Here is a 72,089-nt window from a genome sequence, read left to right as displayed (position 1 = left end):
CAGTTATGCCAATTTGTTGGTTCTTAGAAAAAATAAAAATGCGATATGAATTGGTAAAGATTATTTATTCATGACAAGAAATTGCCACAACTGCTTTTCATTATAACCCCAAGGCTAGTCGCATTATAATGTTGTTGGCCACACACCAATAAACCCACAGACCTTATACTTGACCCCAAGGTGCAGTCGGGTCAACAAAATTGGCATGTGCAAAATGTCAATAAGCATAAATAAGTTATGAATTGAGCTATCAGAAACGTGCAGCGCGCGTGCAATGGGCGCATGAAAGTGAATGGCACCTGATCAATTTAATACGATTTTGCTGTAGAGCAACTGTCGGACAGGAAATTGATTGAAAGTAAAAAAAACGTAATACAACTGAAAACGTACACGCATGTGAATGAGTGAATGATTGAGTGGGTATTCTCTACCCATTTGAGCAAGCCAAAAATTACATTACGAGTACAGCACCAAATGAGAATTTTTATTATCAACATTAGTTGAAGGTGGAAAATTTCAATTTACTGTAGTCATTTTGAAGTTTTCGTATGGGATATTAATTATTTATTTATACTAATATTATAAAGAGGAAAACTTTGTTTGTTTGTTTGTTTGTTTGTTTGTAACGAATAGGCTCAAAAACTACTGGACCGATTTTAAAAATTCTTTCACCATTCGAAAACTACATTATCCAAGAGTAACATGGATTACATTGTATTTTGGAAAAAAATAGGGTTACGTAAGATATTTGGATTTTTCGGACACAAACTGAAAAAAATCTTATATATAAAATAAAGTCAACTTTTTGTGTGTGTTCGCTAACCGGCCGTGTCTGCACCGAATTAAACCAAACTTACACACAATGTTAAGAAGGTATTGAAGATGGTTTCCGTATAGTTTGGATACCTACTGGTGGATAGATCTCGAGATATAGGTCAAAACGTGGAACCGGGTAACCTTCGGATGTGTATGTACAATATGGGTATCAAATGGAAGCTGTTGGTGAATGCTTTAGTTCAGACTATTTTTCATGCCGCTCCGTGACTAGGGTCTCGAGATAGAGACCAAAACGTGGACCCTAGAATGTGTTTGTACAATATGGATATCAAATTGAAGCTGTTGGTGAATGCTTTAGTACAGAGTATTTTTCATGCCGCTCCGGGACTGGGGTCTCGAGATATAGGTCAAAACGTGGACCCGGGTAACCTTCGGATGTGTATGTACAATATATGTATCAAATGGAAGCTGTTGGTGAATGCTTTAGTTCAGAGTATTTCCATCCGCTCCGTGACTAGGGTCTCGAGGTAGAGACCAAAACGTGGACCCTAGAATGTGTTTGTACAATATGGATATCAAATGAAAGCTGTTGATAAGTGCTTTAATGCGGGGTAATTTTCATACCTATTGATGACTAGGGTCTCGAAATATATGCCAAAACGTGGACCCGCCGTGTCTTTGCACCGAATTAAACCAAACTTACGCACATTGTTAAGTAAGTATTGAAAATGGGTTTCGTAAAGTTTGGTTGTAATTCGGAGCAGTGGCAACGGGTATAGCGTTCTTTTGAGCCAGCCATAATGTCGCTTACTTTTTTAACGCTTGGGGCGGAACTGAACTGTCAAATTGACAGTGTGAGTTACAATGTGTCAATATTTCTTTCTGATTTGGATGCCATAAGGAAAAAACGTAAGTGCAACATGTAAACATTGTTTGTGAATTTTTTTGGAGTGGATTTTGGAACAGTGAATAATTTCTTACGAAATTTGAGAATTTAATGTGAAATCCGAATGAAATTATGTGTTCGTGGAAAAAAATTCTTTTTTCGTTTTTTTTTTTTGAAAAATATAAATGGATAATGGTTAAAAAAGCTCCAATGCTTAATAAAACATATAAAATAATAACGAAAAATTCATGGATGATCAGGAAAAAGACGATTGTTTATTCATATGCGTTGATTTGAAATTTAAAAACAATCTTCTTTTTTCCTGATTTTCAATTTATATTTTATATTTACTCAAAAACAAATAGAAAAACAAAAAATATTGTTTATGCCAAAGCGCTTGAATTAAGAATAAAGAAATAAATAATATGAAAACCATATCTTTTCTGTTCTAAACCATATCTATTCTATTTTAGTGTGCCCAGCGAAGGGGGTCGGGTTTGCTAGTAATAGCATATAAAAGTTTGAAAAAAATTATACATCAAATTATACACACAAATTATTTATCATATATCAATAGCTGTACCCGGCGCCCGTTGCTCTGTCAACAACTAAAATAAATTTAAGGAGAATAACTTTAAAGAAAAATGAGACGAATAAATCAGAAGGAAAACGTGAGCACGCCACATAGAGCTGTCCATGTGAAATGCAGGGATTCTCCAAATTTAGTCCCAAATTTAATCCACCTACTTGTAACGATTGTCCTTGTGCTTTGTCTAATAGTCATTGCGAAAGCGAGTCGCACCGGGAACTGTAAACGTTTGAGTTCGAATGGCATATATGTCGCGATCATTAGGATACGTGGCAACAGCACGACTTCACCTTTGAATTTTCCAGTCAAAATTGTTGCCCCTAACATTGTTCATCATTTTCTTGACTGAGAGTCTGGTTCCATTGCAAAGTCGTGGTGGATTTATGTTTCGAAGAAGAACGATGGGTACGCCAATTTTCAATGTAAGAACGTGCGGCGGCATGCCTGGCAAATCAAGCGAATTCAAGAATTTAGTTGGATAGTTGACAACATCGTCCTGATTCTCCACAGTATCGATGGACTTATATGTTGTCGTTTCACTGGGTATGCTGAATGGTGAAGTTGATGGTATTGACCTCGATGTTTTTGGCTGCTAATATAGCACGCGTACTGAGCCACTGATGGTTTTTATAGTTTTGTGCAATGTTCGGGAAAACTTTTTACACCAATTCGTTGATGCTTTCGGTGATCTTACAGAAGTTTGCTGGCAGGGTGCTACATTGTGTAGATTCATCAATTTCCATTCGCCCATTTCCAATATCCAATAATTGTTTTGCAAAATTTCCAGCCGATGCATCCCGTTGTAGTTGTACACGCATGTTAGTTTTCAAAGTCAATTTCTGTAAATGACGCCACAGAACTGATGATTTAAGACATGCATTATGTTCATCAGCGGGTGTTGAACGTGGTATAATGGGCAGTGTTTGTCGAAAACCACCAAACAATAAAATGAGTACGTCTATTTCCTCTCAAATCTCGATCAACCGCTTCCAATGTTTTCTTGTGAGACATTGTACATTCACATATCTACAAAATTTCGGCTTCAGACGCCTTAAAAATGTTGCAGACAACCTATGGGGACTCTGCTCTATCGCGTGCACGTGTTTTCCAGTGGTACAAATCGTTCAAAGAGGACCGTACATCGGTTGAAAACTTGCCTTATGAACGTCGTCCAGCAACATCAGTAAACGACGAAAACATCGGAAAAGTAAAGGAAATTGTGCTTGAAAACAGCCGTGTGACCGAAAGAGAGATAGCTAGCTAGTGAGCTGAGCATATCAAATGGATCCGTTCATACTATTATTCATGATGTCTTGGGCATGAGACGAGTGTCCGCGCGTCTTGTTCCAAAATTGTTGAATTTTCTTCAAAAAGAACAACGCAAAACTGTCGCTAAGAAAATGCTCGCCATGACTGATACGGACTTCCGGCACATCATAACTGGTGATATGGCTCCATGTGACTTTTTCCTGTTTCCCAAGCTCAAGTTGCCGCTCCGTGGAAAACATTTTGAGAAAAGAGAATTCGAAGAAGGAACTGAAATCCATACCGAAATCGGCCTTCCAGAAACGCTATGATGATTGCAAAAAACGTTGGCATATGTGTATCGCATCCAATGGTGATTACTTTGAAGGAGATAAAATAAAAATTGACATGTCATTTTCGCTTCCTCTGTGTAAAAATACGTGGTCATACTAATTTTTATGATAATCGGTTGAACGGGGCAGAAGTTGCTACTCTGCAGCGCCACCTGGTGGCGAGTGGCAGCAATGAGCATATTCTTCAAACCTTCTCCTTGGAAAAATACATATACATACCAATTTTATAATAATCGGTCCAGTAGTTTTTGAGTTCATCGATGACAAATCGACAAACATTAATCTTTATATACTATATAAAGATAACCCAAACCAAACGTTAGCACAGCATTTGTTTGACCATTTTTTTCTTTTTATGTACCTTATTTTTTTTATAACAAAAACCACATAAACGCAAGTTTCAAACTGTATTTAAAAATCAGAAAAATTGATAAACTTCCCATGGTTTTCATTTAGAATTTTTAGAAAGATTTTTGATACGCAGTTTTATAGTTTATTAAATTTTAGTACAAGGAAATGCCAGTTTGAAGTTGCTGACAAATCTGGTTAAATTTCTATAAATTTTTTCCTAGCTGGTGTTGCGCATTTTCTCCATATAACAAAAGCACGACATTTTTTATGCAGGCGTTAATATTAAATAATAAAAAAATAAATAAGAAAAATAAATAAAGAAAAACGCTGTCTCATGTTTTTGGTCATAGTCTCTAGCATCAAGAAAAAAATTAAGAAAAATATATATATTTTTGGCCATTCCAATGACCACTGACTGGCTGGTACGAGAGATGATGACGGTGAAAAGACAGAGTATCACAAATTCAACTTTATTCCCAAAAAAAAAATGTCTCATAAAAGTGTGATAAAGCTTTAGATGTAAAGACTTTAGAAAAAAATGGACAATATTTTTCTTTCTTCAAAGGAACCTGTTTTGTCCGAGCAAAGAAGAGCTAAAAGCAAATATTTTGAATAGCTCCCATAAAAAAATATTGATAAAAGATTCCTGTTTCTTAAGTTCAATGAATGGCAACAAAATTCCGTGTACTTTCTTTAGATATATGCGAATTTGTATAAGTATTTGAATAGTAGTAGTAGTAGAATTTATTGCAAATAACAGTAAAATTTGCAAACTTTCGATAATTACTTGTTCTAGTATGAAGCAAAAAAATTTATTATATATAAAACAAATTTAAAAAAGAATTATAATAATTTAGCGACAATGGCGTGAACCGTATGTCAATTTATTTTAAGTTAAGTACTTGGCTATAAATAATAAATAGACTTGCAAAAATACATTTTCCCCATAAAAAATTAACATAAACAAAAATACATACGTTGAAAATTGAAGAAAAACAATCGGTGTCAATTGAAAATCGTTTTTATTCATTAGATCAATACTTTATTTACACAAAAAACAAACGAAATACGTATAGCGTAGTACACATAACAGAAGTGAAACTTTCAAGGGAGACAAAGAAAGAGGGAGAGACCCGAGAGAGAATAAGAGAGAGAGAAGGAGAGAATATATATCTACATAAATTCATAACATTTGCAGAGAATACAAATAGACAAAATTTACACAAATCGTGGCAACAACGCGCACTACTCCGAGTGTTTATCAGCCGCACAACGATTCCAGGACCGCAGCAACGGCACAAATTACCGCAAGGAAATACGAATAAATCCGACGCCGGAATGGATAACACTTTACAGTACGCACAAGCACTAGCCAGTAGTAAGTGGCACCAAAAAAAAACGCTAAAAAAATTGGGACCAAAAAACGCCCCAAACAATTGGCACCAAGGAAATATAACGCCAAAAAGTAGGCACCAAAAATATATTTCCTACAAATTTGCTCCAACAAACAAGTGGCAAAATGTACGCAGTGTTATTTCTCACTAGAAATTATCAACCACAAGGAAAAACTCAGGAAAAATAGCCTAAAGGGTATCTAAGATATATATAAGGTATATCTCTCTCTCTCCTTTTCCTCTACGTTATATCTTTTTTCTCTCTCGCGGAACGAGGTAGAGAGCGGTCCGCGCGCTCCTGTACCTAAAACTTTAAACTCATTTATCTCGAAACTACTTTTTCCGGCACGGTTTGCATGATAACTCATATAGTTTTTAATAATTTTTGATGCGGTTTTATTTAATATTCGAAAGTGTTTTCTCTATAGACTTGATTTTTGATATTTTTATTAAAAAAAAGTTATAAACATAATTAAATAGTGATATTTATGACGTAAAACGCATACTTTTTGTAAATGCTGTACATTGCAAAATTTTTCGAAATTCAAATATCCGGCACGACAGACTATAACTACAACTTTATTTTACAAGATCTTTTTTTTAATTTTTACAGATCCTTCTTTTTTTCAAAGAGAAATGATGCAGATCGTGGAGCAACTTTTTTTTTCATTGTACTTTGGGTCACGAGATTTTTTTATACAAATTTTTGTAAAGAAAAATGAAAAGAAATTTTATAAAGTATTTTTGTTTTTTCCTTGTTCACTCCTCTCGGGAGCATAGGGCCTCGACAAGACTCAGTCTTGTGCTAATCTATTTTGCTTTCTGGCAGGGTAGGTGATAACCCTGCCGCTACCAGTCCTAAGTAGTGGCAGTGCCCACCTGTCGTTGCTTGGGGACAGCGCCTTCTTACTGCTTGAAGCGCCATCTGTGTCTCACATTTTTCTGCCAGAAGGATCGCACAGATGGTTGAGAACTTCGCTAAATTTCGTGTGTCTTGCTGGCGCCACTGATGCAATGTGTTTGCTTGTTTTAGCAGCCACAATGCAAATAATGCGCTGAATTTTGTGCGAGAGTAAGGATGAAGAAGATATGGTTTTGGGGTTGAGGAATGAGATTTTTTTTCGAAACAGGGAAAGTAGGTAAATTTGGAAAAGTGCGAGGACTGTGCTTTACATGGGACACGAATCCATGACCTCTGGGATGGCAAGCTTGTGCACTTACGCTAGGCTATCGAGGCCGCATAAAGTATACAATGTATATAATTTTTTTATATTTATTTCTATTGTTATCCCTTCTAAAAGCAGTTTTTCTTTTAGCGCATTTTTGGCGCTGCTGGACGTATGTAACCCCTTAAACTTCTCTGCACCGCAACCAGTATCAGTCAGTGATATAGATTAATGCGCTGGTTTGAAATCACTCAACGAAGAGTTTCTTTCCCTGAAATCGATATTTTTCACTTTACAAATAAAATATAACTCAACTCATAAATAAAAGAAAAAAACTTAAAAACTTAATTAAAAACTGCGTGCAACTTATAACCTTGAGTACTTTCAACTCGAGGGACACATATCGCAGTGGAAATTGTCGTTCAAAGAAGAATAAGAAGAAGATCAACAACGCAAAGAAACCATATGAACAAGCAACGGAAAAGTCATATCACAGCAAAGTCAAGATGCTACCACTTCTGATGCGCTTCCATGTCTTATTTGCCACAATCAAAAGAGCAACAACAATAGCAAAAGCAGACAAAAGCAATAAAAACGACCCTTCAACGCGATTATAAAATAGCAACAATAATAAGCAAAAAAAAAAAAACATAACAAACGGCGTGAGATATTAAATAACAATGAACTGTGTGCAAAGGAGTACAAGGAGCAAAAAGTTGAAACGCAACCAAGCATGGAATGATGACAAAACACATTTGAAAAGTGCAAGTACGAATAGAATGAAGACAAACAGAAGGCGAAGCGGCAACGCCATTAATGCAACGTCATAAATCAGAAGAAGCAGCAACAGCAACAGCAGCAGCAGCAGCAGCAGTAAGCAGTGGCTCCAGCTGCGGCAGCAGTGGATGGCGACAAAGAAGATTATTTTTGTGTAAGATTTTTAATAGCAAAGCAAAAGCAAACGCGAACATATTGTAAAATCCACTTCAAGTGGGGCGACGAAGCAAGAGCTGTGCGTGCGTTGGCTTAAAATGTGTGCGTGTGTGTGTGTATGCATGTTTGTAAGGATGTGGAAGGAAATGTTTATGTAAGTCTGCGCAAGGCAAAGTGTAAACAATAATTTCCTGAATTTTTCGCTTTCAAGGATTTGCTTGCTTGGCGGCCACGAGTGCAGCAAAGAGCTGAAAAATGAATTTCAAGACAAACTCACTTACTTACCGACAAACATACGCAAGTGGATTTATGGATGGATGGATATGCATATTTTTTATTGGTAAATAAAGAGTCATAACTAAAGTGTGTGTGTGTGCTTGAGAAGGGTTGAAATGCCACTGCTGGTCGTTTCCCTTTTGTTTCTTCATGTTCAGCCTTCTGCCCTATTCGCCTTGTGTCTTTGCGTATTGACTCACTCTGCTCTATTGACTGAATGCGCATATTGTGGCAATCTCTTGATGATGACAAATATACTGGAAAATGATGCTGCATGTCGCAGATTAAATATTTAGTATAAAGTATGTTTGTATGTGTGCGTGCATGTAAGTGTTTTGGTGATTGTGAAAAATGCTTCTGCAATTGTGTGGTTAACGCTTATAAACCGCTGTATGAAAAATTGCAGATAATTAATTATGACCACCGGAAGTGTATGGAGATAGGAAAATAATTTGATGAGTTAAAAAAATAGAAAACTTGAATTGGAATTTAAAAATTTCAAATAAAAAGAGAGACTGCAGAGAATCAAGGCTGTGAAGGACAGCTGTTTTATTTTGTTTTTGTTGTTGTTGGGTGAAAATCTGCACCGAAGCTTGCCCTTCTTCACTAACGGTTCCTAGATGAAATCGGGAGTCGGAGCGGTGATTTTCTCCAAATCAGCCATTTTATTTATCTCCTTTAAACTGCCGAACACTGCTAGTGTTTTTAGCCAGAAGTCTTTGCTATCCTGCAGGCATGCAAAATGCTTAGGGAACGCGGGAGCGAGGGAGATATTAACATTTTCTCCGATAGTCAAGCCGCGGCCAAGGCTCTGACGACGCCTTGGCGCAGAACGTAATTAGTAAACTCCTGTAAGGAGGCGATCAAATCTCTTGGGTGTGCAGGTAACATTTCACTGATCTGGGTTCCAGGACATAAGGACACAGAGCTAAATGAAATTGTTGATGAGCTTGCCAGGGAGGGTACTGAATCGGCCTCAGAGACCTCCTGCCCGGGCATCGGCACCCCCCTGACAGTAGTTGAAGAGGAACTACACAAATTAATTTCTCAGGGTAGCGCAGAAAACATGCAGCTCCACTTCTTCATGTGCTATTTCGAAAACCCTTTGGCCCCAATACGATATACGAAGAACACAGAAAATTCTTTGGACGCTTCGCCATTAAATTTCCAAACTAGTAGTTGTGTTTACCGGTCACCGAACGATCGGATAAGCTAGGGTTACCATTTTATCCCCTTTGCAGATGCTCTGGGAACCTTTTAGCTAGGGAAGGAGACTGCAGAGCACTTTCTCTGTAAATATTCAGGCTTGGCAGCTAGACGATTAAGGTCACTAGGCGCTACTTTCTTCGACAGTCTAGGGCAGTGCGCCAACCTAAATTTCACAAATCTCCTCCATTATATCAACAGCTCTGGCTGGCTGTAGATATACCTATGCCTGCTGGAGCTCTCATTATGCTACCAAAACGGCGCTTTAGTGCTACTTGAGGAGTGCCAGAATGGCACTTCAACCATTTCACCTACCTACCTACCTGCCTTTTGTTGTTGTTGTTGTTGGTTTTTTTTAAATTCTTTTTTCGTTTTTTTTTTATGAGAAGGAAGCAAGGCGATCACAGCTCCGTCTGTGTGGAACTTTAATCCGCCCTTCACCTCCTACCGTAAAAGATCGATCTGTTGCCTTACCGTCAAGTGTATTTGACGGTTTGGCCACTGGGCTCCCTGTTGGTTAGTTGGTCAGTAGGTGGGTTAGAGTGGTGATTCAGAATCCAACTAGCGTTTCCGCACCATTTTGTTGCCACATCTTCGTTGCCAACTTGTTAACCAGTTATTGACGGCATGAGTATATCCAGTCTGTGCGGTTTAAGAACCTTATTAGGTTGTTGACATCTAAGCCAGACAGTTGTTCGAGACTCTCGAACAGCGGTTTGCCCTGTCCATTCCATAGAAAAGTTAGTTTCCAAGTGCGATATCGTCAGTTTATCTGCATTTTCACCTCTGCGTAGGTTTCCTAGTTTTCCTTGGCGTTCGCGTTTTTTTTTTTTTTTTTTTTTTTTTTTTATGGAGGTGGCACAAAGCATTGAAAGCCGAAAAGTGTGAGACTTGCCTTTCGGCTCACCCACTAAAAACCCATCCCAGCTCCGTTTCCCTCCCGCGGGACAACCGTTAAGTAGTACTTCACGGAAGGGGGAGCGGCCTATTGCCTCTTCATGAAGATCTGCGCTGTTGTTCAGCGCTACGCAATTTGGAGATTACTATTTTTGCCATATTACATACAGCGAACCAATATTCTTCGGACTCTATCATAATATCGACTAGGTTATCAGCCGTAATTGGCTTCCCCACCCTAGTGCTTAGTTCCCCCCTTTCTAACGCAAATCGCGGACAGACAAACAAAACATGTTCTGCGTCTTCTGCAGTTGGTGCACAATGAGAACAGTACGGGTCGTCTTCGTGCTTAAACCTGTATAAGTAGGATTTGAAGCACCCATGTCCTGTCAGTATTTGGGTCAGGTAGTAATCTAACTGTCCATGTTCACGGTTAATCCATTTGGAAATAATGGGAATCAAACGGTACGTCCAGCGTCCGTTGGGAGACGAGCTCCATTTTTCCTGCCATAAACGCTGGCTGCGCTCCCTTGATATCCTGCGTATTGTCTGTCGTTCTGAAGTAGCTTTGTTTTGGTAAACTTCAGCGTACTCTTTTGCCATTAAATTTATTGGGAGTAGACCTGCTATGACCATAATGGCGTCTTCCGATACCATGCGAAACGCGCAGCACACTCTGAGGGCCCTCAATCGGTACACCGATTTCATACACTTTACATATGAGCTATAATTTGTGGCTTCCGCCCATGCTGGAGCTGCATACAGCAAAATCGATGAGACCACAGTATTAAGTAGTCTCCTGCTGTTTTGCCTAGGGCCTCTAATATTCATCATAGGTCGCGTTAGCGCAGTTACTGCTTCTGCTGCCCTGCTGCTCGCGTACACCAAGTGCTCTTTGAAATTAAGCCTACGGTCGATTATTACTCCCAGGTACTTAATGAATGGTTCTGATCTATACCATGGTCGCCCACCAATATATTGGCTGACTCCACAATCTTCCTGCTGCTAATTAATACTACTTCAGTTTTATGCTCCGCAAGAGTTAGACCACTGTTACGCAACCATTGCTTTATTATGCCGACAACTTGGTTGCATATTTCTTAGGCTTGGCGTTCCAAAGTAAGAGTCCCAGAACTGAGCCTTGTGGAACTCCGACAGTTATTTTGTGCTCTTTTACATCAGCATCGGTTTTATAGCGCAGGGTTCTGTCGGAAAGGTAACTGACGACAATCCTATGAATGTACCTTATATGTACCTACTATATAATTGGCGCGTACACCCTTTTGGGTGTTTGGCCGAGCTCCTCTTCCTATTTGTGGTGTGCGTCTTGATGTTGTTCCACAAATGGAGGGACCTACAGTTTTAAGCCGACTCCAAACGGCAGATATTTTTATGAGGAGCGTTTTCATGGCAGAAATACACTCGGAGGTTTGCCATTGTCTGCCGAGGGGCGGCCGCTATTAGAAAAAAATTTTTTTTTCTTAATTTTGGTGTTTCAACGAGATTCGAACCGACGTTCTCTATGTGAATTGCGAATGGTAGTCACACACCAACCCATTCGGCTACGGCGGCGGAATGTACCTCGGAATGTGGAAATTATGAAGTGCGATCAGAATTTTTCTCCAATTCGCCGTATTGAAGGCGTTCTTAACGTCCAGTGTCGCAATTAGGCAATACTCCTTGCTACCGTTTAGCCATCGAGTACCTTCAATTGCCTTCTGCGCAATGGTCTTGACTGCAGACACAGCATCTGTTGTTGAACGGGCTTTCCAGAATCCGAATTGTCGGGGTGATAGACCGCCTACATCCTCTATAGCAGCCTCCAGACGGACTGCAATCAGTCGTTCCAGGATTTTTCCTGCAGTGTCGAGCATGCACAGGGGGCGGTAGCCTGTAGGGTCTTCCGCAGGCTTGGATCCTTTTGGTATTAAAACCAGTTTCTGCAACTTCCACTGGGTTGGAAATGTACCTTCCTTTAGGCATGTATTGTAGAGATCTACAAAAATGTCGGTACGACTTTGAATAGCAACTTTTAAGGCCTCGTTGGGGATTCCATCCGGTCCGGGAGCTTTGTTATTTTTAATCCGTTTTATGACCATAAGGAGTTCTTCTTTGTTGGTTAGCTGCAAATTTTGGTCGCCTTCACAGGATCCTACCAATTCGTGGTCTCTTGTAGTGTCTTGGACGGGGAACAGAGTTTCTACTACATTACGCAGTGTAGTTGGGCATGTTGTTGGGAGTGGCTTAAAGACTTTGAGCTTTTTCATAACAAGCCTGTAACCGAGGCCCCAAGGGTCGTTATCGGCATCGTCGCATAGCTGCAGGAAACACCGGCGTTTACTGTTTTTGATTGCCTTTTTTAGGGCCTTCCTTCTTTGCTTATATTGGAGCTGGTTTTCTTGAAAACTGTCCGTACCCCTAGATCGTTGGTAGATTCGCCTTGCTCTTAAACATTCGCTGCGCAGTTCTGCAATGTCTGCTGTCCACCAGTAGACAGGTTCGCTGTTGCGCTTATTGAGCCTCGTTTTGGACATGGCTGCGTCGCATGCCTCTGTTAGGTGTCTCATGGTTTGTTTTGTTTTCTCAGATGCATCCCCTCCGAGAGTTACATCTGCCAGCATGATTTCGATAATCTCAGCCTCCATTGTTTTAATTTTGTACCGCGTGTCGTAGTTATTTGAGAACCTTTCTTCGCCGTGCTTCATTATTTCACAGATTATTGCGAGGTGATCACTCCGAGTGTAATGCTGGCTGACGAACCATTTCGTGTCGCGAACAAGACTAGAACTCACGAAGGTAAGGTCGATTATAGACCCCATTCCCGCCTTTTGATACGTCTGTTGACTTCCTGTGTTCATCAAGGCTATATCTAGCATAGCGAACGCTTCCAGCAGGGCTTGCCCTCTAGGGCTTGTCCGTGGGCATCCCCAGTTAACAGCCCAAGCGTTGAAATCACCGGCTACGATGACAGGTCTATGCTCCTTTACATCTTGGGCGAGGTTCTCCAGGATGCCTGTTGCTTCCAGCAGAGTTAAGCTGGGTGGTAGATAACAGCTGTAAATGTATGTGCCTTCAACGCGTGCACGTACGAATCCGCGGGCTGCATTCACGCTCATCAGTTGGGATCTATTTGCTCCACAGTTCCAAATCGTTGACTTGCCTGTTGTGTCAGAGGCCCAGCCGTTACCTTTTTTGTGTTTATAGGGCTCACTAAGTATAGCAACATCTATTTTGTGTTCCCGTATAGTCTGCTCGAGTAGGTCCTGGGCGCTTTCACAGTGGTTGAGATTTAGTTGCAAGATCTTCATTTCTGCCGAATATCTTTAAGAGCTCTCAGATATTGAGGGCACTTACTGCTAGTCATCGCATGCGCCGTATCACTTGCCTTTTCCTTCTTGCACATTATACAGCTTGCTGTTTGTGTGCAGTTTTTGGCTTGGTGGTCCTTATTGCCACATTTGAAGCAGGTGTTTGTAAGGTCAGCTGTGCTTTTACAGCTTACTGCCACATGCCCATATTCCATGCATTTAAAGCATCTTTTTGGCTCGATCTTCTCCCGTATGCGACAAATTACGAGGCCTATACGGATTTTATTAGCTTCCACCAGTTTGGTAGCGATTTCCGGTGTTACCTTTAACGTCGCCGTTTGTGTTCCTCCATAAGCTTTTCGCAGACCCAGGATGGCTGAGATAGGTACCTCTAGCTGTTGAAATTGTTTTGCTACCGCTTCGTGGACTTCTTCCTTTGTCGTGATTTCATCAAGGTCACGAATTTCGACCTGCCTCAGCTCCGTAAGCGCCCTGACATCTACAGTTTCCCCTAAGGCCGCCTTAACAGCTTCATGAACCTTCGAGGTATTTGGGTCTGATGATTTTTCTAGCAGCAGCAGTAACTCTCCTTTGGCTGTTTTCTTTACTCCTTGTATATTATTGCTAAGCTCCTTAAGACTTGGCTCTGTCTTAACGCGCTTCAGGATTTCGGCATATGAGATGCTACCAGCGCTTTTGACTACAATAGCGTCCTTACGTGGTGGTCTTCTCCGTCTGCGATTGTTTTTGGCGTCGCTATTTTCCGTCTTCTTATCGTCTCGCTTTAGAGTATTCTGCGTAGACCCCTTTTGGTTCTTCTTCGATTTAACCAATTGCCATTTTTCCGTGCTTGTTTGCTCATTCGTTGTAACCGGCGTATTCTTTAGGACTTCAACCCGGCTAGTTTTGCTTCTTTTGGCTGAGCTTACGGCGGCGTTAACAATTGCCCTCTTTGGCGTGCAATCCGTTGTGCGCTTGATCAGAGGTGATGTTTGCGTCCCTTTGTCTTGAATGACAGGTTTCGCCTCATTCGTCCCTCTTGGTGCCTAGTTCACCGGGGTACAGACAGATCTTCCTAGTTTCTTATGGAGATCCGCTATATTCGCTATCAGATCCCTCATTGGCTGGTTGATGTTTCGCTTTGGAAGCTCCATCATTTCCGCTAACTCCTTGACTTTATCGCCAATTGCTTGGTGAATTTCTTCAGCCGTCATCGCCTTCACGAAACCGAAGTGCTGCATACACGGTGACGCCGATCTAGTCCTTCCTGTATCTGGTGGCGAGTGCGTCAGCCTTGAACTCCTTTGGAAAGGGTTCTTAAGGAAGTCCCCACAGCCATTATTGCCATCTGCAATAGCTGTTGTAATTTTTGCTGATACTTCAGCCTCTTCTGTCGTTTGTAGTTTTATATTGTTTGTATTCATTTTGTGTGGGCCCCAACTTCTAAGTCGTTATCCATATTCCGATGCGTAGTCACCATTGACGATTCCATGGTTGTCTTTGCATGCAGGGAGGCCATGCTAGGGTTGACAAAGGCTCCTTATGTGAGCTTAAGTTCAGAGCCGAATCAGTGTTAACTAGGAATATTACATCTAGACCTACGCCGACACTTAATGGCGACGGAATATGGAGCGTTCCTAGAGATTTGCCATCATTTTAACGGGGCGGGGGCAACTGCACCATTAGCCTGAATGCCGTTTCTGCTAGATACCACTCAGCATACTAAGGAAACAGAATAGTGCAGTCGTCAGCTCAAGATTTTACCTATATCCAATCATTTTCCAGTACGCCATAATTAAGACCTTACTGGGCTCAGTCTTAATGTCATTGTTGATGGTTTGACAGCCGCACCTAACATGGTGAACAGACGCTGACCAGGAAGCCGTCCATTATGGAGCCGTCGCGCCTGGTTTTTTGTATTACTCATCATGCCTACACATGATGAGGTGGACACCTATATCTAAGAGGCGGTGTCTTCTCGCCACTGTCACAAGAACTTCATCAGATTTATGCTGGCTTTTATACCGCATCCTCCGCTCCTGATCGCTCAATTGTCGGGGGTTGCTTATTCGTTTAGACTTATTTCGCAACTGGCCTGCTACTACAGGCTTTCCGGCTATCCGCAACCTGCCGACCCCCACGGTAGCTTAGAGCCCAGCTTAGCAGTCCGATCCCTAGGGAGCGTGGACCTCCGTGTCTGGCACCGGGCCACTGGGTGCAAACTGGTCACTTTGGGCTTGGTTCAGCTTCATCGTTCTCGCGCTCACACATCTCATGCATTATCAGATCGAATGGCCAGTTAGGCCAGCTATAAGGAGCGCCGGTTCTTCCGAGACTATTCTGAAGGCAGAACAGGCTTTATGGGTACACAACTGGTACGTGGAGTTAATGTTTCGTGCATATGTACCGTGCGTGAATACGTCCCACGGATAGATCTCTCCCTCACTCTAGCCAAAACCTGCCTTCTTTGCAGCCTGGGTTCTACTATGCTCGTCATTATTCTTACCCTGGCTACCGTCGCAATCGCAGCTTTGTTGCTAGCATACTCCGTGTCTCTATGATCTTGGAAGCTAATTTGATGAACCACCAAGACGCCTAAGAAATTCATGATAGGCTTCAACTCGATTATGCTGTCACCATCTCTGAGCTTGATCCTTTCCGCCATCTCACGGCTACTGTTAAGTACGGCTTATGTCTTATGAGTAGCCAGCCTTGAATCATTCTGGCCTAATCATCTCTGAGCTGCTTCCATAGTATAGCTTCTTGTGTGATATTTTACAGTCCTCATCAGCGTTTTCGCGGTCACAGCGATTGATGCATTGTTCACAAAACCGGTGCTCTCTGGTGTACCTTTAGCCGCAAAATACCATCGTGCATGATGTTCCACCAAAGAGACCCTAGCATGGATCCTTCTGACACACCAGCCGTGACTTTGTAGTCAACGACTTCAATGTCATTATCATAATGCAGCAAGTTTTCGGGCAAGTAACTGGAGACGAAGACTCCCAACAGCTGACTGTAGACAGCATCTGTACATTCATACATATTTTCTAATATTTTTAATTCCCTTAAAGTAAATGGCTATGCTTCTTCAAATGTGGTCTATGCCTTTTAGGCTTGTGTACTTAGAACTTTGACAGAACCTAACCAAATTTTTTACCCTTTAACGTTTTTTCTTATCTAAGCGATATTTAGAAGATCCCTAAAACTGGGTGTGCTAAGAATATTCTGAAGTCAAATTTGGATCACGCATCACTTAACCTTGTTCTTGGTTCTGAAAGTCAATCAAATGTAGTAAGCTTGTATTATTATATAATTTAAACTAGCAAGTTGCAATATTCGAAAGACTAAATCTTAGGTACACTGACTGGCTCAAGTATGGGCAGGAGCAATTGTAGAAAGCAAGCATTGCAAGTGCATGTAAGGCCTGCTGAAAAGCCTTCAACTGTGGTATATCACAGCCTCAAGTAACGGAGGGCCATAGTTAACTTATAAGCAAACCCCATGCAAGTCCTTAGGATATCAAAGCGAACAGCTTATCCAAATCTATTGAGAGGTATGCACTCAGCCTCCGTAGGGCCTATATGGCCTCTTACATTTATTCTTAGGCGCATAATCGAGCAACTTCCTACAATCGACAATCTTCGTAGTTCCTTAAACGATACAAATTAGAACTACAGTTTAATGCCACCTCCTAACAACAGTCGGCCTTTTCTATTATTTTTTCATGGTGGTTGTCAAACGTACTCGGAGGCTTACGATTGTTTCCTAGGGGTTGACTTTTAATAGAAAAATATATGTTGATGTTACTAGGGTTATCCATAGTGCAGTTGAAGTACTAAATATTTATTATGACATTCCCAGAACTGCTCCATATTGATAAAGCGAAAGAGCCTTTTTTTTAATTTTACACAAATCTCTGTAAAAATTATCAAGCAGTACAATCTTAATCTTAATCTGAATGCTACTAATTCAAATAGAAAGTAAAACTTAACACATAACGCCATTAAGGGTCTCCTTTGCGGGAAGTGTAAAGCTATGGTTTCAATTATTTAGTTCCCATAATATGAAAGATAGAAAGACTTATTTATTTACATATTTATTTATTTATTTATATCAATAGTACAGAGTAAGACTAATGACTTTTAATATTACTTCAGCAGTAGATTCTAGTACAACTAGGATGATTTTAACATTAACAAATCAATCAAATATATTTAACTTAACTATAATAATAAGAATATAAGGCTTTGGTAGCAGGAAAAGAAAATAAGGATTTAGAAAAGAAAAAACATAAGTAATAATTAGAGAATATAGAGAGAAATTTAATTTTATTCATTGCAATCAAACACTTTTACAGTAATTATAGACTTGTGCCCTGAAGTTAAATCTGTTAAGTCCAGCCTTCACAGTGTCGGGTAATGAGTTCCACACTTTAATAGCGTTAATGAAAAATAATCTAGATGATGGTACGTAATTAAATTTTGGATCGATGAATTTGTTGTGTCTGCGAGACCTTACTGGTATCAACTTCTCTGTCAGATAGGGCGGAGACTTAAATAATGTAAGTTTGCATAAAAATATGCAATTTCTAGCAGACAAATAACTATTAAGGCAACATCCCAGTAACCTTGATCGCGATGCAGAGATATGGTCATATCTGCCAATCCCATATACGTACCGCGTGGCGTTATTAAATGCCACATTAAGTTTCTGGCAAGATGTGAAGTCGAGTTTGCTGTATACCACCTCAGAGTACGTAATGAGAGGCATAATTAGCTGGAGAACTAATTTGCGCCTCGTTTTCTCTGGCGTGTATGTTGCAGAGACTCTCAGCTTACGCAATGTAGCATAAATACTCCCCACAACCCTATTTATATGGTCAGCACAGGTAAGTTTTGTGTTGAGAATGAACCCCAAAATTGTTTACCTTATCCATAAAGGTAAGGGAACTTGTACCTATCCACAATTTAGGGATATTGTCAACATGCACGACACTATTAAATATAGGTAAGACATATGACTTTGACGCGTTCAGACATAAAGAGTTTTCATTAGCCCATACAGAAATAGCAGACAAATCACTGTTTATTTTGAAACATAAATCTTCAACGAGACTAATACGAATGGACAAGTGCAATTGTATATCCTTAGCATACGCATGGATATTCACATACTGACAAACGGTAAAAACATCATTGACAAAAAGACTAAATAGAAGTGGACCAAGGATAGACCCTTGCGGAACACCAATGTGTACGTATCTAGACTGAGATGTTGATTTACTGGTCTTGACCTTCTGCGTTCTGTATCCAAGGTAGCTGGCCATGAGCTTCACCGCACTGTATTTGAAGCCGAAGTAGTGTTTAAGCTTCAAACATAACAATTTGTGATTCACTGAGTCAAATGCTTTAGAAAATTCAAGTAAACAAAGTAGAGTCAAGTCTCCGTTGTCAAAACTAATTCTAATGTCGTCCAGTATTTTAACCATTGCAGTCGAGCAACTGTGACTTTGTAGTGGAGAGAGTAGACGATTGTTCTGTGCAAATGATGAAATTTGCATGGCCAAACTTTGGAAAATGTGGGCAGTATGCTGATTGGTCTTTAGTCAGCAGCATAAATAGCATTTGTCTTTTTTTGCGATTGGGAAAACTATGGCCTCTTTCCATACTGCTGGGAAACATGAACTAGATGCCATCATCGCCTACAGCATTAGATTTTATTTTCGATCTCAATCTCACATTTGGGGCTTTCCTTACCATGGATTTTACATTTTTTTAGGTTGCTCCACAGTTCTTTTGTTGGAAGTGACGGATCAAATTTTGAGTAACTGTATCAACGTTTTGCTTCTCGTATTATTGCAGTGGTTTCAGTTAGGATTTCCTTGTACCGACGCCAAGAAATATCCGTCAAGTTTTTTCTCCATTTAGTATAAAACGTGTTGTGTTTTCTGGCAGCTCGAACTTTCAAGTTGTACCAAGGACATAAACTATTTAAAACATTTACAGCACGTAGCGGAGAATGCATGTTAAATAATGAGGATAGGTTACGGTTGAGGAAGTCAAGTATGTATAAGTATACTTCAAATCCAAAAATCCTACAAAATTATGGAAATCAGCGAGTGGAACTAGCAATCGGACATTATTTTCATTGTCTAGGAACTACAAATTATTTATTTATTAAAAATAGCCAGAAAAAATTAATTGCAGTCAAATAATTCTCGAAAACTTTACTATGCTACCTGTGTACTCTCTGTTATGAAAGACCACAATGTATCCCTAAACTGGAGCTTGAGCGACTCCTAAAATTCACGAATACTATATGCAGCTAGAGCGATGCATATTCTCGCTAAAAATCGCAAAATAGTGGTAATATGAATTTTTTATTTAATGAAGAATTATGATTAACAGTTGATTTGGTTTATACATTAATTCATTTAACATATTAAAGTAAATAAAGAAATAAATAAAAATGTTTGTGGCAATAACGGCCAACCAGTATAACCTAACCTAATTTAAATAACTCTAACTACTGCACTAAAGTTTTGCTCAGCAGTTTTTACTTCACCTAACTTCGACCAGCATTTAGACAAAATTCAGAAATATATTGCATAGAGTTTTTCGCGTAAAAATGTATAATATTGTATTCGGTAGCTTCTAAAATATTAAGAGCGAGCATTATTTCTAATATAAACACTTTATTGAATATTTCTCTCGCCTTGGAAGCACGCTTTCATAACATATTTTTCATTCATTTCGCGAATAAAGTAAAAGCACATACGCTTACTTCCGCTCGCTACTCATCTGCCGCAATTCTGACTCTATGCGCAGCACACACACACACATATATACACAATTCGCATCTGCACTATCTTAATGCCTTTGTTTTGTGTGGTCACAATTTATTTATTTTTTCCCCATATTGTTAATCGCTCACCAACCATCACCCACTCACAGCAGTTTGTAGCGAAGTGCCGCAGGCCAAAGCAAATATTACTTAGTTGCATGTGAGTACAAGGCAATATATGCATATATAACTACAAAAAATGTAGCATTTCACGCACACACTTACATATACTCACACATACATACACTAACACGTGCGGTCATTGATAATTTTTCATTTTTAATCCTTCCTTGTTTTTTTATTGCTTTGTGTCATGGCGCATATTTTTTACTAGCGCTATCTACTTGCACCGTCATATTTTCACTTAAATTTATTTCGACGCCGCTTTGTTTTATGCGTTTTAGCGGTCAATAGGTGCATAAAAGCATTTTGTCCACTCCAGCATTTCAGCACTTTACGTAACAAGCACTGTTCCGAACGTTGTGTTTTGCCCCTTTTGCATGAAAATTTCATTTTTTATGACTTTGTGATGCGCTAGTTTATTTAACTAACTAATTTGTTCATAGACACGCTAGAAAAATTCAATATTTTCATGGCAATATCGAATTTAGTGAAATTCCTTTGTAGACGCCATGGCGTATGTGTAACATTGATTGCTTTTGCGTTGGTGTTTTGTATTTGTTTTTGTTTTTTTGTCTCTCGTTTTATTACTATTACGTGTTTATGTGGCAAGAAGTTGGTTGCTAAATTGTTAGCAGTCAGCTAGCTGCCAAGCTGCCCATCTCACTACATATTTCCTTTGGTTAGCCATGGCGTATGAGTAAAATTTGTTATTGAATTTATTTGGCGTGCGCGCTGCACTATGAAATTTTTTTGCGCCCAAAATGCGTATATATAACGGTTATTGCGTTTTTTTATGGCCTTATCGCACTTTAGAAGTACAGTACATTCAATTTGTATCCGTATTTATTGCATTTTCCTTATTTACTTGGTTGTGTTTAGGCCACCGGTTATTTGCAGTAATCGTTAGGATTTTTATTGCTTGTGTAGTATGGATTATTGCATGGAGGACTCAAATGATGCTGTCGCAGGGACTGAGTTATGTTCGAATAAAACTATTATATGCTATTTATCCTTATTTTATGATTTGTCGGATTATTTTGAGCATAAGTGAGATAACAATTACTTCATTTCGAGGTATATAAATATGAAATGGTATTTTATTATCGGATGACGGTAGAAAATTCTTGAGCGAATGAAAATAGTTTTACTAGATGGGTTTTTCTCATCGCTTAGGCTATTTACGATTAATGTAATATGATAATAATAATATATTGTATGACAGTCTAATATGAATCTCCGACTGGGTTCGGTTCCAAGACTGCCACGCTGCAAAGGTGGGGAGAGCAGTTAGCCAATTGATTGCCACACCAATAGAAACAATTAAAGATACGAAAAGAAGAAGTATATGGATAAAATACCAATAGTGACAATTGAAGAAAACAAAACGCCAACGAAGTTCCGTATGCGCTTGATATACATTTCTAAGGGCTTCTCAAGTCAATTAAAACAATCAGATCTAAAATATCCGAGCCTGAGTCTTGTGGAATCAGAACATTTCAGTAGCTTAAAATGAGCCTTCACCAGACCAACAGCTCTCGGAATGGCTTCCACTTTGAAAACTCCTACCACATAAAAACGCCTCAGTTTCAAAGTGTCTTCGAAGGCAGATAATTTTTTTAAGAATCTTTTTTATCACATAGATATCTATATTCGAAGGTGTTTTCTCTCGTCTACCGAACAGCTACTGCCTTTTAATATTTAATGCACGAGAAAAATCTATTGCATGCAAGACACGCACAAATGCACCGAGCCAAACCATTTTTTTTTTCTTTTTTGCAATTAAATCAGTAATCGAGTAATATTTTTTACTTTCTTAAGGAATCAATGGTTCTAAGCTGAGAGACACTGACTATAGGTTTAATTTATGCTTTGGGCATTCTAAGATTATCAGAAACTTAAGAGTTCATTCTCGCTATAAGCCCGCGTACTCTTGCGCTCCACTCTTCACTTAAATGCCTTCTTATAAGGAATGGGCTTTATGCAGCATATGGAGACCGAGTCCAGTAAACGTGTTCCTGTGTTCAGTTTTCTACGAGTATCATGCTGAAGCCTCCGTTGGACATTCGGGTCGGGCCAGACTGGCTTTTTCGACTTTGACCGTGAATTTCATATATTTCTATTATAGCTAACGACTTGAACTTCCAGGTAGCTTCCTAAAATTTAATTTACTATCGATTTCTGGATATAACCTTTTAAAAAGGATCCTCGAACAGGACGAAAAAAGGCAGGCCCGGGTGCCCAACCAAATGTTTTAAAAAAGGTGTCCAACTGAGAATTGAATTTAGGCTTTTGGGTCTCTGTAATGCACACCGAGTTAAAGATGGTGGTAGCCGTCATTGGCTTTTCGCTACTGCAACTTTTAATGAAATAAACATTTATTTGCACATTCAAGCTTTATCAGACGCCTAGACTCGCTACTCTAAGGTTATAAACTAGTCGAAGGTTCTTAACTTTAATTTCGGTTGCGTCAGAATACCTCGATATCAAGCTTACCCAGAGAAGAGTGCGCAGCGACCACGCTTACAGGACAATATCCTTTCGTGAGATTTTCCATAACCGAATTGCAAAGTGGCTGCCCTATGTCCTCGTCCAAGATAGACTCATGAATTCCATATTTGAGGTCTTGAAGCGACCCTGGGCTGTTGGCGTAGACCTTCTCTTTCATGTGGCCCCAAACAAAAAAGTCACAAGGTGTTAAATCCCAAGATCTCGGTGGCCAATTGTGATCACCTCTTCGAGAGATAACACGATCCGGAAACTTTTCCCGTAAAAGATCAATGGTTTCGTTGCTGGTGTAGCACGTAGCGCCGTCTGGTTGAAAATAAACGTTGTCCAGATCAATACCATCCAATTCCGGTCATAAAAAATCGTGAATCATCTCTCGATAGCGCATTCCATCCACCTGTAAAACCTGTTATAGGAAAACTCTTTATAATTCAGAAGGTCAATGATTCGATTGATGGTGCAGGTGAAAGTACAGTTTTTTGCTTTGGCATTGTCACATTCGGGCATGTATAATGCGACTTGAAGCAAAAATAGTGGAGGGGTTCGGAATTTACGAAGCTGTAACACTATTGAACTCAAAATTTTGTTCGCCAGCTTCGTCACTGCTGCTCGTGAGTTGTTACCGATTCTGGCAATCAAATTTTTTTAGCACACCTTCATCAGTTTCGACATTTTTTTCTCAATAATGGCGATTTCGATTTCTTGTTTCAACTCTTGAATCTATTCCGGATGGTTGACGTAACATGTAACCTTAACAGAGCCGCACAAAAGACATTCGTCTAGAGTCAAGTCACCTTCTGGACACAACCATTTCGACTGATTATCCAATTTTCGAAAACTGTGTGCAAAGAATGGAGTATCAGGTTGGCTCTGTGGAACCCACAAAAACAATTTGTCTTCTCTTGTCATTCTCTTTAGTGTGGTAAAATTTTATTAGCCCTTTGACTATAACGGCAGCTTCCTGCTAAGTTTCGAAAAAAACTATAGGCAAAGTCCGCACCAAACAGTCACTTATTGTGAATGCATTTTCAGAATGACGAGGAGGTTTTCCGACATCCATATACTCTTATGACCATTATATTTGTTACGAAGATAAAAATAAGCTTATTCTGAAATTAAGATTTTGCAATTTTTGAACTTCAAGCAAGAGTACGTTTATGATACAACTTTTCCCAACTTTCTTCAAGTAAGGAAAAAAAGGACCCATTTTGTGAATTTCTAACCATAAACTAAAAATTGTATACTTCGTGGACGTTATTTGAACTTTCAAAAAAGTAAGAAAAAAAGAGGAGTAGTAAAAAAATAAGAAAATTCAATAGTTCAAAATTCTAAACGTTTCAATTAGACTATTTTGTATAGCTTCATTTCTATTATTCAGACCTTAATTGCGTAAGTAGGTATACATCGGCCACCGTAGCCGAATGGGTTGGTGCGTGATTACCATTTGGAAAGAACGTGAGTTCGAATCTCGGTGAAACCAAAATTAATAAAAACATTTTTCCAATAGCGGTCGCCCCTCGGCAGGCAATGGCAAACCTCCGAGTGTATTTCTGTCATGAAAAAGCTCCTCATAAAAATATCTGTCGTTCGGAGTCGGCTTGAAGCTGTAGGTCCCTCCATTTGTGGAATAACATCAAGACGCACACCACAAATAGGAGGAGGAGCTCGGCCAAACACCCAAAAAGAGTGTACGCGCCAATTTTATATATATATATATTTCGTTGCCTGATACTTGATTTTTTCCCTTTTAGAAAATACTGTGACACGTCGGCATTTTTAAAACAAAAAAGTTACCAAATAAGTAGCATCTTGAAAGCAGTAGACAGAATGAGTAGACTACTTTTGTAGAACAAAGTTATAGTTTAGTACCTCTCAATATTCTTTTTTACAGTAGGTCAAAATTTCCAAATTTTGGGCATAGAATCCCTGATATTACAGGTAAAAGCTGTTATAAGCCGATTTTTGTTTGAAATATTATAGTTTACCTATTAGAATATAGTAGACTTTCATGAGCCGCTTTTTGCCCGGTAAATTTGACTCCTTTTATGAAAAGTCCAAATAGTTATTTTCAACAGAAATTTTGCGGACTAAAATGCTCTTCAGAAAATTGCAGTTGGGTTACCTACGGCACAAAAGACGTCAATACAAAGTGCCGTGAATACTCAAAATGTCCCTGAAAATGTTTGTCCTGCAATATACTTAAAAAATTGACTTAAAAAACTTAAGAAATATACAATCAAAGTTAAGTGCGAAGGCACTAAAAATCGTTTGGACCTTTGAACAATATTTTTGAAGTGAAACTTTCGTAGGCGTCGATGGACGAGCGAGAATGGAGGGTAAAATTTCAAGGCCAAGCAACGTTTTGGGCATTTTCGTTCCACGAGAGAGAAAAAGATATAACGTAGAGGAAAAGGAGAGAGAGAGAGAGATATACCTTATATATATCTTAGATACACTTTAGGCTAATTTTCCTGAGTTTTTCCTTGTTGTTGCTAATTTCTAGTGAGAAATAACACTGCCTAATTTTTGGCGCCTGTTTGTTGGTGGAAACTTGTAGGAAATATATTTTTGGTGCCTACTTTTTGGCGTTATATTTCCTTGGTGCCTACTGTTTTGGGCGCTTTTTGTCCCGCATTTTTTGGCGTTTTTGTTTGGGGCCTACTGTTTGGGGCGTTTTTTGGTCCCAATTTTTTTGGCGTTTCTTTTTGGTGCCTACTTTTCGGCACTTATTTCCTGGCTAGTGCTTGTGCGTACTAAAGGGTGGTTAAGTTTCAAGGGCCGGAACAATTCAATTGTGCATGGAACAAAATGTCGGCCATATGATCGCCGCGGCCTCGGCGGCACACCTCCAAAGACCACCCAATGCAATAGTTCCTTACCTAAATATAAAGTACTATCCATTCCGGTGTCGGATTTATTGGTATTGCCTTGCGGTAATTTGTGCCGTTGCTGCGGTCTTGGAATCGCTGCGTTTGTGCGGGTGATAAACGCTCGGAGTAGTGCGCGTTGTTGCCACGGTTTGTGTCCGGCGTTTACCTACACCGGTCGACCCTTCTCCGTTCTCTGTAAATTTTGTCTATTTGTATTCTCTGCAAATGTTGTGAATTTATTTAGATATATATTCTTTCTCTCTCTCTCTCTCTCTCTCTCATATTCTCTATCGGGTCTCTCTCTCTCTCTCTCATATTCTCTATCGGGTCTCTCCCTCTTTCTTTGTCTGCCTTCAAAGTTTAATTTCTGCTTGCGTACTACGCTACACGCACTTTTTTTTTGTTTTTTTTGCTTACAATTGTAAGAATTTTCTTTCAATGTTCAAAATATTTTTAATTTTAATGAGCAAAAAACGTTTTAAACAAAAAATATTACGTTTATGATTAAGAAAAAGATGAATTGGCTTCATAATATGAGCGCAAGCGTATACATCCTTCTAGACTTGGCGCAAATTACCAAGCAAAAATAACCATAAACCAACAGATAAAGCGAGGTCATAGCTGATAAATAAATTAATTAAACAGACCCCAAATAATTGAAATATCGATCTATTCCAACTGAAACAAACCCTCGTAAAACCAGCAGCGTCAGCACAAAGCTAATTAATTACCTGAAACATTTCTTTGTCTCTTCTATTTCTTTGATTTCCTTTGATTGTTAGGGAAACACGAAGCGCAATTATTTTTACTCCTTAAATCTCCACGAATCCTGTAATTTGTTAAATTATGTTGCCTTGTACGCTCATAAATATCACTTACCTGCTTAATGCCAAATATGAAAAAGGAAAATCCTTAAGGCAAATAAGCTCGTGCTGATGGAATATTTGCGCTCTCCTTGGAATGGCTTTTTTACAAGCGCTGCTGCCACTGCAATTGTTGGCCGAATTAATGCTCTAAGCCTGTTTGGAAGCAATGGAAAGACTGAATCTTTTATTTATTATTTTTTATTTTTCTTTTTTATTGCAGTACTTTCTTATTTCGCACTGTTGCTTGCAGTTTTATAGGGATTGTTAGATTGCGATTATTGCTAGTGCTTACATGTTTTGTCTGGCAAATTGGTATAAGCAGTGGAGCTTACGTGGATTTGTCTGCTTGCAAATCGATTTGTCTGCTCACAGGTTTTTTTGGTTTTGCATGTAAACCGATTTTTTCGCGTCGATATGCTAAATCGCGTGGAGATATTTTGCCGAAATTTTTAAGGTTGGTTGCTTAAATTCGTATACACTTTAATGTAATTGTAAATGCACACACTTTTATTGCTAATTGTAAGTTTTTAACTCTTTTCTCAAACCTGTAAATGTGCAAAATTTTTTTTTTTTTTTTTTTCTAATTCTAATTTCAAATTTTCCACATCAACGCAACCACCTCGCAAGCATTCGCTCCTAAGCGGCTTTTTACTTTTCACTTTGCCCGTCTTAATAGTTGCTTTATTTCTTCAATTCCATTAGTTCAAGCGCGCACTTACCCAAGTTTGTATGTCCACAACTCAAAGTTGAGCTCTGTCAAATGCTTTAATGCCTCGCAAACTTTAACCTTTGCTAAAATTTTGCACTTCCGCCTCTTGCACTTATTGGAAGTGACGGTGTTTTTTTTCTTATGTTACAGTTTTCATAACCAACAACTTTAGCCAAGCGTTATAAGTGTTATTCAAAAGGTACGAAAGCTATTAAGCCGTTATTATAATGTGCCCCTAAAAGCAGGCTATGTTAAAGTTTTGAAAGCATTTTAAAAGTCAAGGAGGTTGTTTATTTTATTTCAATTTTCTTTTTAGTTGAGCAACAACTTAATAATAGCCTCTGTTGTTGTTGTTTTTTTCTTATTTTTTTTTTCTTTTTCCAGTACATTTACACTTTTGACTCGTTGTACGTGCTGTCTTATTCACTGCTCAGCATAATTTTAAGTGCTTAAATCCGCATTGGTATTTGCTGTCGTGCAACATTCGAGTCTATTTTTTTTTTTTCGTTTGCCCCTTTTAAGAAAATGAAATTAAGTAACATTTATGGAGATGTTTTGCTGCATGCAAATTACTTGTAATGACTTTGCTAATAATTTTTTTAGCCTGAAATGGTTAAGCCACGCACGTAAGAAACTTTTTAAATGCAAATTCGTGCTAATTTTGTAATACTAAATGGCTTGTTAAGAGGTACTTATAAAATTATGTATGTGTATATAAATTGAGCAGGCAAACCTTCGAGTGTATTTCTGTCATAGGAAAAGCTTCTCATAAAAAATATGTGGCTTTCGTAGGCGGGTTAAAGCCGTAGGTCCCTTCCATTTGTGGAATAGCAGCAAGGCGCACGCCGCAAATAGGAGGAGGTGCTCAGACAAACACCCTAAGAGGGTGTAAGCGGCAACTATATACTTATATATACATACATATATATATAAAATAAATATACATAAAATAATAAATATATTGTATATAAAATAATAAAATTTACATAAAAAATATTTCGAATTTTATTTTTCAAATTAATGTACTTTTTAATTAAAATTTTAATTCAACTCTTCTTGGTTACCAAAAACAAAATACAGGCCTATTACGCTTTATTAATTTGTACTTCTTCAACTGTGTTTGTATTAGGTTATACATTGCGTATACGCAACATCTGGTTTTTATGCATTGTTGATGCTTTTATTATTAACACGTTCGCGGACGTGAATGCTATAGCATTCATTTTTATAGTGATGCAAAATGACGTGGATGCTACAGCATTCAAATTTTAAAGCCAAGTTTTGTTTGTTTAATTTCATGTAACTTTAAGTTTTTGTAATTCATATACATTTCAAAGTAATGACCACTTGATTCATTAATTACTTTCAGATAACAGTTAAAATACCATCTTCTGACTATTCTTATAATATATGTATAATCAGAATTTGGGTATTACTACTAGTTTCAAAAATAATTGCCTGTCTATTTTTGCAGCTCCCTAAAAGTTTTAGTGTCCGCGAACGTGTTAATATTTTCTGACTACTGCATAATATCAAAAAAGGTTTATTTCTCTGATATCTCTCTGAGTCCGTAATATTTTGCTCAGTATTCGACTTAAAAAAAAGTAGTACACTGCGTATACGTAACATCTACACCGATTCAGCTGTGTTGGCGTGCATTTATTATTACACCTAATTCTCTTTTTACACGAATTTGATTAAACACGGGTTAAACAGAAAAAGGAACTCTTTTTTTACGCGAATTATTTTGTTTTAACACGATTTTCAATATTTTAATATATGAATTTTTCTTTAATCTCATAGAGCAAAAAGAATGAGATTTTTTGACGATTTTCAATATTTCATGAATTTTTCTTGATTCTCATAGAGCAAATAGAGTGAAATGTTTCGACGCATGTACGAAGCGTTCAAATTAATCTCAGAAAATGTATCTAAGACTCGGTAGATTTTGCTCTCGCCATTTAATAATTTATTTCTTATAATATATTTAATGAATTAAAATGTGTAAGCACGAAATAAATTCTTAAATGAACTCTTAAAAAAATATTTTTTTAATATTGTTTTCACCTAATTCTCACACGAATTTTTTTTACACCATTTTTTTGGGAACGTATCGATCACAATAAAATGCAAATCAGTGGATTTGATTACTTTTTTTTAATTTCATTTATTATGTTCTTTGAACTTATTTTGTTAGTTATTATTCTTTATTTAATACCGTGCTTAATTTTATTTTATATACCTTCATATATGTAGCAGCCTCACTTTAATACTTCTGCATGTTATTCTTAAATGTTATGATCTCTTAAATCTTACTTTTATTTTTATTTTTTTTTAAGCAAGCGTGTCTAATGTAAAAACCATTAAAAGTCCACGCGTTAAATTTTAGTACATTTACTTATAAATTCACTAAGTATTTCAAGAAGGTATAATTTTTTTTATATTACAGCAGCTTATAATTTAGTAAGTATTTTATGAAGATATGCACATTTCCATTTCGCAATTTTATTTCTTCTCCACTATTATTTATTTTATAGATTTACATACATATATTTTTTTAACTATTTTCAATACTCATATTTTCTTTCTGATCTCGCCCACTACCGGCAAGATCAGTCGAAAATCTTTACATAATCCCAAAATTATTCACACGAAAATTTTCCAAAATTATTTACATAAATCAGCTCAGTTTATTTATTTTGCGCGCACTGATGTTTATTCACGCGAATGTATTTTAAAAATAAATAATATTTAATTATTTCAATGTTTATTTTATTTTCCACAGCGGACACGTCCCGGTAGTAACTATCGGCAAGTAACGCGCGCACACATTGCATGCAAAACAACATATACACGCACACACTAACACTTGCTCACTAGTGTACGGTGAATGCGCGCACGATTTAATCGGCAATGCGTCGAATACGTCCATTCACTTTGCAATGATGAAACCTTCTGTTATAACCAATGGCGAACAAATGCAAAGCAAGCGAAGCTATGGCGTTGAAAACAACGTACAGCTGCTATTATGGTGTTATAAGCAGACGAAAGCAATGCACTGTCGTGCCATCATAACATACTTTGACCTGTTAAGTACCCAGTGTTATGAGCACTGTTACTGTCACTGTTAACGCAAAAAGCCATAGCACCTGTGTAACATTACTCGTCATTATTAATTTGCTCATTATAACTGATAATAATTTTCAGCTCTGTCCGTATATATTCATTTTGAACGCCGCGCGTCGCCAGCCGCTCTGACATACAAATATATCGACCCATACACGCAGAATGTTGAGGCAGGTTTTAGCTCCGCTCCTATCACGTGTTCTGCTTTTTCTCACCACGTTTTTGTTACTTTTTTAGATTTTGTTGCTGATGTTAGTCTTTGTTATTGCTTTACCACTGAACTTGAACTACAAAATGTTATATTGCTTACACTCCGCAGTGTTGTTGCTTTCACTCACACCATTCGGTTTTGGTTTATTTTGCAATTCTTATTTTACTGTATATTTGTTGTCGACGCTCTGAGTTGCCGGCTAGGCGCTCTCATTGTCTTGGTAGTGGCATATGGCTTATGCGCTCTCACAAAATTTAACTCTTCCCTTTGTATGTGGGCTTGTTTGCATTGTTGTTTACACCGCTAACCGTGATGCCATGTTGGTGAAAGTTTCTAATTAGGTTACTAATTGTACAAAATTTGAAATATCCAATAGAATAAAATTATATAATAATAGAATAAAATAGGGTTATGTTGTATACCTACTTATCTCCCCTACAAATAATAATAATAATTATTATTATTCACATTTTTCAGTTTAATTTCGTATTTATGAAAACATACAATAATATAATAATTATTATTATTTTATTCAAAAATTGAAGAACTATATAAATCTGGAAATTTGGAATATTAGGAAATAGATCTATTATATTTCCCCATTCGGGAGTGCGCAGGTTCGAATATCCGTGCATGAACATCAAATCGTGGAAAAAGGTTTTTCTAATAGCGGTCGCCCATCAGCAGGTAATAGCAAAACTCCGCGATGAGTAATAACAAACCTCTGCCTTGAAAAAGCCCCTCATAAAAACCGCTTGCCGTTCGGAGGCAGCTTAAAACTGTAGGCCGCACACCACAAATAAGAGGAGGAGCTCGCTCAAACACCTACCAGCGATAATTATTTATTTTATTTTATTTCCCTATCGTGCGATGAGACGACGGAAATCTGTCTTCGGGCCGGGGCGAACGAAATTGCATTTGTTTGAAATGGAAGGTGTACTTTCTTTATGCGAAATTGAGCTGGCAAGTGTATGAAAGCCAAGTGACCCAAATATCTTCTGGTATGATTGCCTTAACTTCAACATACATACATAACTTATTGTCATGGGCCTACTAGAAAATATTTCCACTTTAAAATAAATACCAATTCTCATCGAATAAAACTTAACGTCTGGCCACTATACCTTTTGTTTTTGTGTAAGTATATTTTCGCTCTCCCTACGCAAGCGCTTTGCTCATTGTAGGCGGTAAATTGATAGCAAAAGAAAGGTGACCAGATATTTTTTACAAATAGAAAAATTTAAAATTCCTTGAGTTCAAGAATTATTGTGAGATATCATAGCAAATGAAGGCGAAACACTCTAATACAAGGATAGCTGATACATAAAGTGTGAGCAGTTCATAAGGCTGTGTAGACATTTTTATGTACAAGACGACTCTGAAAACAGCTTGAGTCGGTGCAGTCATTTCTGTTTTGCACGTTAAATCGGACTATTGTTAAAACAAAAATTTTGAGTAACTTTTATCAATTAAGTTTCTGCAAAATGTTCTGGTTTCTAGCGACGCCTAGAGCTCTGATTAAATGAAAACTACATCAAAGGATAGGAATTCTTGCAAACGTAGTATAATGAGATAGAAATGGGACTGCCGAAAAGACAAATAAAGTAAGTTAGCTGGATGATTCGTCGATCATAAGTTAGCATAATTTCAACTCGGTTAGGTCAGGTAGAAAATTGCGACTGCCTTTCATGGCACATATCGAGCTTAAGCTAAGCTTACCCTTAGAAAAAAAATTTGCTTGACCACAAAATGAGTGGTAATGAAAGGAAAGCCTTTTTCCCTCTTCAGAATAGGGTGGCCGCCGTAGCCGAATGAGCGACCTTATATCCACAGTTTCATTTGGAAGGATGTCCAATTTGATTTGATGTCCAATTGCGTGAGCAATGGAGAAATTTTCTTTTCTGGTGGGCCCAAGATTTACAAATAGATTCTGGAGCCGATTGATACTTAAACGATAGCCAAAAAAGTATAATTACGCTGTGGAAGGAATAGCAACAGCTTTTCGAATGGAAATTTTTGCCATCCTAAAAGTAACAGAATGGATAATTAAGAGCAGATGGAACGTAAAACAGATTGGAGTCTTTTGTGATAGTCGGGCTGTCTTTGGTGAGAGTCGGGCTTCACTAAACGCTCTGGAGAAGGCTAAGCTCAAAGTTTGTTCAAGAATGTAAGAAGAAGCTTAATTCTGTTGCAGTTCTTGTTGGGTCCCAGCACACTGCGCTGTTCAAGGGCATCAAATTGTCGGTGAATTGGAAAACGGTGGATCAGCGATTACCCCAACAATGACCGGAGCCAATAATTGGAATCAGTTCTGCAGGAATCATGAATTGGTTTAGCGATTATGTATGCAATCTACATAAAGAGCGATGGTCCGGTCTAGAGCGCTGCAGAGCTGCTAAGTGTTTTGTGATAAGCCCCTGCAGGAAATTGTCGAACTTTCTTCTAAAATACCTGTCGACCTTTTTTCTAGAGGAAGAGACGTTCGGTTGATGGTCGGTATAACTACAGGATATAATCCAATCATGGTGGACCCGACTTGCCTGTCTTGCTTAAAGAAAGCGGAAAGCACTAAGCATTTTCTCTGTGAATGTCTGCATTTGCTAAAGCAAAGCTGCGAATTTTGAGTTCCAATGTCATAAGAATGTGTAATACTCGTCTTCTCAGATTTACCATAAAGTGTGGAAGAATCTCACAGGTCTAGCTACCTGTTACTTAACTCCTTTCCTCCTTGACTATCTGTGCTTTCATTACTCTCTGCAAACTTCCAACACTTTTTTAGGAATCTTAGTAGTTTGTAGAGGAAAAAAGAATATAGCTCGTTTATTTTCAGTACATCTAAACAAAAATTGTCGAGGTTTAAGTCATCTAAGGCTGGGTAGGACTCCACTTCATCTTGTATGCATGCTGTGAGACTTGGAATTACCTCGAGTCTTTTTTGCATCTCAGGACCTTCTCCTTAGCCAGCCTGCTCGGACGGGATTAAGATCTAAGCATCTTGTCTCTTACTTCTTTACTACGCCTGCTGATATAGCTGGCATTGGCATTAAAAATCTGATGAATCAGCAGCACAAAGCGGTTGATGCAAACGTCATCGTTCATAATCCACGCACTCTAAACCTATCCTCCTGACCATCCCACCACCACCTCTCCCCGCCCTCTCCTTTCATCCCATCGGTTTTCTCTTTCACCTTACCTCCTTCACAATCGTATCACAAAGGACGAATCCGTTTATCTTCGTCCAAGTGTGCCCATTCCTTGGTCAACCATTCCAAAATTGATCTAACCCAACCTAACCATCTTCACCTTCCAAACAATGCCTACGCAGGGACTTATCGGATGGGCACAGGGCCGTGGAGAGCATATCCGGGCCCGGGGAAAAATTCCGGGTCCCGGGGGAAAATTGCAAATGCGGACCCTTTCCAATAATGTCATATAAATACGTATAATCTCGAGTCCGGGCCCCTCTGAGGACTCCGGGCCCGGGGGAAAAAGTACCCGATCCCCCCCTCTCGTCGGGCCTGGATGGGCATATACCCATGGATTATATCATACCATGATTTGTAGCTGACATCTTCTCTGTCAATTTTGGAATTTCACTATCACACTATCAGATCTTTCTTGGTTTCTAGTACATTGTGGAGCTACCATTGATTGAGCTTGGCTATCGGAGTGAATCATCGTTGAGTAACTTTCGAGTGTAAAAAGCAAATAAAGTCATCTGTTATTGCTGGCAATTATGCATAAAAATACGCTTAAGTCCAACAAAAAATCGTTAGTCTATTAACATGGACCTTTTCAGGCCAATCGTTACTCCCTAGCATTCAAGAGGTCAAATTTGTATCACAACTGAATATAGGAGTTGTATACGTGGTGAAGAGAATTCAGAAAGTGTGACCAACAACAGGTCATTAACCGGATTTCAGCGATCAGCAGATATGCTGACGCAACAAGGGATGTTACGGTAATTTAATTACGACAAAACTGAGATTGTATTGGTGTAAGAGATATTAGAAAGTATCAACGTTACCACTGCTTATGTTACTACGTTGCTGTCTGAACAACGCCATATTGGAATAGTGTAAGAATACATGTCAAATAAGCGGGGTCAATTCTACTACCGAACCTCAGATGATATAGCAACCGAACTTACTCTCACAATTTCGCTTCAGATGATCAAACTTTGTAATCTATCGTCCTTGATTAGTATAGCTTACTACTAAGTTTATCGGAATGAATGCTAGTTTTAGTAGGTAGAATCAGATTCGTTACGCGGCGGCATTAATGGAAAATATCCACTCACAAAGCTTTAAACTCAATTATCTCAAAACAACTTTTTTCGGCCTGGTGTTGTCAAAAAAAAAAAAATATTCAACCGAATCGTCTGAAATTTCAATATGTTGTTCACAACATCTATGGCTTTCGTCCGTACTAGAACCATATTATTATTTCAATTATTTCGTATTTTTTTTATTAAAAAGTGAAAAAACCCGATTGTAAAATTAAATTGTTTCTTTTTTTATTCTACAAGGTCCGGCATTCGAAGCCATAGTCGAGGTAAAAGGTGGTCATATCGAGCAGAAATAGATTGATTCTTAATTTTTTATTATTTTCACACATTTTGAAGTGAAACTTCTTAGGCGTCGACGGATGAGCGAGAATGGAGAGTAAAATTTCAAGCCCATGCCACGTTTTGGGCATTTTCGTGCCGCGAGAGAGAAAAAAGATATAACGTGGAGAAAAAGGAGAGAGAGAGAGCTATACCTTATATGTATTGTATCTTAGATACACTTTGGGCTATTTTTTCTGAGTTTGTCCTTGTGGTTGCTAATTTCTAGTGAGAAATAAGACTGCCTATTTTTTGGCGCTTGTTTGTTGGCGCAAACTTGTAGAAAATATATTTTTGGTGGCTACTTTTTGGCGTCATATTTCCTAGGTGCCTACTGTTTGTGGCGTTTTTGGTCCCCTTTTTTTGGCGTTTTTTTTGGTGCCTACTTTTTGGCGCTTATTTCTGTTTCCTGTCTAGTGCTTGTGCGTACTATAAAGTGCTATCCATTCCGGCGTCGGATTTATTGGTATTGCCCTGCAGTAATTTGTGCCGTTGCTGCGGTCCTGGAATCGCTGCATTTGTGAGGATGATAAACGCTCGGAGTAGTGCACGTTGTTGCCACGATTTGTTTTCGTCGTTTACTTACACCGGTTGACCCTTCTCCGTTTTTTGTAAATTTTGTATATTTGTATTCTCTGCAAATGTTGTGAATTTATTTAGATATATATTCTTTCTCTGTCTCTCTCTCTCTTTCTCTCTCATTCTCTTTCGGGTCTCTACCTGTTTCTTTGTCTGCCTTGAAAGTTTCACTTCTGTTATGTGTACAACGCTACACGCACTTAATGCATAGTATCTTGAAAATATTGTGTGAAAATTTGAAGTGAATCTGATAAATACTTTTCGAGTTATTTAACAATTAACAAAGAGCGTTCGGGCAAAAACCAACAAAAACTTGAAATGCCATTTCTCAAACCATGTTTTTTTGAACTGGTGGTCACTGTAACTTACCAACCGCTTGGTAAATTTTAATAAAATTGATACTGCTTTTGAAAAACATAAAAACTCGTGCCTGATCGAAGATTTTTTTTTTCAAAAATTTCGATTTTTTTTAAGAATTAATTGTCGATTTTTTCCTCGAAAATCCGAGAAATATTTCCTGATTTTATTGTTAATTTTGAAAAAAAAAGCTTCTATCAGGCACAAGATTATCTATTAATAAAACAAATTTCTCTTGTCCGATTGATTTTAGATGAATCTCCAAGGACTTCTGATGATCACCGCAAGGGACTTCTGGAGAAACGGGCTCCTCACAAACAGCGACCACTTTTACAATTATTAATTTTTTTGTTTTTGAAATTTTGCTAAAGTCAAGTCGATATATGATGTATTAATGCTATGTTTTTATTTTTGCAAAAAAAATTTTTTAAAATCATCATGTTTCCGGCCTCTGACAACCCCTAATCCTATAATTACATACTCTTGAGGATTCACCTGGCTTGGATATTTGCTAGCTGCGGAACTTTATTTACTAATATTTACTAACAGCACGCAGAGATATGTAATGTAATTTCAGTTTGTCAATGTTCGCGCATGCGCTATGCCACCTATCTTGTTTTCCCATAACCTTTTCCTACCCATCCTCTCTCGCTAAGGGACAGTTCCTTTGTACAAAGTAAATAGTTTATCCGTTTCTTGCTATATATGACCGCGTCGTAATTTTGTTAACTTCGACATAAATCAAAAAGTTAGTTTTTTAGACATCAGCAAACATTTTACAACAAGTAGACCCAAAACTCGGAAATGAAAATAGCCAACATTTGGTAACAAATAAACTTTGAGGCAATCATGCGCTTAGGATATATAGAACAGTTTTAAAAACAAGACTCCCTTCGAAGTGATAATTTAATAAAGACAGTAGGAATTCAAAAGAAAAGCAAATAATATTCATTGCTTTTCTTTTCAAGGCAACCGATAAGCTTTTTGACCTCTTCTTAACCTCATAACAATGATTTCACATCAACCTTTAAAATTGAAAAATGATGCCCCTTATTGAGTATTCAGCTGATTCCTTTAATTCCCCTATATGCGGGCACATATTGCTGCTGACTTTGCATTGCAGCAAACCCCACACCCCCATGCCCACTCTGCGTCTGCTTGGCTCATGAAACATTCAATGATTGTATTTATTTTCGTTTATACTTGAACTTGATATTGAAAAACTTTAGCGCTGGTTAAGCGCCATGTTGCTGAGACAACGCTCAAGTCTTTTAGAACGCCCACACCATAACCCAACCCATACACACAAAGCCATTAATATATAACAACAAAAGAACAATTGCGAACTATGTAGCGCAAAATATTGCAATTGAACAAGCCAACAAACAAAGTGTAAAAAGGCCGCAAATAAAGAAAATCAATCAAGGGTTAAGATCAAGGACATGAAAAAAACTTGCAAGAGGATATGCTAGGTTTTCCATATGCAGCATAGTTGTATGGGATGTAAAGAAATAGCGATAAAGGAAATATAAGATTAGTTGCAAGGAGCAAAAATCAACAGCAGCGTGCAATGGAGATGGATATGGGATATGGGATAGGGAGGGATTACATCAGACAGCACAATGACACGTTTTTTCCAAACACTTGAAAGTTTATAAAACTTGCAGGGAACGTATTAAATGGCAGTTATTTTCTATTTGTACTTGTGTGCGCACCTATGTAGGTTTCCATATACGTACACGTTTTATATTTAGAGAATTACTTGTATAACTCACAACCGGAAATGTGTTAACTCTTTCCACGTATGCGCTATGACTTTCGATTGACTTTGAAATATCATCTGCTGTATAACAATTCTCATGTATATATGTGAGTATGTGTGTGTTATATATGTATATGTTGTAAAGACGTTCATCTCGGAATTTCGAAATCTGGGAATCCCGAAATTTGCTTAAATGAAATCGGAAATAATTCATTTGGAATAAAATCTTATTAAGAGAAAGGTAACATTATTCAGAAAACAAAATTTTCTCTCTTTTGCGTCCAAAAAAATAGCAGTACTCGTATAAGGGGTTAGGTGTAGTCAGAATTTTCAAAAAATTTAATTTTTCTTTGCATTTTTTTTAAGTGTAATATCTTAAAAATATTGTGTGAAAATTTGAAGTGAGTCCAACAAATTCTTCTTGAGTTATTCAACAATTAACAAAGGGCAAAACTTTAAATGCGTTTTTCTTAAAACTATGTTTTTTGAACTGATGATCACTGTAACTTAAAAACCGCTTGGTAGATTTCAATAAAATTTATACTGCTGTTGAAAAACATAAAAAACTCGTGACTGATCAAAGGAGTTTTTTTTTCAAAAATTTCGATCTTTTAACAATTAATTGTCGTTTTTTTTTTCTCGAAAAAATGAAAAATATTTCTGAGGCCGTCATATTGTTAATTTGGAAAAAAATCTTCGATCAAGCACAAGATTATCTATTAATAAAACTAATTTCTTTTGTTCGATTTATTTTAGATGAATATTTAAGTACTTTTAATGATCACCGCAAAGGACTTCTGGAGAAACGGGCTCCTCCCAAACAGCGATAACTTTTACAATTATTAATTTTATTTTTTGAAATTTTGCTAAAGTTTGCTTAACCCTTAAGGAGAGGTTCTAGTCAAAATCGCCCAAAAAATGTATTTTTTGTATTGCTTTATTTTCATTCTTAAGGTCTTAAAAATGTGTAGGCAAAAGGATATTTCCCTATTTAATTGATTTTACGAGTTATAGCGAAGAGAGAGCGCGTCGGCCGAAAAACAGGTAAAAGCGCGCGCTCGAAGTCGCTTCGAGGTACGGCGCTCCGAATGCCAGTTTTCACCGTCTGAGTGGCTTATCTATACTACAGATACTAAGTTTGTGCCCCTCGGAATAAATTCTTGTACATTCCTGTCTATTGTGTGCTTGTTCACCCGGTCGAACGAGGGCTCTATTCAGAGTGACGTATTTCAGTTGCGTTTAGAATTTCTGGCAAGTAACACTAATCGAAAATGCCGAACACGCGAAAATCAGTGGGGATATTCGTCCGAATCGGCCGCGAAAGAAGAAGTTTTATTACAATCCGGATTAAATTGAAGGAGAAAGAGAATATGCCAGTATTTCAGCCCAAAAAAATGAAAGATGCAAGGTACGATGTTATTGAAATTGACCATAGTAATGTCATTATCAATTTTCTGATTATTTTCAACTTTTTATCCGAATGTCTAAAGTGTAAAAAATGTAACAGTGATGCAACTTTTTCTCGTACGTGTGAACGTGGACTTGGATCAAGTGCAAGTGTAATAATCAACAACGCGTTTCTTCGAGCCCGTTAGTAAATAGTGCGTACAAAATATATCGCCGTTTAATGTTTGTAATGCGAATTCTGGGACTTCGATTACGGTCGATAAACACTTTTCGTTCCCTAATGGAATTGTCTTCGCGCCCTTCAAGAGTCAGCTCAAAATTCAATTAAACCAGAGTATGAAGCCCATTTGAGCTATGATCTACTGCAAAGATGCACCGGTGGAAACACATAAAATGATAACGAAAGTTTCAACCCGTGCATTTGGAAACTGGCCCCGAAGCATCTTCATTGTAGCGAACAAACAATCAGAATAGCGTCAACTTCAATAAAGGCTATTCATCAGTATTAAAAACCATGCAGACATTGGGGACCGTCATAGGAATAAATAGTAAAAACTTTGTTGCGAAGACAGACGATGAACGCATCACATCAGCGGAGGCGAATCTATCAGTGTTGGCGAAAAAGGCGCGAATTGAAAAAACAGCACCAAAGTTCAGCCAAACATGTTTTTTGAAGATGAGGAAGGACTCCTGTATTGTGCGGGAATAGTTGATTTAAAAAAAAAATTATATATGATTTTTTCTTCGTCAAACTTTAAACTCGTTTTTCTCGAAACACCTTTTTTTGCGCGCGGGGCACAATTCCACTTCAACGACTACACTGATTTCGACGTTTGGTAGCTCAAATTAAAGCCTATTCAATTCATATTCAAAATTTCTGTATTTTTTAAATCAATTTGAATTTTTTGTTTAATAAATTTTATTTTTTAATTCTTGAAAAAATTTTAATGAAAATGTTTCTTTGTCTCAAATGTATTTATATTAATTAATATTCTTGTTTTGGAAATTAAACTGTTTAAACATACACCTATTACACGTTTTTATGAACACTTTTTATATTTTTCTTATAAGCGGACAAATTTTTCAGTCCCTTAGGTGTTCGCTTAAGAGAGAGTACTCTGTATATCTCGAGCCGAGTCCCGAAATCCCGGGACTACGTTAAATGTAAAATTCGTCCAGCTTTTTAGCAGAAACTAAAGTGAGCATTGAATTCTTACTGAATTTTAAAATATTATATAACTTGAGACGAAACCCGTGATACCGTTTGTGAACATAATATGTTTGTGTTCATGTATGTACTCGTATATGTACCTGCACATGTATCTATGTTTGTTTGCACAACAAAACATGCCATCGGTTATCAAGAAGGATTAAAATATATGGCTGCACAAATGCAACTAAACAAAAAATGATTGCAGGAGAAATCGGAAGAATACAACGCAAGGTTATTGTATATTTAACTGGAAAGTTCATTTATTTTTTTCATGTGAAAGCAAAAATATTTAGATGCACATAACATTTAATTTGAAATGTGTGACAAAAGTACTTGCAGCAATGAATTAATCTGGCATATGTAAAAGCATTCAGAGAAGTGAGAGCATTGCAATGCAATCTTTTGATCTTCTGCTATTTCCCATTCATAGATAAGACCGGCAATGTTACTAGTGCCTGGGTCATTTCTTTTCAATACAAGCAACTTTTGAAAAAATTTGATAATTGAGCGCAGGATTCACAAACGTTTCGGGTCGTTACTTAAGATAAATTTGCCATATTTTAAGTGGTTATTTGTTATATTATTTTGAGAGTAATTTTATTCCTATGTCACTGCAAAATATTTTGCAGATCGCTATTAAGCTGCCTTCAAACTGAACTTTTCTCTCATTAAAGTTGACATGTAACAGATCTGAGTAGCAGCAATCTAATAAATTTGGCGAAACAGGGTATATCTCTCCGCACATACTCTTGGGAACACTGCTGTAAAAACCGATACTAAAGAGAACACTTTTGTCTTCCCTTAAGAATAGAATAAAAAAGTTCATCATATCTTAAAAATTCCATTATTTTGTTAATTTTGGAATTAAAAAAGAAAAAACAGCGCCGTTGTGAAAAGAACTCGATAAAAACGGTTGGTCGTAGAATAGCTACGAATGCGCAAATTCATACATTTTTCTCCAAAAAAAAGGAAAATTTATAAACTTTGGAAATTAAAATTAAAAATGCCATTATTATGTTAATTTGGAAATTAAAAAGAAAAAAAGCAACACTGCGCCGTTGTGGAAAACCCCATAAAAAGAGTTTGGCTTAAGAAAATCAAATAAGGTGTAATTTCTTATAGTTTTTCAGCAAAAAAAGAACTTTTAAGCTTGTGATATTTACCACAAGTACTTATATATCAATTGTTCATAAAATTGGTTATAATAATGCGATTTAAGTCAAATATGCGCCGTTTTGTTCGATGACGAGTTCCCAACGAGATGCCAACTTCATAATGCCCCTCTTATAGAAGCTCGCTTCCCTATTGTCAAAAAACTCGGAGAGCCAATTTTCACAGGACTCTCTTGTGGAGAACTTCCGACTACCAAGCTCGTTCGCCATGGACAGAAATAGGTGGTAGTCACTTGGTGCGAGATCCGGACTATACGGTGGATGCAAAAGAACCTCCCATCCGAGCTCCCGGAGCTTCTGGCGCGTCACCAAAGATGTGTGTGGCCTGGCATTGTCCTGAGGGAAGACAATTCGGCCTCTGTTGATCAAAGATGGCCTCTTCTCCATGAGTGCTGCATTCAAGCGGTCCAGTTGTTGGCTGTACAGGTCCGAATTGAGCGTTTGGCCATAGGGGAGCAGCTCATAGTGGATGATTCCCTGCCAATCCCACCAAACACACAGAAGAACCTTCCTGGCCGTCAGTCCAGGCTTGGCCACCGTCTGGGCAGCTTCACCGCTTTTCGACCACGACCGTTTGCGCTTCACGTTGTCGTAAGTGACCCACTTTTCATCGCCAGTCACCATCCGCTTCAAAAACGGGTCGATTTTGTTGCGATTCAGAAGCGATTCGCATGCATCCATACGGGCAAATGTTTTTTTGCGTCAAGTCGTGTGGCACCCATACATCGAGCTTCTTTTTGAATCCAAGCTTCTTCAAATGGTTTATAACGGTTTGATGACTCATGCCCAGCTCTTGGCCGATGCTACGGCTGCTACTATGCCGGTCTCTTTCGATCAATTCAGCGATTTTATCGCAATTTTCGACGACAGGCCTTCCGGACCGTGGCGCATCTTCGATCACCTCTGCACCAGAACGAAAACGTTGAAACCATCGTTGTGCGGTGAAAATGGAAACTGTATCGGGTCCATAAACTGCACAAATTTTATTGGCAGCATGAGATGCATTTTTGCCTTTATCGTAGTAGTACTGTAAAATATGCCGTATTTTCTCTTTATTTTGCTCCATGTTTGCGACGCTATAACTCACGAACGACTAAAAGCAAACAACAATTAATCAAACACGTGTTAGCACGTGAAAAGAGCTTTCCAAAAAGCTCTAGCGTGAACCGATGCGACGAATACAACTAGAACTACGCGCTTGCAAAGACAAGCTTGCGGAAATACCGCAAGACTTTTTTGACTTATATATAGCGTTTGCTTTTAATTCCCAAGGGGGTGAGTCTTCTTCTTTTCTGATTTTCACATCGGTGGCTACGTCAATAAGCAAAATTGTCAGATTTCGGGCTCAGAAAATCCACACGAGAAGCAAAGAGGAGCAAATGCATCCACAACGAGTCACTGTTTGGTGCGGTTTTTGGTCTGGCGGTATCATCGGGCCATTTTTTTCGAAAATGAGCGAGGAGCCGCGGTTACAGTAAATGGCGAGCGTTACCGTGACACGCTCAACGAGTTTTTGTTTCCAAAAATTGAAGAGGATGGCATGAACGACATTTGGTTTCAACAGGACATTACAACTTGTCACACTGCCATAGTTACACTCGAACTTTTGGCTACCGTTTTTGAAGATCGATATCAATTGGCCGCCTCGGAGCTGTGATTTAAGCCCGTTGGACTATTTTTTGTGGGGAGCCGTTAAGGACAAATGCTATGCAAACCATCCAGAGACGACTGATGCTTTAAAACACGAAATCGAAGTTGCCATTCATGAAATTAGAGCCCATACAATCGAAAATGTGCTTAAAAATTGGGTTGATCGAATGGCCTACTGTAAAGCCAGTCGTGGCAGTCATTAATAAATAAAAAAAAAGAAATAATTAAGAAATAATTAAAAATAGTTGTAAAATGTAATCATGTAAAGTGAAACTTGTATTGTATTATTGTATATTATTTAATTGCTATTATTTCGTTTATTTTAATTTTATCTCTTTTTGACACTGGCCATTAAGCGATGTATATAAATCCTGACCAAATTGTTAAACAACATACTTAATGTCAAAGGACAGATGTATAAAATAAATGGGGAATACAAAAAAAAAAAATGTTTCCTTCATAAATGACAAAGTTTAAACTTCAAAATAAAAAAGAAGTTTGAAAAAATATTGATTAGTTTTTTTTATAGCCAATTCATAAAGCAAATTTTACATGGCCCACCCTATAAAACACCTAAGTTCATAACGCTCATTTTCCGAAAAAACGTCATGATCAAAAAATGTTTGTTCTTCTTGGGTATGCCGAAATGAACATCATTTATTCCGTTAAGCTGTTTCAAAGGTTCAATGTAGTACCGATTCACACTACAAACAAAGAAAAAATGCTTGTTTATTTTTTACTTAGTGAAAACAGTAAATTAAAAGCTTTAAAGTTTTTCTGACTTTTTTTTAATTAATAGTTTAATAATTTCATATACTTGGGCGACCATATAATAAAGTTCGGTACAAGTTTTTATGATTTTTTGGAATTCTTGTTTTATTATACATGATTTTTTTTCATAAATTTTACTCTACGTATGGAAGAAATATTAATTCTATTCTTTCTCTTAATTTTAATTTAATATTCAAAGCTGTTAGTATTTTGGCTTTTTCTACTCATCAAAGTGTACCTGTGTGTCACTTTGATCCACTCAGACTCTCATACATATTTTGCCGCAAACCAGTTTTTGAGTCAATAATAGTGGCTATAAAATTTTATAAAATTTGCATTGCTGATTCCACACCATAACAAATATGTAGTATATATCCATTTAAATTAAAACAAAGTTCTTCTATGTCTTTAGTTTTTTATTGATAAAAAATCAATTCAAACTTTTTTGGTTCTCTGTTAAATTTTTTATTGATAAAAAATGAGTTAAATTTTTTTTATTAAGGAAATTAATTGGATACAAAATTATCTATCTAATACTTCTGCTGCATACTCATACATATAAACAAGCTGACCATTTATATTACAGTCTTATGTCAAATTCATTCACTTGGCTCAGTCTCGCTTACATCCTCATCACTTACACGTAAGTTTAGACAACTAATAAAGAAGTTATCTATTGTGTTGTAGAGATGGCGTAAAGCGCCGCTAATTGAGTGATTTTCGTCGGTGTAAGACTGTAAAGAGTGAGAAGAAAAATGGCATAAAAATGAAAGGTCATGTGGCCCACTTGAGAGTTACGAACTCACCATCTCCTCGAATAGAATATTTTCAGCCACCAATTTCTTGGCAAACAGCAACGAGTTCTGATAATGCACATTGTCATCGGCAGAGCCATGAATCAGCAGGAGATCATGAACATTGAAGCTGTCAATCTCTTTACGAAAAACGCTACTATTAACGTAGCCAGCCAAATTATCTGCCTCTGTTGGTAAGCCCATATAGCGCTCCGTGTAGATCGTATCTGGAAAGTGAAGTTGCATTACGCATTTATTACGTTTACTATTGAAGTGATGCAAACACGCTCTCCTCACCGTAGTACAACCACGAGGTAACTGGCGCCACACTCGTACCACATTGGAACACATTATTTGCATCATATTCCAGCGTTTTGATTGTCATATAGCCACCATAACTCCAACCCCAAATACCAACGCGTTCACTATCGATGAATGGATACAAAGTCTGTAGGTATTTTGCCACATAAATCTGATCCTGTGCCTCCAAATCGCCCAAATTATTATTAACGCTGAAGAGTAATTTTTTCCCCTTATTACCAGTACCGCGTCCATCGATGAGCGCATAGATGACCTCGTGATTCGTAACCATATACAAGCCAAAGCCGGCACTAAAGGCGCTTGTAACGCGCACCGAATCGGGGCCGCCATAGACATAGACAAGCATTGGATATTTCTTGGTTGCGTTCAAATTCGGTGGGAATTGTAATTTCACAGCGGCTAAAGAACCATCAGCTAGCGGTACTTGCAAATAAGTATTATTGGGAAACTCTTTATTGGCATATGTTTGGCGGAAGGCGCTGTTATCCTCCCAAACGGCTATTTCGCGATCGGTCTAAAAGTGAAATATGTAAAATGCATGTTTTAATTGTTGTTTGTGGTCTTAACTTTAAAATGAATTTCAGTGCTGCATAAAAAGAAAGTCCGAGTCATAAACTTTGAAGTAATTTGCTAACTGGGTACTTTATTTGCAAAGATATGTGTGTCGTCTGCCTGCGCAAGACTAAAGATTATCTGGCTTGCAAGAGGTGGACTTTTCGTCTTACTTTGGAATTACATACAAAGCTGCGGGATTTTCACGAGCTCTTCGAGCCACTCTGCAAGCGCGCATGTGCAATTCCTAGTGGGCTACAAATAACCACTTACCAATACTAGCCTACCAATCGAAAGCTTGGCTTGGAGCCCTCCAACTAGAAAGATCACCCAATTGAAAAATGAGCACTTAATAGAAGCACGAACAACAAAGCCGAGGCAGCCGACAGACTGCGGGTGAGCTATTCAAACATGGAGACGACGGAGCGACAGTTTTATGCCGCCTCCGAAGGGCAGATGGTTTTTTATGCTTAGCTTGTTCATCGCAGAAATACAGTCGACACAGATTTGGCAGGAGGAGGAGCGACCGCTATTAGCAAACACTGCTTCTATCAATTGGTGTTAGGTTAGGTTGGTATGGCCGCCCAAGGAATGAACACACTTGGACGAGAAATTCGTCCTTTGTGATAACATTATGAAGTAGGTGAAGTGAGAGAGGAAGACCGATGGGATGCGGAGAGAGGTGGTGCTGGTATGGTTACGAGGGTGGGATAGAGTGTATGGACTACGAACGATGACTGTGCTGCGTTTGCTTCAACCGCTTAGGGCTACTGACGAGTTCATCAGATTTTTAATGTCATCGCCTGCTATATCAGCAGGCGCAGCAAAGAAGTAAGGGCCAAGATGCCTGGATCTTAGCCCCGCCAGAGCAGAGCAGCTAAGGAGTAGGTGCTGAGATGATTCCACCTCATCGGCCATACATCCATCGCAAAAGGGACTTGAGGTAATTTCAAGCCTAACAGCATGCTTTTCTCCCGCATAGTGACCTGTGAGAAAACCCACGAGATTCGAGAGCTGATATTTTGTCAACCTCAGAAGCTAGCCCGAGCGCCCCCGGTCAACACGTGGCCAGAAGGATTTCGCGACCTTACAAGTTTGTGTACTTGCGCAACGCTCGCTGAGTTGGCGCGGTGTCCATCTTTCCAGGAGCAGACCGCAGGTAGTCAGGGGCATCCCAATTCTCTCCTTTCGCGGGGAGATTACCTCACATGTCCCTTGTCTGGCTAGCTCATCCGCCTCGCAGTTTCCCGCAATGTCGCTGTGAACAGGAACCCAGATGAGGCTAATGTCAAAGAATTCGGACGCAGTCGAAAGTGAGGTCACGCATTCCTTGACCAGTTTCGAATGCACCGTCACTGATCCGAGGGCCCTTATTGCCGCTTGGCTATCGGAGTAAATATTTACTTTCCTGATTGTTAGTACGCATGTGAGCAGCCAATCAGCTGCCTCCTTGATTGCGGCTACCATCAATTGGTGTTACCTGCCCCACCTTTCAAACGTGTACGTTTCGAATAGTAATCATGCACCAACTCATTCGGATTCCACGGAATTAGTCTTCTAAATCTCACATAGAATATTCCATCGAGCGTATTGCGCGAAGGACTGAAGCCCATCATCAACCAACCAACTTCAGTGTGGCTAATCAAAGTTGATGACCAGAAATCCACAATACGCCAGGTCTTGGAAAAGACCCGTCAAAAGAGAAATGGCACACGCCATTTTTTTATCGATTTTAAAGCCTGACGCTGTAAGGTTACATGAAGTTCAGATTCGTATTTAGCACTTAAATACTCTTTGGAGAAGTGTAGTCTATTCCTTGGTTCGGAAAGTCAACCAAATTGTATCGACTTGTAGCATTGTTTGCCTCTCAGAGAATGGTACGGATAACAAAGCCATCACAAAAGGTAGCCATCAACGAAGATTGATATCGTCTTCCTGATGGTTCAGAGTTAGATGCTAAAGTCAATTGCTGAGTATTATGTTTCCTTTTTTCTATTAACCCAAGGACCGAAAGTCCTACCCTGAATCTCGTAAGGTCTATGCATCCGCGAAGAACCCCATTTTGATCTACCGTCTAATCAAAGGCAATTTTCCGACTTTTTGTGGGCGGAAATTCAAGACACTCCCTTGTAAGAGATTTGAGAGCGATCACGGCTCTGACGACGCCATGGTGCAGAACGAAACTAGTAAATTCCTGTAAGGAGGCGATCAAATATCTTGGATGTGCAGGTAACATTTCTCTGATCTGAGTTCCAGGACATAGGAACATAGAGGGAAATGAAATTGCTGATGAGCTTGCCCGGAAGGGGACCGAATTGTTCTCAGAGACCTCCTACCTGGTCATCGGTATCCCCCTGACAGTTGTTAAAGGGGAACTGCACAAATTATTTCTCAGGAAAGCGCAGAAAAGATGGAGCTCCATTTCTTCATGTGCTATTTCGAAAACCCTTTGGATCCAGTACAATATACGGAGGGCTCCGAAACTCCTTTGGACTCCGCACAGTTCAATTTCCAAACTCGTAGCTGGGCACACTCGCGGAAAAGCTAAGGTTACCATTTCTATAATTACTCGATTCTGATATTACCTTTCTCTCAAATATTCTTACAACGGCTGGTCCAGGTCCAGTACAAGTTAAAACATAGTACGAGCGATCTGTGCTAAAAGAGGCAGTAGCATGACGACAAACATTTTCATCGGGATCGCGCAAATCACAGCTTAAGCATACATTGTTGTGGAAAATATGCGTCTGATAGGGTTCATTCTCCAGGGTAGCTTGATAGTACCTAGAAAACAAGATGAATTAACATTACACGAGGACGCATTGCTCCAACCCACTTACAGATCATCAGTAGCTGCATCATAGAAGTAAGCCCCCACAACGGTAAAGTTGCCGCGTGACTGCCATTGATTTTTACCCGTTTCTAAGTTCAAGTTCCACACTTGCGCCCAATCATCTATCCAATATGTAAATGTACAATTGTTGGACTCACACTTAGGTGTGCTCATCTTTATCCAACCATCCGGTTCATTCAAACGTGTCACCTCGTTGCACACACCCTCCAACGAGCACACCTGAAATGAGGCCAAATTTTGGCGGCGATTCAGCCAAATCAACAACACTCGCGCACTATCGATCCATACAACATTTTGTAAAATATGATCGGTTGTCACAATATCAACTGGTGCTGTGATGTTGATCGGCACTAGTTGCTTCGTGTCCACATTGAATAGGCGCAATCCCACGACTGGATTGTTTGTACCGACTTTGGGATACTTCAATTCGAGCTCTTGTGGGTATTGATAGTCAAGCAGTGAGTTATTCAAATAATCATTTTCGTAGACTTGATACTTGAAAGTCTGCACGTCAACATCGTTAAAATAGCCGCTAATCAAATGTGTGCCATCCTTGGACCACCACATGGCGCTGCCGCTGGAGAGCACCTCCTCTTCATACACCCAATCGGGTATGCCATTGTAAATGATGCCTGTAACGCCATCGTTGGTCAACTGCAATTCTTGATCATCTTCGTAGTGAACGTGCACGTTATTTTCATAGATGTAGCCGAGTCGGTTTTTCGCTGGCGACCAACTACAATACTGTAATTTCTCGCCGCCATGGATTTTCGTCTCAACTCTGGTAGGGAAAATGAAATGCGAAATATGAAATTAGACTTTAATTTTTTTTTTTTTTTTTGTTTTTTTTTGAAGCCTTTTTTACCTCGTTTCAATATCCAACAGCGAGTATTTAGCAGTCACCGAGTACCTGAAGAGTTGCTCGACGGAGTAGCGTATGAGCAACTTTGTGTTGTCTGGCGAGAAGGTGATTGTCAGATCAGAAGGATACACGTCCTGGAAAGGGCATAAATATTATTATAGGTATTTTTTCCTGAAAATGTTACTTAATAGCATACTTACAAATATGGCAGTGGGTAAAATCAATGAGCGATTCAATGTAGCCACATTGTATTTGTACAAATAACCGTCAGTGGCTCTGTAGGCGAATTCAGCATCTGAAAAAACATGATTTGATATTTATATAAAAAAGTGTGACTTGTAATGTGGACTAGATAATAACTCAAACACGGTAAGAAAAAAATTTGAAATATTCGAAAGAAGTATAAATTTATGTCAGAGAGTAACTAAAGATTAAACTTTTTGGCACAGTAAAAAAATCAATAATTTTTCACAAAATCTCAATTTTATAGCCCATTGAGTTTAGGCTTCATAGAGTGGGAGTTTGAAGGCGATAAAACTTCCCGGTGATTTTTGACAATATTTTTTGCTGACGATGTTGGGTGCATTGGTGTTTTGAGCATTCATTTACAGCTGGGCTTGACTCAGTTGAAAGTGTGCAATAACTGCTACAAGTCATAGAAAAGGAGGTCATTGCTTAAAAAACTATGACGCAAGCATACATAGAGTTTCGCCCAACTGCAAAGAAACATATTCATGTGACCTCTTTCCTTTGTGGCATCTTCTGGCGGCTCTTAAAGTGCTTTGAAAAAATATATATTTGTTTGTATATCTCCTCACACGTTTGTCCTAGAAAACTCGCGCAACAACATTTCCTACAGCTTCATATGAACCGAGATAATCAGTAAATGGACCTGAAATTGTGTATACTATCAACGCAACAAATCCGAAACATCCCGCAAGACATTTACACAAGTGCGCTATGGACATTGACAACTCTGCCAGAACCAGATGCAACAAGAGCAAATACTGTGCGACCATCGTCAATGCGTTACACACACTGGGCGGAAGCAATAATGTCAAAGGACATACACGCCAAAACTGTAACCAGCGCATTTCCCAATGACCAGGTGAGTCGATTTGCGGGCCTAAACCAGCGATCGAGCAACGCAATTTCAATCCAAATTCCTTTCTATGGGCTACAACAAAAGTAAGAACAACTGCATTTCATTCAGTTGCCATCGTCATACAGCTCACTGGGTCACACTCTTCCAGTTTTTGTTGTTATAACAGTTTTTCTAGTCGATTTATGAGTCAGTGTAATCTAACGACTGGCGCGCTTTGTTAAACTCGGCTAAACTCGCGTAAGCAGTTATCGCGCCAATTAAGAAGAGAAGAATCTAACGGTAGACCCAAAAAACATTTTGTTTTAACAGAGGGGATCCAAAAGGGAGAGAAGTTTTAGATGAGTGAGTTTAAGGGGGCACGTGGATACGTGACTATGGTCATGGTACCTTCACATGCCGAACATACATAGTAATGAGTATGCCAAGGTCGATTCTAAATAGGTAAGGGTTTCACCTATTATAATATCCTGAACCCGATTGGAACACTCTTCCACTATGACTGATTGGCTTACGAACTAAGTAGTGTAAAAAGAACTTGAAAGAAAAAAAAGCCGCCGATATGATGTGCGAAAAAAACTATCCTATGGGTACTTCGTCGACGAAGAGAGGAGGTTTTTCTTGAAAAATTTCGCGAATTTATGTAAATAATACGATGTGCACCTAAGGCTGGTTAACCCAATGGTGTATATTCACATACGAGGTGTGTTCAAAAAGTATCGCGAATTTAGTGTTTTTTCAAAAATTATTTATTTATTTATTAAGATCTATTTTGTCCCCTTCAAAGTAATCCCCATGAGATAATATGCACTTGTGCCACTGTTTTTTCCAATCTTCGAAGCACGCCAAAAAATCATTTTTTTTTTATTTTGTTCAGCTCTTTCTTCGATGCCGTCTTCATCTCGTCATTCGTAGCCGAACGTCGTCCTTTCATGGGCCTCTTCAGTTTCGAGAACAAGAAAATGTCACAGGGGGCCAAATCTGGGGAATACGGTAGCTGTGGCATCATTAATGTGTTGTTTTTGGCCAAAAAGTCGTGCACAAGCAACGATGTGTGAGCAGGGGCGTTATCGTGATGCAAGAGCCAATTTTTGTTCTTCCACAAATCCGTTACTAGCGGATTGCTTCGCCCAAATTGCGCATAACTTGCAGGTACTATTCCTTACTGACCGTTTGACTCTGTAGCAAGAACTCATAATGCACAACGCCCCTGCAATTCAAGAAAACGGTATGCAAAGCTTTTACATTCGACCGCACTTGGCGCGCTTTTTTCGGTCTTGGTTCGTGCGGCAGCTTCATTGAGTTGATTGAGCTTTGGTTTCCACATCATAACCATAATCCCTCGATTCGTCTCCAGTTATGACCCTCTGGAGCAAATTTTGATCGTCGCGGACAGAGTCCAACATCTCATTAGCAATGTTCATGCGATGCTGCTCTTGGTCGAAATTGAGCAGTTTTCGTACGAATTGTGCGGCGACCCGTCTCATGCCCAAATCATTGAAAGAAATCGAATGGCACGAGGCAATCGATATGTCTAGGTCCTCAGCAACTTCTCTAACGGCGATTCGACGATAGGCCAATACCATTTTCTTCACTTCATCAATTTTTTCGTCTGTTGTTGAAATGCTCGGGCGTCCGGCACGCTTTTCGTCGTTCACATCTTCTCCACCTTCTGAGAACATTTTGTACCTCCGATAAACGTTGCTTTGGTCCAAAGTAGCTTCTCCGTATGGCACAGTCAACATTCGGAATGCATCCGCGCACTTAGTTCCGTTTTTCACACAAAATTAGATACAGGTTCTTTGATCCATCTTTTTGAATAGATAAAAATCGAAGACGAATCGAATCACGTGCAAGCAAACCAGCTGTCAACAATTAACTGAACTCTCAAAATGGCCGAACTCGAAATCGCCTACCAAAAGGGGTGCAACACTTCTTAAGAGGCATGGAAGGTGTTAAAGTAAATATTTACCCGACAAGGACAGGCTGGAAAGTCTCATTATTTAAGTAGATTGATATGGGAGAAGGTAAAAAAGCGCAGCAGCGCCTAAAAAAATTTTCGTATCGCATTAAAAAGCTACCAGAAACTGAGTGGAGCTTTTCAATTTTAATTTTAAAACCTTTTTTGGTTTCTGTAGTATGAGAATATTAAGGAACATGCTTCAATTGAACTGCTTTTTATTTGTACTTTAGTAGTCATAAGGCTTTTTGCGTCTGAGAGTTTCAGTGTTTTCAGAAAACTACTCGATCGAAGGGACAAATATTCTTTCATTTCAATTGTCGGTGAAACCTTCTCCTGTGATCAGGAAGCAGTGTTGGCATTTAAAACAAAGTTTCAATGACTACAAAACGAATTACAGTTGTATGAAAATCAAATTTACAAGGCCGATGAAACTGGCTTATTTTGGAAATTACTGTCAAATAAAACTTACGTGTCCTCAAATGCAAAAAAAATAAAAGTGCGTGTAGCGTAATACACATAAGAGAAGTGAAGCTTTCAAGTCAGACAAAGAAGATGGAGAGACCCGAGAGAGAATGAAAGAGAGGGAGAGAAAGTGAAAGAGAGAGAGAGAGAAGGAACATATATCTAAATAAATTCACAACATTTGCAGAGAATACAAATAGACAAAATTTAATATACAAAAAACGGAGAAGGGTCGACCGGTGTAGGTAAACGCCGGACACAAACCGTGGCAACAATGCGCACTACTCCGAGCGTTTATAACCCGCACAAACGCAGCGATTTCAGGACCGCAGCAACGCCACAAATTACCGCAAGGCAATACCAATAAATCCGACGCCGGAATGGATAGCACTTTATAGCTAGTACGCACAAGCACTAGCCAGGAAACGAAAATAAAAACCAAAAAATAGGCACAAAAAAAACGTCAAAAAAATTGGGGCCAAAAAACGCCCCAAACAGTAGGCACCAATCAAATAAAACGCCAAAAAGTAGGCACTAAAAAAAATTTCCTACAAATTTGCTCCAACAAGCAAGCGCCAAAAAGTAGGCAGTGTTATTTCTCACTAGAAATTAGCAACCACAAGGAAAAACTCAGCAAAAATAGCCAAAAATGTATCTAAGATATATATAAGGTATAGCTCTCTCTCTCTCCTTTTCCTCTACGTTATATCTTTTTTCTCTCTCGTGGAACGAAAATGCCCAAAACGTTGCATGGCCTTGAACTTTTACTCTCCAGTCTCGCTCGACCATCGACGCCTAAGAAGTTTCAAATTGCGAAAGAAAAAGTGAAAAAGAAATAAACTAACTGTATCACATTTACGTTACATACTACAGTATTAATAAACACTTTTTTATTCCACTTCCACTTTTTTACGTGGTTAATTAAATCTCGATTGCAGGTACAGTCTGGATTGAGGGGATATCTCTTGCACGAATTAGTTCCCTCTACCCCGAGTCTACTGTATCAAATTACACTTTTTTATACATTATATTGTATTATACATAATTACAGAAGTGATTGTCAAAGAACAGTAATCTGAAAAAAAGCATCTAACAAATAGACATTTCAAATACTCTCGATCTCATTTATCAAATACTCATTTTGTGACAGCGATAATTTTTAGTTGGAATATTATTAATTACCTATTTTTATTGTTTTTTTTTTTTAGATATGCAGCAAATTTTTATTACAATGATGAACACATGCTAATGTGCTAACTAGCGATACCAATCCCGGCTTTCCCGAATCCCGACATATCAGAGTTGATAAGTATCGAGCATCACGAAATTATTCAATAGGAATCCAGAATTAATTTAATAACTTAACTTTTCACGGAAACCTGAGGTACCGAAAATCCCGATATAATTGAATTTGAATCCCGAGATAATTTATTGATTCTTTCAAGTTAAAATATAGAAAAGATATGAATTAAAATCTTGTTGCAGAATTAATATTACCCCAGATTGCTGATTTTTCTTTTGGAAATGCTAAAAACATGGTATAAAATCATTGAATTTAAGAAAATTATATTGGGTATGGGAATAAGTTTCCGTTCTTTCTTAGCCGAAGTTACGAATTATTTAAACAATTAAATAGTACAAGATATTATGTGAAGTATGTGCCATTGGAAGCTACAACTCTACTCCATCTTTCAGCCAGCATACGAATTCCTCTGATGAAAAATTCCAGTTCTTTTGACTTAATCCATTCATTGAGCCAGTTTGCGATGCTCTCCAATAAGTGCGGACTGCATTGCTCAAAACTGATGGTAATCCGAAGGTGCAATGTCTGGGGCATACGGCGGATGGGGCACGATTTCCCAATTCAGTCCCTCTAAATATTTCTGGACCGACTTAGCAACGTGTGGCCTGGCAGTGTCATGCCGCAAAATCAGTTTGTCATGTATACCGTCGCATTCCGGCCGCTTTACTTTGAGAGCTCGATTCAAACGCATTAGCTGCAGTCGGTAATAGATGACACCCTTCTGATCCCACCAGATGCACAACATAATTTTTGAAGCATGACTATTTTTATTCGCTGCCGATGGACCTGGTTCACCTGGCAGGCTCCAACATTTTCGGCGCTTAGGGTTATTATAATAGATTCATTTTTCATCGTCAGTAACGATGTGATGCAGAAAACCTTTTCTTTTCTGCCGTTCAATAAGCATTACACACGTCACCAAATGTCTCTCGATGTCCCTCTCCTTCAATTGATGTGGCACCCAGTTACCTGCTTTCTGGACCATTCCCATCGCGTGCAAACGTTTACCGACGGTTGATCTGTCAACATTTAACTCCTTAGACATTTCATCAAGGGTTCGACATGCCTTTTCATCCATTAATTAATTTTTATCACTCACGTCGAAATTGCCACTTTGGAAGAGTCGAAACCACTCCTTACAAGTTGTATTTGATGGAGCGTGATACGTCACGTTTGAACTGCACTTTTCTTCAAAGGGTAATAATGAAGCATGACTTCCTGCAAATGCTGTTTTTGCAGGACATTTTTGGCGTGAGATAAAAAAGGATCTTTACGCTTCAAACGAATGTCAACTTCTGCAATCGAGACCTCAGATATACACCTTCAAATCACCAGTATATTACTAGAGCGAACACAAAAATAGTATCAGCAGCAACACATATTTTACGAGGGCGGAAACTTATTCCCATACCCAATATTTCTCGGGACAAATTCCGTGATGTCGGGATTACTTTAAATGTTGTTTCTTCTAGTTTTTAGCAAACAATTAAGTTAGCAATAATATTTTACTGAATTTAAGAAAATTATATTTTTCGGGACAAATCCCGTGATTTCGGGATTACATGAAATTTTGTGCTCCTCTAATTTTTAGCTAAAAATAAAATAATGATCGAATTTTTATTGAATTTCAAAAAGGTATACAGCTCGGAACAAATCCCCTGATCTCGGGATTATATGAATTTTTGTGTTCTTCCACTTTTTATCTAAAAATAAAATAAATATTGAATTTTTTCTGAATTTAAGATAATTATAAATAAAATATCCCACAATTTCGTAAACAACATTCGCAACTCTGAGATCACCAGCGCTAACATTATTAAGTACGTATGAATGTATGTATGTTTGTATGTACGTATGTAGGTATGGATTTGTCTGCGATTAATGCTTACTGTACTCATATGTCAAATGTCAAAAAAGTAGTAATTGGCCTGAATCCGCACCATTAAAGCATTTCTCCATGAAAACTAATGAGGGTAAATTAAATGAATGTCAACTAAGCTCTTTTTCAAGTTCAATCAAATAAAAAATTATTGGATGTGAATAAATGCATATAAGTAAATATTTGTGTGAATATTCGGCGTGTGGGAATTAATGGCACTGTACCTGCTACAAATAAGATTTTTGGATTGGAACAGATGAACTTTGTTTGAAAAAGGGGTTAGCAAAGGAAAAGGAAAGCTATGAGGCCAAAATGGTTCACGAAAGTAGTGCTATAGAAATTCTGCAATTTCCATTAGAAGGCGTCTTTTATCATTTCGTATATGTAATATAGAGATTTCTATGGCCAAAAATTCGAAAAGTTTGAGCCACCGCAAAAAAAACCTATTGGATTATAAATTGTACTACAAAAGTGCTTTCAGGATTGTACAGGTATAGTCGACCTTCTGTTCCAAAAATGATGTTGGACAATGCAATTATAATCACCTGCTCTTGCTGGTGAACTTATTGGCGTGCCAAAATGTTTATATTTTTTCAGTCCACAACTGCTGAGGTGTGCGTTGGTGCGCTGTCGTAATGGAAAAGGACTTTTTTGAAAATCACTGTAGTTGTTGTTGTAGCAGTAATACAAACCCTGTCAGTGTAGTGTATATCATCGGTCGCCTTCGTCTAACTCATCTAAAGGACACATGCTGTTTCGACAGGTTGGTTCCAGAGGGAGAGTGGTGTTAGATGAATGTGTTTTGAGGGGCATGTGAAAAGGTGGTTAGTGTTGTGCAGGTGCCTTCACATGCAGGACATAAGTTTGGTATGTCGGGGTCAATTCTGGATAAGTAGAAGTTTAACCTGCTACAATATCCAGAACGTAATTGTGCCAGTGTTACGCGGGTCTCACGGAGAAGCTGGAGCCCTTCATCCGCTGTAGGTGGCGATTAGACTGCGATTACGGCATTCGGTGGTCGGGAGCTTAAGAAGGTGCTGATGGTCTCCCGATGAATGTCGTTTATTGTCTGTCTGATCCAGTAGATGAATGTTTGTTTTGTCCTGGATCTCGCCGGCGTAATTGAGGAGGTGCCTCCTGACGTACCTGAGAGGCGGCTCTGGCTCAAGCAGATGTCTGCAAAGGTGAAACCTGCGGTAACACCTAAGCAGAAACTGTTTGCGGGGTAGTTTATTGTGCTCCTTTAGAAACTAGCCCTGTCTAGTGAACCATTTGAAAATCACTCGATTTCCTCGATTCAAACGAATGCCAAACACAGAAATTGAACGATCTGGCTAAGACTTGGTGTGTGTTCTTCCATTCGTCCAAGAAATGCTACTAACTAAACATAAGCTCAATACACACTAATCGCAGGCTTTGCACGAACTTTTTAAACGACCTTCGTAATGTTTTAATATTTAATATTTTTTAGGGCTTTAATAAAGGGTGGTTGAATTTTAAAGGCCGCTGTTGAATTGGCACCACACCTAAACGTCATGGAAAGATACACAATCGAGCAACGCTTTAAATTTATTCAGCCTTATTATGAAAACGGGCGTTCAAATCAAAATGCATATCGCGCACTTCGTGATTTTTCGGTCAATTTTATCGTCCAAATGTGCGTACAATCGGAAAAATTGTGCAAAAGTTTGAGCAAACCGGGTCTGTAGGAGATGTGAAAACACCAGTGCATGCTCGTACAGCTCGTACTGCAGAAAATATTGCTGCTGTTCGCGATAGTGCGGTTGAAGAGCCGTTCACCTCAACTCGTCGTCGTGCCCAACAATTGCACCTCTCACGCTAGTCGTTGATGAACATTATGAATAAAGACTTGCATTCACACGCTTACAAGGTGCAATTGACTCAAGAACTAAAGCCTCTTGACCATTTCAAGCGTCGAAGAAAATTTTCGAAGAAAATCATCTTCAGTGATGAGGCACATTTTCATCTCAATAAGCAGAATTGCCGCATTTGGGCGAAGGATAATCCAAGAGTGATTGCCGGAAAACCAATGCACCCACAAAGAGTGACTGTTTGGTGCGGTTTATGGGCCGGCGGCATCATTGGGCCGTATTTTTTTGCAAAATGAGGCCGGTCAGGTAGTTACTTAGTTAGTGCTCGCTATCGTGAGATGATAATGAACTTTTTATGGCCCGAATTGGAAGATATGGATGTGGACGGTATGTGGTTTCAACAGGACGGTGCCACTTATCACACAGCTAACGAAACAATGGATCTTTTGCGTGAAAAATTTGTTGGCCGAATAATCTCACGTCGCGGCGATGTCAATTGGCCGTCAAGATCATGCGATTTGACACCGTGGGACTTCTTTCTTTGAGGTTATTTGAAAGAAAAGATGTACGCCGATACGCCAGCAACAATTCAAGAGCTAAAGGATGAGATAATTCGGCACATTAACGGCATAGAACCTCAATTATGCCTCAGCGTCTTCGAAAATTTGGACCATCGGATGGAGGTGTGCCGCCGAGGCCGCGGCGACTATTTGGAAAATATTTTGTTCCATACGTAATTGAGCCATACCTATATTATCATAGTAAAGAGAAATGACAATAATTTCTTAAAAAAATTTTATTTTATTTAAAATCATCAATGGCCCTTGAAACTTAACCACCCTTTATTTAATATTTTTTGATATTTTATTTATTTTGAATGTTTAATGTTTTTTTTTATTTTAATATTTAATACCTTTCAATATCTTACTATCCTATATTTTGTAGGGCTTTAATATTTAATATTTTTCAGTATTTTAATATTTAATTTTTTTTTGGGATTTTTATGTTTGATATTTTTTGGATTTAATATTTCATATTTTTTAGGATTTTAATATTTAGTTTTTTTTAATATTTTAATATTTCATTTTTTTCAGGATTTTAATATTTAATATTTTCTAGATTTTAATGTTTAATATTTTTTATTATTTTAATATTTAATACCGTTTGATATTTTAATATCTAATATTTTTTAGGGCTTTAATAATTAATATTTTAATATTTAATACCTTTAAATATTTTAGTATTTAATATTTTTTAGGATTTTAATGCTTAATATTTTTTATTATTATAATATTTAATACCTTTTAATATTTTAATATCTAATATTTTTTAGGGCTTTAATATTTAATATTTTTAATATTTTAATATTAATTTTTTTTAGGATTTTAATATTTAATATTTTTTAGGATTTTAATATCTAATATTTTTTAATATTTTATTATATAATTTTTTTAGGATTTTAATATTTAATATTTTTTGAATTTTTTCTTAATTTTTCGAAACAACGAAATGCTTTTTATTCGAAATTATTGTAGAAAGATTTGTATTTAAAAACTTGTATAACTTCAAATTTGACTTTAAAGCTAAAAAAACGATTATATTTATTTTTATAAGTTGAATTAGAATCTGCTAAAAAAATTTACCAGCCAACATTTCCTTTAACTGGTCACTCATACCCATTTATATATCATTTGAAAAAAAATGCTTGAAATTTAATCTAAAACATAAACTAAGTATCGATAAGATTTGATTGGCTAGTAAATTTCTCTTTTATCAAATTTCGTGCGTAACTTTGTTAATATCAATTCAACGAGCAATCGAAAGATAAATTTTATTGATGAAGTGATAAGATTATAGTTAGAGTTAAGGTATTTGCCTGACTACTTAACTAACCAAAGCGGCAAGAAACTTTAAATAATTAAATTTAACTCGTGCGTTGTAAGCATTTTTGTTTTTGTTTTTGCATTGAAACAAAGCAATTTCCCTACTCGCAAACTTGTTAAATTTAATTACCCATAGAAGTTTTTATAATAGCTGTAAAAAACCACTTTACCATTAATCCAAGTTCCATTGAAGGTACGCCAGCTAGCCGAGAGCGCCTCAGTCAATTCCCAAGGTACTTTTTTGGTTGCATTGCGCGCTGCATTCTCATGCGGCAAACTACGCGCGTGTATGGCATTTACAAGCGCCAATAACAAGATAAACAAATAGGTTTTCGAAATCATTTGAATGATTGCTTTTTATTTTTTAATTTTTATTTTTATTTTTTAATTTTTTGTTTAATTAAGAACTTCAAATTTTATAAAAATTATTTCTCGTTTGCAATTAACTTTTCAGCAAATGGAATAAATCACTCAATAAAGTAAAGCAGCAGCAGTTGCACACGTCACTGAACTCTTATTTTAATTTTATGTAAATTTGTATACAAGTTTTTTAGCGAGTAAAAAAAAAAAACAAATAAAAAAAAAACTCAATTATTATGCGCGTCACGCTTAAGCCAGCACTCCAGCGAACACAAACAGATATACAAAAACCACAAACACTACCGAACGGCCAATAACACCAACCGGTGTCTCCCACTTTTCCACACAAAACGAATCCCACACTATACGCGCACCACACAACCGTTGCACTTAACTGCCACCGTTCAACTGAGCTCCAGTTGGCCGCAACACTGCTCTGAATAGCTCTGATAAGCCATGATCAGGCAGGCGGCAGTAGCGTCAACAGCGCATAACAAGCAGCGGTCAGCGATTCGAAGCCGCCGACGTCACTGCCAATACAAAAGCAAGCAGTCGTGTTGATCGGCAGCCAAATATAATCCAGCGCAGCAACAACATTTCATATGGTGACTCCCTCGCTACACAGTCGGCATGTCAAGCACATGAAATTCTCTTCCCGCAGCAGAACTCCATTCTCTATTTGTTTGATTGACATGCCTGTGGGCATATAAATTCCTAATTTATTTATGCTGTTTGTTCATTTGATTTGCATATCGGTTGGATTTATTGTATTAAAGGAAATTCGCTATGCCAAACATTGCTTATTGCATTGCTTACATGCATACAAACATAAGTAAATCAGTCTTCAAAATACCTTGCAGGGAATATCTAAAGTAGTGATACAAAATCTAGTTCCCGCCTAGTGCGATTTCCCCATTTACGAACCACTTCGTTACCATTGTTGGACATTTTTCACTACCACTGAATTGCACCATCACTCATTTTTTAGTGACAGTTAAAATAGGGGTTTCATTATCACTAAGTTTTTTTAATTTTTCAGTGTTTTAATTACCCGCTTATTGCATTAATTACTTAATGAAGTATGCCTAGCCATGTTCGATGCAAATGGCGTGAGCAGCGATATCTGTCTTAACTGGTGGGACTGTCACCGCCCTCGATTGAGAAAATACAGAAGGTTGCGCCTTCCACTACTTAGCTCTCAGTGAGTTTTGTAGAATCAGCCGCTGAGTTGACCTAATCGTAGACTTTTGTTTGATTTTTTTACTTAAAACAATATTTTTGCCTTACCATTTTCTCTTCTATCACCTTCCTTGTTTGCATTAACCTAACCTAACTTTTCATCAAGACTAACTTCATAGTTCTCTCTTATATCTCATCTATATTTTCATATATAACAGTAAAATACCGCTCATTTTTGAACTTTAGCCCACATAAGTATTTATTCTAGGCCCCAACCGGAGAGTTAATGCAAATATTCCTTCTCTTCCCGTCCGTAGCTTGGTGTTATGCCTACGACCTGTAACGCAGTGAGTTGCTGATTCGAATGGACCTGGTAGGTTGCTGTTGGTCCTGAAACCAATATGTGCTATTCGAAAATTTCGCAAGATCCTTAATTTCGACAGAGCCGAGGTCTTCTAATTCGTTAAAGCAATGTCCGCCCAAAAAGGCGAGTCTACGTCTGGATAGAGCAGGACAGTGACACAGAAGGTGCCGGATGGTCTCTTCCTCATCCTCGTCCAGACAACTTCTGCAGAAATCATGTGTTTGCACACCCATTCTCTGGGCATGCCTACCGATTAGGCAGTGCCCCGTAATAACTGGAATCAGTGTGTTAAGACTGCAGGGTTTGATTGAAAAATAATGAGCCTTCTCGCGCGGAGCGTCTGCCAAGCGATCAACCGAATCGGCTGATGGGGGAAAATTATCGTTGGACCTTCCCCTTCCACTAGAAATTGGTCCCAGTTCGCTGGCAACAGCGGTGCAGTCAACATCGCTCCGCGCGTGAAAGCTGTTTTAAAAGTGTGTTAGGATTTTGCAGTGGCGATCATCTTTTTCGACTCTCGAGGCATCGTCCACAAGGAGTTTGTACCTCCAGAAAGCACTGTAAACGCGGCATTTTACAAAGAAGGGTTCCTTCGGCTGAAAAACCGCGTCGCCCGGGTTTGGCCCGACCTCGTCAACAATTGGGCCCTTCATCACGACAATGTGCCAGCGCACACCGCCTTGCATTGGCCAATATGGGGGTTCCGGTGCTTCCCCACCCTACATACAGCCCAGACCTGTCCCTTCCGGACTTCTTCTTGTTCCCTAATATACTATACCAGTGTCACGGCTTTCATTATTGCCATCAGCCATCAGCCTAAAAGACACTACAGTAGCCCGGGAGCTAAAAACTGAAGGAGATCCCCAGATGCTTGGTATATAAACCTCCGCCCACCCTGCCATCGAGCTTTGAGCCATCTGTGTAAACATGGATGGGCTCGCCCTGTCTTACCACGTCCCGTTCCCACTCTTCCCGCGAACGTAGGAGGGGCCCGAACGTTGTAGTGCCAAGTATAGGCGGAACTGTATAGTCCACCTGTCTGGGAAGCCCCCACGTGCCATCCAGGATTTTACCGTGGCCATAGTCTGTGTTGCACTTACTTAAAGTACTCAGCCTTATTGCTGCACTGCGCTCAATGTACTTTGCCTGCAGGTCTACCGGTAGGAAGTTTAATATCGCATATAGTGCTTTCGAAGGTGTAGTTGACATTGCACCGGTTATAAGAACAGAACCATATTGCAATACCGGAGTAGAGAATTGGTCTAATTACTGCTGTGTACAACCAGTGTATCATTCTGGCTTTCAAAGCCCATTCTCCCCCAATGAGCCTTCCGCAGGAGTATACCGCCGTCGTAGCTTTTCGTACTCTATCTGCGACTGTGAGCCCCCAATTTGGCTTCCTATCCAGTACGAGTCCTAGATATTTAGCGTTTTCTGTTACTTTAAGGGGTTTTCCCCCTAAAAGTATTTGTTGAAGAGCAGCTGTTTTATGTTTTCTGCTGAACAGTATCAGTTCCGTTTTTTCCGGATTTACTTCTAGTCCTCGACTTTGGCACCATAGGGATAGTCTGTTGAGAGGTCCTTGTTGAAGATCACACAGAGTTGGAAGGTGTTTGCCAGAGATTGCTATTACAATATCATCGGCATATGAAATTATCTTACCTCCCATGTTTTCCAGTTCCTGAAGGAGATTATTGAAAGAAAGAATGCAGAGTTGGAGACATTCGCGCTCACTATACCGCTCTTAGTGAATTTGACAGAATCAGCTGATTTGCTGAAGTAATAATTCAATATTTTTTTTTTCGAATTTCCCTAACAACGTCGTTCACTTTGTCGTTTATTTATTGTTATAGCACAGCCGGAATTACTCTCATCTTGTAATATATTATTCTTGATAGAACTCATCTATCGAATTTAGTGCCGGATCCGAACTACCGCAAAAGGATGCAGTACACCTAATTCCATCTTTACACACATTTTTTTACACGATTTTTTTCGGGAACGTATCTATCATATAAAAAAAGAATTAGGTATACTTATAACTGACCTTTCCTCTCAATAGTGAGGAGACTATTTTTTTTCATGACTTAACTTTAGATGTGCTCTGGAAGGTATCAAAATAACGAAGATCTGTAAACAAAAACTTAAAAAGCTAATTTAGGGATGTTACCAACTTTTTTATCTGTCATTCTTGCTGCCCATGACGTCGCAGTGTCATCAGTTGCTCATAAGGAGCGCTTAGGAGAATTCTTTACGGATCTCAACTCACTCGAACATACCCGTTGGTTACGAATCGAATTTCTTACAGGTAAGGCCAATGGCATAGAATACGAGTATATTCCACTTACAGCAACAATTTGTTAACAACAATGACAAGATTGTCACGGAAGATTGAGCTTCAAAATAAAACTAATGGATTTGCACATAAAAATAGTTCTACTATTCACATGAATCTTGGTACACTAGTAGCGCACATATCACTGTAGAAAATTTTTCACTGTAACCTATCATATGTCAGCTATAATAATCTGCTCCCGTCGGAGAAGATCGAGAAGAACTTTACACGGCACTCGAAGTGTAACCAACTTTAGATCGCTCGCGCAGCTCATGAACGGGCACAAGCTGTCTGTTAGTTGGCGAAATGACAGTCGAGTGTATTGTTTACTAGCGCGTGGAAGCATTTTGCCGAGAGTAAACGCGAAAAAAGAAAATATGTAATGCATTTCAAACGTAAAAGTCTGATTGCATTATATTTGGCTGGAAAATCACAACCTGTGATGGTTCGTGAGTTTGAGCACCTTAAAGTAAAAAGAGTTTTTGTTTATCGCACCATAACTCGTTACAATGATACTGGTAGCATCGCGAAACGTCATGGAGGTGGTCATCAAAGCCTTACAACGTCACGTGAGATGGTTCAAAAAGTGAAGAAGCGACTCTAGCGAAATCCCCGACGAAGTGCCACCCAAATGGCGAAAGAACTGAAAATATCTCACCGTAGCATCCGCCGCATACTGAAAAATAATCTCAAAGACAAGCCTTACAAGGTCCAAAAGGCGCATGATCTCACACCAAACAAGTCCGACTTGAGAAAGCGAAGGAGTTGCACCCGCCACAGATAATGGTTTGAGCCGCTGTTAATCTAATGGATTATTTTCTTTGGGGCATTTTGAAGAGTGAAGTCCGAACTAAAAGATTCACCAGTCTCGAGACGCTGAAAAAAGACATTGTCCGCGAGTGGGCTCTCAAGGTCATAGCCAAGGCAAATTTGTATTATTTTCACTCATTTTTTACTTTTAATTGAATAAAAGTAATTTTTCAAACTAAATTTATAACCTTTTTAATTGGTGACACTTTGAGTGCCGGAATCTGTAGTTTTCTATGCCGGTACACATACTGAAAAATGAAGGGTGTTTCAAAAGACACACCTAGATGTTGCTTTAAAATAAAAGTATGAAAATTTAGATTCTTTCAGGTTTCACTATTTTTATTCAACTTACGGCTCTTAACAATTATTTGTGATAATTGATAAGTTATATGAATCTGATACACTCTTTTAGTACCACTACGACCAGAGCGAAAAGTCGAAGTAGGTGATCAAAAAATTGATGATTCCAATGACTTTGTTCTGATCATGTGGATGTCGAAAGTAAGGCACGACGCCCTGTTAGACTAATCATCGAAAGTAGTCATGAAATCATAGAAATTAGGGAGTCGGACCAGTACTTATTCCATAGCCCAGGAAGTGAGGATTAATAAAGAAACCTTTTTGACCCATTTATGTACTTTACACAAACCTAGTTTGAAGAAGGAACTCAATGTACGGTTGCCGCATGAATTGACGTAACAGAACCGAACTTTTTAACCGAATTGACGTCTGCGATTCCTTGATGAAATGTAACGAAGTTGACCGAATTTCGAAGCTGATGTTAGCTGGCGATAAAAGAAAGGGCGTAAAAGAGAATAACATCCAATGAAGATCTTATAATAAAATGAGTATAGATGTTGGTTTCACTTCCTTTCTCTGGTGACAAGCAATTTTGTAATGAAAAATATGACTTTGTATATTTTAACTATTAACTATTTTCCTATACAATAACAATATTGGCGCATAGATTCTAGAGATTGATAGAGCGAGTTTCTCTTATAATTAGTGAGTTGAGCCTTTAAATAAAAAAAGTATTTACCATGTTTCATACGAGGTGGCGCAAAATCAATCATCCAATTTTGTTTTTTACTAAATAAAATAATAATAAATAGTTTAAGGGGTTAGAGGTAGTCAGAATTTTCAAAAAATTTGATGTTTTTTTTTTCTTAAAGTATAATATCTTAAAGATATTCCGTGAAAATTATAAGTGAATCCGACAAATACTTTTCGAGTTATTCAACAATTAACAAAGGGCCTTCAGGCCAAAACAAAGAAAAACTTTAAATGCCATTTCTCAAAACCATGTTTTTTTGAACTGGTGATCACTGTAACTTAAAAACCGCTTGGTAGATTTCAATAAAATTTATACTGCTTTTGAAAAACATAAGCTCGTACCTGATTTTTTTTCCAAAAATTAAAATTTTTTTATTAATTTATTCTCGGTTTTTGTCTCGGAAATCTGAAAAACATTTCCTCAAGCGACTATTTTATATATTTTGAAAAAAAGCTTCGATCAGGCACAAGATTAAAGCTTGTGATGATCACCGCAAGGGACTTCTGGAGAAACGGGCTCCACACAAACAGCGATAACTTTTAAAATTATTAATTTTTTTCTTTGAAATTTTGCTAAAGTCAAGTCGAAACAAGATGTATTAATGCTATGTTTTTATTTTTGTAAAATAAAGCAATTGACTAGCAAAAAAATTATTGAAAATCATAATTTTTTCGGGCCTCAGTCTAACCCTAACCCCTTAAGTTGTTTTTACTAAATCAAAAAATTATAATTTTGAGTGTAAATTTTTATTTTGATCGTTGCGCGTGCCATTGCATGTGCCTAATATGATTGACGTACGACACCATTTCCAAAACTTATAAATCCTACAATAGAGTGATTAATTTTGTGCCACCTTATATTTTTATTTAAGAAAACTCCCTTTAATACGCACGTGTTTGGGCGCAAAAAAAATATATTTGTATTCATATGGGAAGTCAATTATGTCGAAAATGACAGTTTTGTCTAATTTTTTGCTTCTTTAACTATAAAAGAAAATCGGCTTAACGCATTGCTATTAATGCCAATAAAGAGAAAAATAATAGTTTCAAACAAATTTTGTTTAATCTGCTGCATTTGAAAACTTTTCTGCTTAAGCCTTTTTTAAAAGCTTCCATGTCTTCCTTTAAATAATTTCCTCATGGTTGCGTAAATGTCTAAAAAATGATTTCCATGTCTTTCCCCCTTCAGAAACTTTTGCTTACGGTTTTGTTAAACGATAATCTTATTTACATACTCATCCAAATTTGTGTGCTACTCAATTTGCACGCTCTCTTTTAATGTGGATCTCATTAGTGTGATGCATACTCTTCTCAGCCTGTGTATGCATGTATGGAGATGCTTGCAGAGCAATCAGCTCTGCTCAGCTGCAAACGAAGGCCACTGTCGTGTGGGAAACCACATTAAACAATTACCGGTCGCGTACTTTTGTTTCTTTCTCCGCTTTTCCACATAATTCATTGAACCTTATCAATAGACAGTGGGGCGATAAATGCTAAAAGAAAGGCAAAAATATATGTGTGGCTACAATTGAAAGTTATGAAATCGATTGGGTAATGAGTTTTCTGATTAGACAATTGATTTGTTATTTATTTAGTATAAAATCTTTATTTAGTCAGGCATAGTCGTATATGTATGTATATATGTATACATATGTGAATAAGAATAATGATAAGTGATTTTATGCCTCAATTTCAGTTGTGCCTTTTGTTACAATTATGTAGGTGTAGCTATTATATAATATAACGCGACTAAAGCTGCTATGTAATAAGTAGGGATGCGCCCAGAGATGCCCAACGACTGTCAGCTGTTTAGCATTAAGAGGTCGCGGTGGTCTAGAGTACGAAAATTTAGAGTATTTTCGGAATTGTTTTTTACAATAAAATAATTAAAAACGATATTCAAATTTCTTAAGCTTCTTTTACATATAAAAATTAAAAAAAAAAGGATTTTTTTGTAATGCATAAAGAATTGTTTGTAAGCATAAGAAAAAATGGTTTTTTTATTTTAATTTTAATAATTTTAAAAATGGCGCTGAAGTTGACCCTCCCGAAAAATTGGACCTGGACGGAGTTGTCCATGTTGGCTCTTCTTTTTATCTGAAACACAAAAACCAAAAATAGGATTATTCAGTATGACTGTAGCTATGTCCCGCTACTAGAATAAAAAAATAACAAAAATTTGACACAATGGCGCGGTTTTGAATTTGACACTCTAAAAATCGGTTTTTTTCCTGTTTTTTAATCACAAAAATACGAAATAATTGAAATAATAATATGATTCTAGTACGGGCGTTAGCCCTTGATGTTGTGAACAACATATAATATTAAAATTTCAGACGATGCGGTTGAATAGTTTTTTTTTTTTGTTTTGACAACACCAGGCCGAAAAAAGTAGTTTCGAGATAAATGAGTTTAAAGTTTGAGGTACAGGAGCGCGCGGACCGCTCTCTACCTAGGTAATGGGCTGTAGAAGCTGTAATATTGGGAATTTCCGCACAAAAATTTCACAGTATATTCTTAAGATACTTTACTTTCGAAATGTCGAAAAAACAAAAAAATAATTTTTTGAAATTTCTAGACCACCGGGGACAGATATCTACCTGTAAAATTAAAAAAAAAGTTTTTTTTTTCTTATATTGTATAAAATAGTATGTCAAAAAAATTTTTAGGTCGTAAATTTAAGTATTTCTTATACTATAGATCGTCAAACGTGACGACTCTATTCTTTGCATTCGGGCGCTGAGAGAGGTATAGTTACGTTGTATTCAAACTTTAGACGCATTTTTCTCAAAACTACATTTTTCGAATTGGGTCCCTCCATGTGTGGAACAACATCAAGACGCACACCACAAATAGGAGGAGGAGCTCGGCCAAACACCTAACAGAAGTGTACGCGCCAATTATTTATTTTTATTTTATCTATGTATATAAAAAGAAGTTACATTTCCTTGGTAATCTTATAACTCAAGAGCCGCCAAACCGATTGATACACAAATTTTAGAGTTCTTTTCTATCTTTGAGGAGGTGGTTTGTGTGAAGTTTGATTGAAATCGGTGCAGCCGTTCCTGAGTTATGACATTTTACGCTTATGAGCGTTTCTGTTGTACTGTTGTGGTTGTAAGTGTTTATGTTAATATTAATTTGCTGTCGTTGGAATTCAGTTTTTGCAAATATATTTTATTGGTGATGAGAATCGTGAATTAGATCAGCGCTGTGCAATTTCGACGAATACGAGAAGATCAATCGTGAATGAATTGCAAATAATGTTCCATCAACACAATGAATTGGTGAAATTGTTCAAAGTGGCACTCGATCTGATGCCCACCGATGGCCACAAAATCATAATAAAAGCCGATAAAACACCAATTGGGGAGCACGCCAGACGATTCAATGTAGCAACGATTGATGAAGTAGCCATTGTAGTGGTTGGTGAACAGTTTCGGTCACGAGATATTGTTTTGTATCGTAGAAATGAGCAATTACAACGTATTTCAGAACTCCATCGCTGTTATGATGCATTGCAATACCCCATTTTGTTTTGGAGAGGTCGTCCCCTATCATATCAACATACCAATGATAAATCCAACAACTGGTACATACACATTTTATTTTTGTTGAAATATGATTTTTAAATAATTTTCATACGCTAATTAATTTTTGCATTGCAGGTCAAAAATCAACGAAAACCGTCAGTGCGATGAATTTTTATTCGTATCGATTGATGATTCGCCCTCAAGAAAACAATTTTATTTTGCGATGCAATCAACTTTCGCATCAATATATCGTCGATATGTACGCCAAAATTGATAGTGAGCTATTCAATTTCATCCGTCAGAGTCAAGCCCGATTGAGATCAGAGGAATACATACATTTGCGTGACGCAATAATCAATGATGCTTTTATCGAATTGCAAGTTATTTTGGACGAAAATATAATAAAAAATTGAATGCTCCAGGAGCCCTTGGAAAAACATTTTTAACTTTATTTATTTTAGCATAATTTATTTAGCGTAAAAAATTGAAATGGAAATTAAAGAATCAAAGTTTAATTACAAGTTTTTATCGGCGCTTTCACCTTACCTGTATATAGGTGACCACCACAATCAAATTTTAAAGAGTACAGAAAAGGCTATTGTGACATCTTTATAAAGTATGTTGAATGAAAAAAAATCAACTAATTAAACTGTTTAAACATTTTACGAGTTCTATAAAGAAAACTTAATATGAAAAATTTCTTGCGATTTAAAAAAAAAAATTTTATGTATGGTGGTGCGTAGCCCACTGGGTGATGCTTGTTTTTTATAAATAAACTGTATGCCAATTTTGAAAAAAATATATTGACTTTTTCATTTTAAATAATTTTAATGAAAATCAGGTAAAATATTGCCGTTTGTCCCCTTAACTTACTATGCTTTCGAAATATCGAAAAACCAAAAAATCGATTTTTTGACATTTCTAGACCACCGAGTCCCCTTAACTGTTAAGAGTGTCTCCGCTAACAACTGAGAAAATATAGAGCGTTGCGCATACCGCGGCACCGTTACTTGGCACTCAGTCAATTTGACAGAATCGGCTGATTGGCTGAAGGAATTTGTGTTTATTCTATTTTTGTGTTGCTTTTCATTTTTATTGTTATCCATAAGCGAATTCCCCTTACAAAGCCGTTCACTTTTTTCATAATTACGCTCACGGTTTTCGCAATACCTCTCGCTTCTGTAAGCAATAGAGTACACATAGCCATGGCCTCCGTTTGAGCAACAAGCAACTCTCAAAAATGTTAGTGGAAAACACATTTAACTCCATTAAAATACTTGTAGCCCAAACTTATCAGAGAGGATAGTAATATTTGGCGAATCATGGCTTGGATTATCCACCAAGCCAACAAGAGAGTTCGTTTCACTCTGGCTGTGAGAGAAGGATTCTAGCCAATTGCAGTGATCCAAGAGCCATAGAGAAATTTACATTGAAATGAAATTTTGTACAGCATCACACCCGCTATTTAATGGGCACACATCGTATTGTAATGAAATGAAAATTGGCACAAATCTTTCTCGCTGTAAAAAATCAATTTTTTTATCAATTTTTAAGTCCCCATTTCCAGGCCATTGAACTGATGCCACCTTTCTGATCCCCAGTGCAGCGATTATAATTTTTGATAACAAACTTTTATGTAACACAATTTTACTTATGCGGAAGTGTGCGTGAAGAATTATTTTTCACTGGGACAAGAGCTCACTTTAAGGGATTATATACGTCCAGCAGTGCCAAAAATGCGCTAAAAGAAAAATTGTAATTGCAATAACAATAGAAATAAATATTTATAAAAAATCTTTTACATTGGTTATTAGTACTATAAAAACATTTATTTTAATTCACGCGGCCCAAAGTACAATGAAAAAAAGTAACTCCACGGTCTACTTCATTTCTCCTTGAAAGGTTGATGGGTCTGTAAAGAGTAAAAAAGTGCGTGTAGCGTAGTACACATAACAGAAGTGAAACTTTCAAGGCAGACAAAGAAAGAGAGAGAGACCTGAGAGAGAATGAGTGAAAGAGAGAGAGAGAGAGAGACAGAAATGATATATATCTAAATTCACAACATTTGCAGAAAATACAAATAGACAAATTTACAAAAAACGGAGAAGGGTCGACCGGTGTAGGTAAGCGCCGGACAGAATTTCTCACTAGAAATTAGCAACCACAAGAAAAAACTCAGGAAAAATAGCCTAAAGTGTATCTAAGATATATAAAGGGTGGTTAAATTTCAAGGGCCGATGTTGAATGTGAACCACACCTAAACGTCAAGCTTTTTTCTGCATTTCATTTAACATTTTTCAATTTCAGACTAATTCAATTTGAACCATGGAAAGGTACACAATTGAGCAACGCATTAAAGTTATTCAACGCATTAAAGTTATTACTGTGAATAGTGTTCGCTATCGTGAGATGATAACGAACTTTTTATGGCCCGAATTGGAAGATATGGATGTAGACGATATGTGGTTTCAACAGGACGGTCCACTTGTCACAT

At 38.0% G+C, this 72,089-nt stretch overlaps 2 protein-coding genes across 2 annotated transcripts; one reads left to right on the top strand and one right to left on the bottom strand.

Annotated features, from left to right (window-relative positions):
- Positions 1-44,575: 44,575 nt before the first annotated feature.
- LOC128863582 (venom dipeptidyl peptidase 4) lies at positions 44,576-60,753 on the bottom strand. The gene is made up of 9 exons (XM_054102813.1): positions 60,625-60,753; positions 60,132-60,474; positions 49,738-49,832; positions 49,541-49,671; positions 48,662-49,456; positions 48,407-48,605; positions 45,246-45,783; positions 44,961-45,175; positions 44,576-44,888 (listed from the first exon to the last, which is right to left on the bottom strand). Exons 2-9 carry the CDS (start codon positions 60,301-60,303, stop codon positions 44,754-44,756), a joined length of 2,280 nt encoding a protein of 759 aa, XP_053958788.1. The 5' UTR covers positions 60,304-60,474; positions 60,625-60,753; the 3' UTR covers positions 44,576-44,753.
- Positions 60,754-69,495: 8,742 nt separating this feature from the next.
- LOC128863989 (uncharacterized) lies at positions 69,496-70,032 on the top strand. The gene is made up of 2 exons (XM_054103443.1): positions 69,496-69,654; positions 69,731-70,032. The coding sequence occupies exons 1-2, from the start codon at positions 69,534-69,536 to the stop codon at positions 70,006-70,008; spliced, it is 399 nt and encodes a 132-aa protein (XP_053959418.1). The 5' UTR covers positions 69,496-69,533; the 3' UTR covers positions 70,009-70,032.
- The last annotated feature ends 2,057 nt before the right edge of the window (positions 70,033-72,089 follow it).

Source organism: Anastrepha ludens, chromosome 5, assembly GCF_028408465.1.
Source record: "Anastrepha ludens isolate Willacy chromosome 5, idAnaLude1.1, whole genome shotgun sequence".
In the NCBI taxonomy this organism is placed as follows: Eukaryota; Metazoa; Arthropoda; class Insecta; order Diptera; family Tephritidae; genus Anastrepha; species Anastrepha ludens.
This window is presented reverse-complemented; position numbering and strand designations above follow the sequence as displayed.

Excerpts from the sequence above, each read along its gene's own strand:
- LOC128863582 (XM_054102813.1), bottom strand. The coding sequence starts at position 60,303 with ATGATTTCGAAAACCTATTTGTTTATCTTGTTATTGGCGCTTGTAAAT. Across the intron at positions 49,672-49,737 it reads TTTTACCCACTGCCATATTT|GACGTGTATCCTTCTGATCT; the intron begins GTAAGTATGCTA and ends TGCCCTTTCCAG. Across the intron at positions 44,889-44,960 it reads ATATTCTATTCGAGGAGATG|TCTTACACCGACGAAAATCA; the intron begins GTGAGTTCGTAA and ends CACTCTTTACAG.
- LOC128863989 (XM_054103443.1), top strand. The coding sequence starts at position 69,534 with ATGAGCAATTACAACGTATTTCAGAACTCCATCGCTGTTATGATGCAT. Across the intron at positions 69,655-69,730 it reads AATGATAAATCCAACAACTG|GTCAAAAATCAACGAAAACC; the intron begins GTACATACACAT and ends TTTGCATTGCAG.